We start from the raw sequence: 72,089 nt of genomic DNA, 5'->3' as shown, positions 1-72,089 counted from the left end.
ACTCTATTGCACATAATTATGACCAAAACAGGGGCCTTTACATACCCTTTTGTAAAAGAATAAAGCCTTAAAACTAAGTATCCTATCCTGAAACATCCATCAACAAAACCACATTCATTACAAGGCCATTCATCACATGAATCATGAACAAAATGCAGAAATGAAAAACCCACCAACACTGTAAAATTTAATTAAAAAAATGAATTTGGGATCATAACCAATGACTTTGATATCAATTGAAGGATCCCATATTGAAGGGCCTTTGAGCGGAAGTGGGAACGTCCCAAATCTCATTTTTACATAGAAAGAAATTTTACATAATAAACAAACAGATTATGCAATTATAAAATTAACTACAACATGCTCAACAACAAAAAGTTTAGAGTTTCATGAAACTTTACCTTTGAAGACCTTCTTCAAGAAATTCAAGAAATTCCTCGATCTGCAAATCATGAACTGGCCAATTGGGACACCACCAATTGGAGACCTCGGTATTCTCAGGTAGAGAACCGGTTGAAATGCCTTGAATCTGTTTGTTGGTGCTTCGAACAACCAAGTACGGGGGTCTAGAGTAGTGCGCTATATAAACTCTCTAACCCTAGAGGCGCCATTATGATGTAATTTTCTAAAAACATTCTCTCTAATAATACTATTCTCCCTCTACACGTGGATGTAGTTAACACACTGTTAGTGAACCACGTATATCTGTGTGTCGATCTTCTCTATCTCTACGTTTCTTTTTGTGTTCTTTAATTGTCGATTTCGTAACAGAAACCAATAGTGGTAGGCTCTGGCTAATTTGGATTGAGGGAAGGGAGGAGAATGAAAGTTTTAGATGAAGAAATAGGAGAGGAATTCAAAGAACCTTTCTCTATAAAACAACGTTCTTATTCTATCTCTTTTCGTTCTTATTCTATCTCTTTCCTCTCACAGGTTAAAGATAATCAATATCCAAAAAACCACCCACTTACATGGGTGGAGAGAAAAGAGGGGGAGTTAACTCCCTCCCTAATTTAATTTAAATTAATTTTAAAAATAAAAATTAATAAAATTAATTTATTTAAATTATCATTTAATATATATATAAATATGATAATCAACTTATCATATAATATATATATATTAAACTATATGTTATATCAAATATAACATGAAACCTATAGTTTTAATATTGTATCATATACAATATAACCTATAGTTTCTTTCTTTTCACATATGGCATTAATATAAATCACATTTATATTAACTTTAACAATTATGAATCTAATTCATATAATCAACTTTTGAATCATATTCAAATATTTTCTTCCTCTCACAAATAATATAATGTATCAAATACATTATAATAATTATATCACATATAATTAAAATAACTTAATTATATCATATATTATCAATTCCCTCAACTAATTTGAACAATTCAAATTAATCTAAATACTGATTCTTATTTAGTCCCATTGAGCTACCAAGGGGACCTTATAGACCTGTAGCTTGAAGCTCTAACGATACGTGAATAATTAATTAAGCTCTTTAACAAAATTATTCACCATCCGTTAACTATCCGGAACTCCATTAAAGATCGACAGCTGCACTCTGTTGGGAATGGTGTCCTAAATTTCCTTGTAATCTCGTAGTTTGTAAACTTTGTATAAACATATTAGTGTTAATAAAATAAATGTTATTTTATAAGCATATACTCAATCCAATAAACTAAGATCTGAGGTTATTTCATGTAATTTAAACAAGTATGTAGAGACATACAAGTGGATCTTGTTTAAATAATAAATTAAACGGTCTGCAGTAGATGGATAAGGTTGAGTACCTTATCCTGATGACACTACGGATACGACCTGCTTTGTAGGGGTTACAAGTGTTGTAAAGTGCTACAAATGGTTTGATCCTGATCATTCATGTGGAGACATGTGAGCAGGGGTATCCTATACAAAGAGTTTGTATAAGATCGGACTACGAAATGATTAGTCTCTATATATAATGCTGTTAATAATAGAGACTTACATTTTACTAGGATGACCATAGGTGACATGACCTAAATCCTAAGTGAGTTATGAACTCCTGTTGATGAAGGTGGTCTTTTGATTTGTATGGGTGAGAGTGGCCAGATTGTCAACTCAACAAGCCTACCATTTTGGGGATTCATCTGACTGGGGAGCCGAGAACACAGTTAGACAAGACGGAATTCACTCCTTCCCCGATGCAGGACAAATAGATAAATTACTCCCTTAAGGGCTGAATCCGGGTCTTGAACATAGTGGCCACACCCTCTCCTGGCCTGAGAGGGACTTAGTCATAGTGGGACTATGAATTATTGTTCCTTAGAGGAATCAGTGGTAATTAAGGAGTTAGATGTAACTACAGGGGCAAAGCGATACTTTGGCCAAGCTGTACTTACGAGTAATTTGTGAAGGGACATTGTACTGTTAATTAAATATCCAATGGAAATAGAAATTTATCTGTAGTGTAAAAGTGCAGCTGTCGATTTTTAGTGGAGTGATCGGCAGTTAATGGATGTTGGGTAATTTAATTAAAAAGTTTAATTAATTATCCGAGTACCGTTGGAGCTTCAATCTACTGGTTTATAAGGTCCCTCTATAGCTCAACAATGATTTAATTTAGATTTAATCTTTGGATTAATTTGAAGTGTTCAAATTAATTGAGAGAATTGATTATATATGTGATATAATTAATATATTGTATTTGATACATTATAATTTAAGGTAATATGAGAGGAATTCGAATATGATTCAAATACCAATTATATGAATGAGATCCATGTAATTAAATATAAATATGATTTATATTGAGAGGAATTAAATATTTGGATATGATCCAAATATCATTTATATGAATGAGATTTATATAAGTGGATTTAATACAAATGTGATTTATATTAAATGTCATGTATAGTTGAGAAAGAATAAAATCTATAGTTTATGTTGTATTTGATGCAATATAAAACTATAGGCTATATGTTATATTTGATATAACATATAGTCTCTATATATAATAAAGTATATTCTATTTTATTAATTTAATTGAAATTAATAAAAAGGGAAGGAGTTATAACTCCCTCCCTCATTCTCTCAAGTTATACATGGGATTCAAGTTGGTTGTAGATGATTCTACTTCCTAATTGGCTCAAGAGAGAAGAGTTATCTCCAAGAGAAAGGTTCTCTGAAGAAACTTCCCTCTCATCCTCTCCATCTCCTTTCCCTCTTCCAAGGATTCAAGTAAAGCCCACAACTTTTACTTGAATCCTCTATCCCAAGAGAATACAGAGGGTCCTCGAGTGGTTGTGTCTGTTCTTGAAGAATGAGATCCACGTGGAGAAGAAGTTCCGTTTGTGGCTTGTTCGAGGGATTTCTTGAAGAAATGGTTCTTCAAAGGTAAGGGTTTCTGAAACCCTTTGTATTTGTTTTAAAGCATGCTGTAATTTTAAGTAAATGCATATCTTGTTGTTGTTTACTGTAAAACTTTATATTCAATAAAAATGGAATTTGAGACGATCTTTACTTTTTCTCAAAGGATTTTTTTTGGAAATTTCCTTCACACTCTTCACATTACAGATATATTTATGTGTCCACTGGATATAACCAATCAACAGTACGATGATCCTTCACAAATTGCTCATAAGTAAAGCTAGGCCAAAATAACCGTTTTGTTTCTGTAGTTACATTCAACTCCTAAAGTACCATAGATCCTTCTAATGAGCAATAGATCATAGTCCAACTATAAATAAACCCCTCTCGAGCTCGGAAAATGTGTGGCGCCACATTGTTCAAGCCCCGAAATTAGCCCTTAAAGGAGCAATTTATCTACTTGCACTGATCTCGGGGAATGAGTGAATTTCTTCTTGTGTAGTTGTGTTTCTAGCTCCCTGATCAGACAAGTCCCCAAAATGGTAGGCTTATTGAGTCAACGATCTGGCTACTCTCACCCATACAAATCAAAGGATCGCCCTCATAAGCATAAGTTCACAACTCATTTAGGATTCAGGTCATGTTATCTATGGTCATCCTGGTGAAATGTAAGTCTCTATTATGAACGCCGTTATATAACGAAACTAAACATTTTGTGGTCCGATTTTATATAAACTCTATTGTATAGACTATTCCCACTCACATGTCTCCACATGAATGATCAGCATCAGATCATTTGTAGCACTTTACAACAATTGTAACACCTACAAAGCGGGTCATACTTGTAGTGTCACTAGGATAAGGTATCCAACCTTATCCATCTATTACAGACCATTTAGATTATCACTTAAACATGATCCACTCGTATATCTCTACATACATGTTTAAGCTATAAAATAACCTTGGATGTTAGTTTATTAGTTTGTGGTTAATGCAAGTAATTTTGAAATAAAACATCATGTATTCTACTAAATAAATAATAAGTTTGTACAATACAAATACAAACTATAAGATCCTACGAGATTTAGGACATCAACCCAACAGCTTCTTCATCAGAAAACATGATGATGGGTCCGTGCTTGACTGTATGTAAAGAGAAAATTCTTTTTACTTCTGGTTCATGCCATGCTTCATGTGCCCTGGCCTTTCTTTCTCGGATTGAATTGCCCCAAGTTGGTCTTCTAAAGGTTGTTCTGATTTTCTTGTCTCATTGAGGCTTCAATCTCATCTTTTAGCTAATAATAATCTCTGGTAGAATGCCCCTAGTCCTCATGGAAAAAACAGTACTTCCCTTTGTCTCTTTCGACAAGTCTCATCTTTGGTGGTGGTTTAAGCAAATTTGCGTGACTTATTTCCATGAGAATTTGGTTAAGTGTTGTGGTGGTTAGCATGTATCTTTCGAACCTAATACCTAAGCGTCCCCCTATTTGATCTCTGTCGTCTGAACTGTTCTTCTTGCGGTTATGATTCAAGTCCCTATTTTTACTACCTTCCCTTGCTTGACCTGAGTAGTTTCTTTCTTCTCCGACTATTTCTTTGGACTTAATTAATTCCTCTGCACTTACGTATTTTTGTGCTCTTATAATGAATTCCACGTAGGAAGTTGGTTCCTTCTTTTCTATTGAATGCAGAAGTCTCTTGTCTCTTAAACTGCTCTTACAGCAATCAAAGCGACTGGCTCTACTTAAGTAGGTGGTTAAAGAAATTAACAAAGTAAAAGTTAAATCCTATGTTGAAGTGAAGGAAATTTCTAAGTGTTGAATAGATTTTCCTTGAATAGCTTTGAGTTAAGCTTTAATTGATGAAAATTTAACTAAGTGTTGGACTAGGCATTGCTATGCGTTGGCCATAAGATCTTGGAGGGATTACTTGGGCAAAGGGAAAAGTTGAAGTAGGGTCAAGAGTGACGCATGCCTTAAAGGTTAGACTAGGGCATAGCTTGTTGGATGCATTGGATGCGTTGGATGCGATGGATGCGTTAGAAGAGTGGTATGTGTCCATACGGCTGAAGGAAGAAAGTTGAAAGTGATGCGTTGGAAGGTTGGATGGCACGGGGGTCGGCGGTACAAAGGGCATACGGATGCAAGGGTATGCGAGGATGCGGGGCCAGGCATGCGCTGGAGGGATCCATGCAGCCGTCCCACGCGTCGGTGCCAAGCGCCTATGCGTCGATGCTAAGCGAGCCATGCGGTGATGTCGAGCGACCTATGCATCGATGACAAGCGAGCCATGCGGTGATGCCAAGTGAACTATGCATCGAGGACGAGCGACCATCCTATGCATTGATGGTGGTTGGCTCTTGCGATGGTTAAGGCTTGCGGTGACTAAGTGAGTTAGGTTGCGTTGTAGAAGAGCCAATGATGGTGAGTTGAAAACCAAATGGAGCCAAGGGTTGCTATGCGTTGATTATAGACTATGCGTTGATGGCCAACTATGCACTGATGGCATACTATGCGTTGAAAATCCAAGGGTTTGTGGACGCATATGAAGGATGAGCTCGTATGGAGGACGTCATCAGACATGTGTCTTGCTAGGAAGAAGTCTTAAGCCTTAAGGATTTGAGGTGGGTGCATGAGAAGACATGCAAAATTGAGCCCCATGCGTTGGCTATGTAGGAGAAGGACACCTAAAGTTGTGTTGATCAAAAGTTGCGTTGATGGTGTGAGGTGAAGACACCTCAAGCAGGAGGTGGAAAAAGCTGGAAGTGGCAGACGCTAAGAAAAACACTTGGATGAGGAGGTGTCGACCTTGGAGAGTTTTTTGGACGGCTATGAATAGGGAAAGGACTTCTTTTTAGATCACAATTCAAAAGACATTTAAGAAGAGTAGGAAAGTTGAGTAAACATTGTGTTGATAGCAAAATCCATGCGTTGATCATAAAGCTTCAAGGGGGACGCAGTAGATAGTAAAGTCTGGAAACAGTATCAACTTGGGATGAGGAGTTCTCCCAGAATACTCGTGCGTTTGGAGTGATTTCAAAGCCATCCGAAAGCTAAGAGAGTCTAGTTTTTAGGGTAGGGCTGTCAGAGAAGAAGCTCTAAGGGATCGGGCTAGAAATTGAGAAAAATACAGAAGGGTCAGGCTGTTGGGTAAGCTTGAGCCAGTTTTGAAGATTTTGAGATTATGGCCAAACCAAGAAGTTCTAAGCTAAGATTTTGAGGTAAGCTTCCTGAGACATTTTAGAGCATATTTGTAGAAGGAAGTATCTCGAGATAAATCTTAGAACTATGAGTAATCTGAGCATTAAATTGAATATGGATCGTAGGGTTCAAAAGGGAGCCCAAGGTGACCAAAGGAACTTCTGGAGAGAAAGGTTCCTAAACGATTAAGGTGAGTGACTAAAATGTTTGACTAAAATCTTTACAATGTTTTAAAGAAACCATGTGCTAAGGAAAGATCTTTCAGATAAAGACATGTTTTCTATGTTTTATTAAAGAAAGTCAGTGTATGACTAGTTTTACTTGAAACTCGATACCGAAGGACATTGATAAGGTATCCGAGTTGCTCGATACTAAAGGATATAGTTGAGAAGGTATCTGAGCAAAAGTACCTAAGTGTGGGGTAGTTCTTCTGATAAGAATCAGTTTTCTGGTCACTCACTGGGCTTTAAAGCTCATCCCGTTTTCAAATGTTTTTCTTCCCAGGTAGTGAAAGGTGATGAGTTTCAGGGTGCTACTAAGGTCAAGGTCTGCCACGTGCCACAGTTACACTTTCGAAGGGTTTTACAATTATTCTTATAAATTTATTGTTAAGTCTTGGAGTTGTACAAACGTTACATTGTTGTAATTAAATGGGCCTACTTAATCAGTTGATTGTTGAATTTGTTCATTGGTATCAGAGTTATTTCCGCAAGAGTTATTAGGCAGTAAGTGTCAACAAAAAGGTTTGATATTGCTACAGTCACACCTTTTCTCAAGCTCGGAGGGTAGTCTAGGGCAGGGTGTGACAGCTTGGTATCAGAGCATAAGTTTCTGGGACAATTAAGGAATTAATATATACCAGCTTAGTATCAAAGCATAAATTTCTGGGAAGGATGAAGATTTAGTTAATACTAGTTTAGTATCAAAGCATAAGTTCTCGAAAACTTGAGGTAAAACCAGAGGGAATTGTGGTAGAATAAAGGTTTAAAGAGAAACCTAAGAATTAGTCAAAGTGAGACTAAGAGGAATGACTCAAGTGGAATGACCTAGCAGGCAACCAAAGCTGGAACTCACAATGCTACTTGAAGATTTACCAAGGAAGGTAAGTATGAATTTAAGTTATTCTCATTTGAGATAGAAATGATTATGTTGTAGATAGTTTGGTTCAACATCTAGCTTAGAGATGGCTAGATGAGGTATTGTTGGGCAAACAAGTTGATATCAGAGTAGCGCAGTGGAAGCGTGGTAATAGACAAGGTTATAAGAGGTTACAACGGTGGTTGTTGTGAAACCTTAAACCAGAGTTAGTTCGAGCAAATTTCGAGGACAAAATTTTCTTAAGGGGGAAGTAAATGTGAAACTCATATTTCCATTTTTTCTACTTAAGCAGGTGGTTAAGGAAGTTAACTAAGTGAAAGTTAAATCCTATGTTGAAGTGAAGGAAATTTCTAAGTGTTGAATAGATTTTCCTTGAGAAGCTTTGAGTAAGCTTTAATTGATGAAAAATTGACTAAGTGTTGGACTAGGCATTGCTATGCGTTGGCCATAAGATCTTGGAGAGATTACTTGGGCAAAGGGAAAAGTTGAAGCAGGGTCAAGAGAGACGCATGCCTTAGAGGTTAGACCAATGCATAGGCTTGTTGGATGCGTTGGATGCATTGAATGATGGATGCGTTTGATGCGTTTGATGCGATGGATGCGTTAGAATGGTGGTATGCGTCCATACGGATGAAGGAAAAAAGTTGAAAGTGATGCATTGGAAGGTTGGGATGGCACGAGGGTCGGCAGTGCAAAGGCATGCGGACGCAAGGGTGTGCGAGGATGTGGGGCCAGGCATGCGCTAAAGGGAGCCATGCGGTCGTCCCGTGCATCAGTGCCAAGGGCCCATGCCAAGTGCCTATGCGTCGAGGACGAGCGACCATCCTATGTATTGATGGTGGTTGGCTCTTGCGATGGTTAAGGCTTGCGGTGACTAAGTGAGTTGGGTTGCGTTGTAGAAGATGCAATGGTGGTGAGTTGAAAACCAAGTGGAGCCAAGGGTTGATATGCATTGATGGTCAACTATGCGCTAATGGCATACTATACGTTGAACATCCAAGGGTTTGTGGACGCATATGAAGGATGAGCTCATATGGAGGATATCATCAGACATGTGTCTTGCTAGGAAGGAGTCTTAAGCCATAAGGATTTGAGGTGGGTGCATGAGGAGACATGCAAAATTGAGCCCTATGCGTTAGCTATGTAGGAAAAGGACACCTAAAATTACGTTGATCAAAAGTTTCATTGATGGTGTGAGGTGAAGACACCTCAAGCAGGAGGTGGAGAAGGATAGAAATGGCAGATGCTAAGGAAAACACTTGGATGAGAAGATGTCGACCTTGGAGAGTTTTTGGATGCCTATAAATAGGGCCAAGGACTTCTTTTCAGATCACAATTCAAAAGACATTTAAGAAGAGTGGGAAAGCTGAGTAAACATTGCGTTGATAGCAAAATCCATGTGTTGATCATAAAGCTTCAAGGGGGACACAATAGACAGTAAAGTCTGAAAACAGTATCAATTTGGGATGAGGAGTTCTCTCAGAATACTCGTGTGTTTGGAGTGATTCCAAAGCCATCTGAAAGCTAGGAGAGTCTAGTTTTTAGGATAGGGCTGCCGGAGAAGAAGCTTCAAGGGATCGGGCTAGAAATTGAGAAAAATACAGAAGGGTCAGGCTGTTGGGTAAGCTTGAGCCAGTTTTGAAGATTTTGAGATTATGGCCAAACCAAGAAGTTCTAAGCTAAGATTTTGAGGTAAGCTTCCTGAGACATTTTAGAGCATATTTGTAGAAGTAAGTATCTCGAGATAAAGCCTAGAACTATGAGTAATCTGAGCATTAAGTTGAATCTAGATCGTAGGGTTCAAAGGGGAGCCCGAGGTGACCAAAGGAACTTCTAGAGAGAAAGGTTCCTAAACGATCAAGGTGAGTGACTAAAATATTTACAATGTTTTAAAGAAACCATGTGCTAAAGGAAGATCTTTTAGATAAAGACATGTTTTCTATGTTTTATTAAAGAAAGTCATTGTATGACTAGTTTTACTTGAAACTCGATACCGAAGGACGATTGAGAAGGTATCCGAGTAGCTCGATACTGAAGGACATAGTTGAGAAGGTATCTGAGCAAAAGTACCCAAGTGTGGGGTAGTTCTTCTGATAAGAATCAGTTTTTTGGTCACTCACTGGGCTTTAAAACTCATCCCGTTTGCAAATGTTTTTCTTCCTAGGTAGCGAAAGGTGAGGAGTTCTAGGGTGCTGTTAAGGTCAATGTATGCCACGTGCCACAGTTACACTTCCGGAGGGTTTTATAATTGTTCTTGTAAATTTGTGTTAAGTCTTGGAGTTGTATAAATGTTACATTGTTGGAGTTAAATGGGCCTACTTAATCAGTTGATTGTTGAATTTGTTCATTGGTATCAGAGTTATTTCCGCAAGAGTTATTAGGCAGTAAGTGTCAATAAAAGGGTTGATAACTGCTGCAGTCACATCCCCTCTCTCAGGCTCAGAGGGTAGTCTAGGGCGGGGTGTGACATCATGCTTGGAGTAACACAAAGGAGGAGGTGAGTTCCAAATAAGCTAGTTGAAGATGAAAAACCCATTTTTTCAAGTTTTGTGTAATTTTCTAATTTTCAAAAATCCATTTTGAATTTAAAATCATATTTTATTTCTAAAATAATAATTTACTAATTTTACAAATTAATTTCATAAATTAATTTTCCAATAAAATTAATAAATAATTATTTAAACAATTTAAATAATTCTAATTAATTTAATATCAATATTAAATTAATTTTTACACAAATTCATCTTCATATATTTAAATCATCTTCATATATTTAAATCATATTTAAATATATTTTCTCCAATTTATTTTGATTCTAATTTGAACATTTTAAATTAACTTATCACGCTACTCTAGAGCTATCCATTTCCGAGCTAGTAGGGGGACCTCATGAACCTACAGATCATGGGCTCCAACGATCCGAGATTAATCGGCTAAACTCATTAGACCGATCTAACCCCCATTCGTTAATTAATGGGTCACTCCATTAAAGCCCATAGTTGAACTCCCCTCACTGTAGATATATTATGTTCACTCGATATAACCATGATTAGTAAGTTAACCTTTCATAGGTTGTTCGTAATAACGGCTGGGTCAAATCTCTATTTTACCCTTGAAATTACCTCTTGTTCCTTAAGCCCCCACTGATCCCTTAATGAACAATTGTTTTATGATCCAATCACAAAACTGAGTCCTTCTCATTCCAAATGAGAGGGTGGGATCCCTTGTTCAAGCCTCAGAATCAGCACTTAAGGGAACAACTTCTCTACTATCCTTAAAGTGGGTAGGAGTGAATTCTCTCTTGCACCCTGCTATCTATCCAATCTCACCCCTAAAATGGCAGTCATATTGAGTCGGCGCTATTAAGCCAACTCTCACCTATACAAATCTAAGGGCAATCCCAGATAAACAGGAGTTCATAGTTAGCTCAGGATTAAGGTCAAGTTACTTAGATCATGGCTTTGAAATAGTTAGTCTTAAACAGTAAACAACGTTATAAAGTAAGAGTGACTCATTTCGTGGTCTGATCTTGTACAAACTCTTTTGCACAAGGACACCCCCACTCCTCATGTCCAACATGAACGAATTAGAATCACTTCGTTTGTAGCACTTTACAACTCTTTGTAAAAACTATAGAGCATACCGTATCCAATAGTGTTACCAGAATAAGGTACTCAACCTTATCCATGTACTATAGATCATTTTGACTATTTACTCGAACTGGATCCACCTTTATGCCTCCACTTAAAGTTCAAGTACTCATCTAATAGTCAAGGGACTTTTAGGTTTATTGGATTTCTATTCAAGCAATAGATCTATTTAATAACACCTTTATTGAATTATCAGAATAAGCTCCATTGTTTACATATCACGAGTTTTAGGACATAAAACCCAATACTTTTCTTCTTCCTCCGCCTTCAGAGGTCGAGGACAAGGCAGGCTATGAATGACGTTGTTGTTCTCCACCTGGCTACCAGTTCTTCGGGGATGCCTTTCCTGATCCGAGTTGGCATTCTCTTGTCAACTCATTCCTTTTTCTGTTTAAATGGCGTGCTTTGAGATTTATTGTAGGTACCACACTTCTTCCTAACAGACAGCGCCAACTATTGATGGAAAAATCCAGCCAAGGGAACTCATCCGACTTTTACGTGCCTTCAATGGTAAATTTATATACATGAGAAGAAATTACCTGCAAGATAATAAAAAAGGGTAACATACGGGTGTGGTGCTTGCCATAGACACTCTGATGCTTAAGTCAGTACTTTGCATAAATATCAAGGCAAGTAGTTTTAGGGAGGAGAGGAGCTTACCTTTCATGGGACGACCACACTCTATCTATAGTTGAGTCCTAGAGGTTTTCCTTATCCCAATTAGAGAGTGAAATCTATTTCCTTCTCTTACTTTGAAACCAGACATGTGGAGCTTGGGATCAGACCGTTGAGTATGTTCCAACGAAGAGGGTCGATTTAGATCACCCTCACTATAGGGGATTTCATGGACTTGGCCTCGACCTCTGGGATCGAGGCAGGCCTTGGGTTCTAAAGCTTACATTGGAACTTTCCTAGGCTTGCTTCTTAACCATTCTCAAGTCCATTTTCTGGGCTAGGTAACTCTCTTGGTTCGATTTTGACTTTTGACTTTTTGTTGGTCCAAAACTACCTAGAACATACATTAAATTGTAGGAATTGGAAAAGAAAAGTAGTGTTGTTTGTAGTTGGATGTCATTTTATCATGAAGAATAATTTGATCTAAAATACCCATCAAAGGTGAACACAGACATTTTTTGATAAACGTCTAATTGTATGAAGCAGGAGGTATCAATATCTTATATATGTTTTCATAGATTTTTTTATGTTTATGTATATGATAAGTTTTTAAATTTCATTTAATTTCGTACATGATTTTCTTATATAATTGATCAACTATCTTCTTCTATCATTTTCTAACCATAGAAAATCAATATGGTTTTTGTTAATTTTAAAATTTTATATACTTAAATTTAATATTTATAATTAACCTTTTTAAGTTATCAAAAAGAAGAAAAAATAACTTAACACTTTTTTTATGTATATGATCCTTCTCAGAATTTTACTCCCACATATTTTTTATCCAATTGATTGAATATCTTTAGTTTTCTCCCATAGTCTAACCAAAGAAAATAAATTATTTTTTTTAGTACAACAATTGCATGGATGGGAGATTAAACCTTTGACCCCTTCGATTAGAGTGCATGCCAATATTATTAAATCAAGTTCATTTAGCATACATTTTTATCTTTTAACTTCATCTTTCATCTTATATTTTTATTAACCTCTAAAAAAATATAGATACATTGTACGTGATAAAACATTAGTAAAAAGAAATGTTACACAAACTTTTCGTTAGCTAATTTAATAAAAAAAATGATGGCATTGACCAACTAACTTTTTTTCCAAATCTTAAAAGTTAAAATGTTGACTTTGAAAACTTGGGAATTGGAACTACAAAATGGAAACCTAACTAACTAAAAACATTATTTTTTCCTTCAAGGTTTTACCTTCTTACCTTTCTCATTTATCAATGAGATCCAAAAGCTTTTGTATTAATTCTTTTATAACTTTTACAATGTCTCATATTTTTATTACTTATTATTTTTCTTCTACTAGAAAATCATATGAATTCTATAATGTTTGATTCCTATCTTGATTTCAGACCATTTGAATTAAACAACATTAAATGGATTACTAACTTCAATTCAATCAAAAGCATTTTGATTTTCATTGATTCTCATTATAGGTTCAATGGATTCTGATTCCTATTATGTATAAGGTTTTAAATCTTTGTCATCAAGTACAAGGTCTTAAATCTTTGTCACCAACTCCCTTAATTTTAATATTGATGTGCCACCAATCATCAAAACCTTCTAAAAATTAGTCCATTATATTATATAGTCCTTAAGTAACACGATCATCATGCCTCATAACATGAAAGTAATAAAGTTGATGACAAATATATATTAGTAACAAAAAAATTAAAGTTTTGTGATTTATCGAAAACCCTTTTAAAAATATAAAACTCAATAAATACAACCTTGAAAATTTAAATATCATTTTTTTAAAAAAAAAATTGAAACACAAAAAATAAAATACACACAATCTAGAAATTTGAAAAGTCTACACACTTAACCTGTAATTTAACTTGTTATAGTTATGGTAAAATCATAAGTCTAATCTTCGAATTTTTTAACTTAGGTTAGATATATCTTTAAAATTAAGGTCTCATTTAGTAATATTTTTGCTTTTAAAAATTAAGCCTATTTCATCTATATATTTTTTTTACCATGATTTACATATTCGTTAAGTACAATGGTTGAATTCTTAACCAAATTCTAAAAGCAAAAACAATTTTTTGAAAGCTATTTTTTTTAATTCTCAAAATTTGGCTAGGTTTTTTTAAACCATGGGTAAAAAGTAGATAACAAAGGAAAAGAAATTTGGGAGTAGAAATAGTGTCCATAAGCTTAATTTTTAAAAACAAAAACAAAAAACAAAATAGTTACCAAACGGAACTTAAACTTTCAGTTTTGTTTTTTTAAATCTTATAAGTTAGTTTTTCAACTTTCAATTTCGAGTCCTAATGAGCTTGAAATTTAATTTTTATGCTGAACAAGTATATATGTTATATCCTTAGAAAAATAATATTGATTGATTGAGATCTAGTGATACTTTCAAATTTTTGAGACCTCAGCCAAATTTAAAGGCCAAACATTTATTAGATAAATTAGACACAAAATTACAAGCTATTTGTTACCTTTGTTTATCTTATAAAATGCTAAAACTTATTAGATTTAGCCATAACAATCTTTTACATTATAAACAATATTTTTCCCAAAAGGGTAATGGCTTAATCAAAATGAAAGAAAACTGACGAGGGCAAAACAGTCATTTAACAAAGGCAAACCCTCGTTTTCCTCTCTCGCTAGGGTTTCATCTGTTAACATAAAAACCACACACAATCCGCCGAAGAGAGCCGTCCACTCTCAATTCTCTCCATTTTCTTCAAGCAAAATCCCGATTCTAAGATCAAACAATGGGAGTTTTCACCTTCGTCTGTCGGAGCTCCGGTGGTAAGTGGACCGCCAATCAGTATTCCGGTGACCTTGAAGGGTCTGCCGACTCCACCTACGAGCTCCAGAGGAAGCTCGTTCAATCTGCTCTCTCCGTCGATTCCTCCGGTGGTGTTCAGTCCTCTTTCTCCTTCATCACTCCCACCTCCGCCGTTTTCCAGGTATTCTGCGTTTTCTCTGTTATTCCGGTCTTTCATTCCTCTCGATCTGATGCGCTTACTCTTCAATCTTTTCTTATATACTCGCCTAGTCAGTGTTTATCTGTTTGTTTAGTCTGGTTAGTAATGTTTTCCTCTGCAATGAGGGTCGATTGTTTTTCTAATTTTTCCCATCTGTAGCATATATTTGAACTTTTGGCCTATGTTCGATCTTTAGGTTGGTGTTTTAACAATTGCGATTATGGGTTGTTAAGCAACTATTGTTTATGGGAATTTGCCAAATATATGGCCTTATAATGAATTCAACCGTTATTGGTAATCATTTTTTAGTATGTTCATTGTTGAGTTCCTTGATTGGTTTAATAACCTATCCGCATTCCCTCGTTGAATCAAGAAAAATTTGTAATTCCTTGTAATTGGCAAGTCTCTTGTATTTGCAGAGGTATTTGGAAGAAGTTGGTTTTATGGTTTTTTTTTCTTAACGCTATTTATGATTTATGATATCTCCTCAAGTATTTTTCTCCTTGCTTGTCTACTTTCTGTTGTGTGCATAGTTTAAACATTAGTATTTCAGGTGATCGTTGGTGGTGGCGGCGGTGGCGGTTTCATTGGTGGTGGTGGAGGAGCTGCAGCTGCCCCTGCTGGAGGAGATGCTCCAGCTGCTGCAGAAGCCCCAGCTGAGAAGAAGGAAGAGGTGAAGGAAGAGAGTGATGATGAAGACCTTGGCCTATCACTTTTTGATTAGTTGGTATAATTACTCGTTATTGTTTATCAACCTCAGAGTTTTTAGCATTCAAGTTTTCTTTTCAGGAAATTATGTCTATGCATTTACTTGAATTTGCAAGTTCAGTTGCTGTTCTTGTTAAGGACGTAAAATTTTGTTACTGACCTTTGTCTAATGGTTGAGAATTAGATGTGTTATTTTGGAATTGTGTTTGGGAAGTTCCTTCCAATATTCGTCATAGATTTATCTATTAGTTGTTGAAGAGATTCTATGCTACGTAGGGTACGAAGATTTGAACCTTCTTAAAACAAATATGGGATTTGTAGTCTTTTGTTGAAACTTTTTTCATGGTTCGAGTTAGATAAATAATATGAAGTGATAAGGCGATAACTTCAATTTTTTGTTGGTATGTTTTAGATTACGGTTGGATTTGAGTGTTGAACTCCAAAAGAAAAAAGAACTTATTCATTACCATTTTGATTTTGTGGGTAATAAATGTTAGTAAAACACATCTAATTAGGACTTCTATTTTTCAAATGGAATGAACCAATTTGGTTTTTTTATCACACCTGTTCTTTGACTTGAATGGTGTTTTTTTCAAGATTAGATTGAGCATCTAAAAAATGGTTTTAGGGTTAGAGATGCCATAGGAAGAAACAATAACCTGTTTATTTATTTCTATCATTTGAGGTGAGGTAAAATTCACTAAACCACCCTGGTTGAATCGACCCGACCAATTTGCTTATACCTCATCGTCTTTCTCGTTTCATCTTCATGTACACTGCATCTTATCGAGCGAAATATTAGTTTTATGATGTTATTTCAAGACTGGGGGGTAGAGATGTGGTAAGAAGATACGTATTGCCCTTGCTTATTGAATACTATCACTAGGAGTGCAAGCTAAAAATCCAGAAATCATTGAAGAAATTAACGCAAATTGGTCGGCTTGCCTTCCATGTTTTACCTCACGACCCTTTTTTTTTTTTTTTTTTAATTTTTAAAAAAGGCACATAAAGAATTTGAGAGTGAAGGGACGAAGTTTGCCAAGCAATTAGGGGTGTTAAAAAATCTTGATATCTTGCAAAATCTGATCAACTCAATCTAATCTATATCGTTTGGGTTGGTTGAATTTAAATGAATGAAAATTCTATGGGTTGGATTGATTCATCATTGATTGATCTAAAATAACCCAATCTGAATTAATATTGAATTCACTATTTTTTTTTTTTTTTTTATGATTTATTCGCCAACAATTCTTTAAAATAATATTTTAGCATTTCAGAATGACAATTTTCATACAATATATTGAGATGAAGTTGTTAATCTTAATTCAATATAATAATAATTAAATAAATTTTTTTACATATTAACATTTTAATTATTTTTAGAACAAAAATTTAAATAAATGGTTTGAGTAATCCGAACCCCAACCCAACCCAGATGTTTCTGATTGAATTAGGTTGGGTTCATTATTTAATGAGAGTTATTCGGGTTAAAGAAATTTAAAACCAGTACATTTATGTTAAATCTAAAAAGTACTTCAATTCAACTCAACCTATGTATATTTTTACCTAGAATACTTCAATTCAGGTAAATACAAACGGAAGGAAATGGTTTGAAATTTAATTTCAATTTTAAATTGAAGAGTTGAAAGTAACACTATAATATTTGATTTGAATGATGTTTTTCTCAAGAATAGATTAAGGATTTAAAATGATTTTAATGTTGTTTAGCGTTAAAGATGCCATATGAAAATATATTGATCTTGTTTGTTGATTATTATAACTAGTAGAGATGATAGTCGGTTCAATTTTATCGGTTTTGGGGTCAACTAAGAACTAAATCAAACCAATCAATTCTATAAAGAAGTGATCCTAACCGATGTCCAATAAAGAACAAAACCAACGGATTGGTTCTTGTTTGGTTCAGTTTAATATCGGTTTGGTTCTCGATTTTTTACATTTTTTTCAAATTTTTATTTTTATTTTAAATTTTGTTTTGAATTGGTTCTTGTTGCTAATTTTAAATTCAAATTATTAGGTCCATTTCTTTTTTTTTTTTTATAGATTGAAATTGGACTTTTTTTTCTTGACACTTTCTAAATAAAAAACATATACACTCCACAATATTTGGTCTTTTTTTTCTAAACAATAACTACATATGCACCATAATAATTAAAACACTAAAAGATACCTAATGTTGGAGTTTATTTTTAAGGGTATATATACCCTCGGTTTGGTTTGGTTTTGATTCGTTTTTTCAATCAAAAATTGATTCAAACCAATATTTTTTTGTTTCTCCAAATGCAAAGCAATATGTCCAATTTTATACCAACAAATCAAATCAAACTAGTGGATCAATTTGGTTTGATTTAGTTTTTCGATTTTTTGTTGCGCTCCTAATAACAAGGGGAGCAAGCCAAAATTGCCAAAACCACCCAAGTCCAAAATGTTTATTGATGATATAATAATATTAAGTTTACTTTTATCTATTAGCTTATGTTTTTGGATCAATCAATAGTTTATGATATCAGGAGTAGGTGGTCCAGTATCCAAACCCTTACAATGTCTATTAATCTTTTTCTGTTTTCGCATTTCACAATCTTTTTAGGTTTTCGCATTTCACAATTCATGATACATTTCTTAAATGTTGGAGTTTTAAAGACCTCATCAAATTGATTATTTTTCATTTTCTTTTTCAAGTATTAAAAAATTATTTGGTGAGGTCCCAATAGGGTTGTTCATAGATTGGGTTAGGTTGAGTCGGGTTGGAGTATTTCGTAGATCCAACCCCTCCAACCCGATTGTTCGGGTTATGAATTTCTTCAACTTAATAACCCTTATTAAATAATGAACTTAACCCAACCATGAAACATTTGGTTGGATTGGGTTGGGTTAATTTGGTCATTTACTTAAATTTTTGTTTAAAAAATAAGTAAAATATTAATATGTAAAAATTTTGTTTAATTATTTTCATATATTTAGTTAAGATTATTAGCTCAATTTGAATTTATATTATAAAAAAATCTTTTCTAAAGTGCTAAAAAAAATATTTTTAGGAGTTGTTGTAGAATAAATTAACAAAAAAAACCATGAAATAAAATAAAATAAAAATCAACAAATGAAAAATAATTCTATTATAAGTAAAAACAATATACTTCTTAAATTAATAATGTCCAGGTTAGTTCAAATTGGATTAGGATATTTTGGGTGAACCCAACCATCCTAACTCACAAAATTTTTATTTATTTAAACACAACTCACCCCAGATGACTTAATAGTCTGACCCACAGATTGGGTTGAGTTGATTAGTTTTTCGAGTCATCGGATTTTTGGAACACCCCTAGTTCTCATCACCCACAAAAGCATATAAAGAGTTTGAGAGGGAAAGAAGCAAAAGTCTATTTGAGAAAGCTTTGGCTTCTTGGTTTGAAAATTAAACTCAAACAAATATTAGAAATTCTCGTGAACCGAAAGCAACTTCTTTTCTTCCTCCTCCCTTGTCTTTCTTCCCTTCCATCTTCTTCTTTCACCATTAATGGCAGCCAACACCAATGCCTGTCGCAATACTTCCTTTTCTTTCTTTGCCTATCTTCTTGTTGGGTGAAAATTTAACTTTCAAAACTAGAGGGAACCAACTTTTTTTTTTGGAGAATCCCACATTGAAAATTTGGTGTTGGAAGTCTCCTTCATGTACTCCATGTTTTGGGTTTGGGCCCCAAGGGATATTAATATTTTGGAGAGAGTGAGAAGATAGACCAACATGGGTTCGGTGGACGTTCGATCAGGTGTGACATGGTGAGGCGAGTGTGTGTGATGATTATTTTTAATAAAAAAAATAGTTTATTTTATTATTATTATTTAGCCCGTTTCGTCTGCCTATCCCGTTTCGTTTCGTCCACGCACGTTCTGTGGTGGAGCGCTTTTCTCGCTCCCTACAGTTCGACACTGAAGGCCTATAAAAGGCGAGGCCTTCAGCAGTTCGTAACAAATAATTCATTTTGACACATCTTAGCTTTCCGAGTAGTGAGTTTAGAAATGGTGTACGTTCCAGTCGGTAACGGTGCATTTCCGATCAGTTTTCATTTGGCTGTTTTATCCTGGGGATAATGTGGCAATTTGCAGACCTGCTTGCACACTTGGGCAGAGCTGCGAAACGTCTTAAAGAGAGCAAGCTCTACGACTCAGCTTATAACGAGTTTCTGATTTGCAGGTTTTGCTCTTCGCTTGACCATCGTGCCTTAATGGTTTACTGTTCGTCGTTCTGAGGGCCCTGCCATTTCCAACAATTTTAAGACGTTGCCATATCATCAATGACCCTCAGTAGCAACAATGACGTTATGATATCTGACCTCAATCATCCATTTTGGTTCGAAGGAGCGAACTTCAAGCGGTGGAAGCAAAAGATGTTGTTCTTCCTCACCATCAAGAAAGTTGTCAAAGCTTGTACAGCGCTAAGCCGATCGTCTTTTTAGAAGAACCAACTGAATAACAGATAAAAGAAGCTGTTAACTGGGAGGAGAAAGACTTTCTATGTAAGAATTTCATTTTAAATGGTTTGACTGATGATCTGTATGACTACTACAGTACAATAAAGACAGCGAAGGAGGTCTGGGATGTCCTGCAAAAGAAGTACACACCGAGGAGGCCGGGTCGAAGAAATATGCGGTCAGCCGTTATCTTAAGTTCCAAATGACGGATGACAAATCCATGGAGGCCCAATCCCATGAACTCCAGAAGATAGCCCATGAGATAATTACTGAAGGTATGCCTCTAGATGAACAATTCCAAGTTGCTGTTATTATTGATAAACTGCCCCCTTTGTGGAAGGACTTTAAGAACACTTTGAGGCATAAGACCAAGCAGTTCTCCTTGGAGAGTCTTATAACCCGACTAAGGATCGAGGAGGAAGCCCGGAAGCAGGACGAGAGGGAGGAGGTGAACGCAGTACCTGGGAAACCCGCTTCTGGCGTGGTAAAACCTAACAAAACATCTAAGGGGACAAAGAGAAAAAGTTAGAACCGTGGCTCCAGCAACCAGAACCAACAGAAAAAACAGAAGCCCCCTTCAGGAGAAACAGTACAGTTCCTCTGCTTTAATTGTAATAATGCTGGGCACATGGCTAGGAACTGTAGGAATAGGCGTCGTCCTGCTGGTCAGGCGAACCTGACAGAAGAACCATTAGTCGCCATGATCACAAAAGTAAATGTGATCGGTAGTTGTGAAGGGGGTGGATAGACACTGGCGCGATGCGCCATATCTGTCATGACCTTAGTCTATTTAAAATTTATACTGAAATTAAGGATAAGAATATTCTGTTGAGAGATCATCACTCCACGAAAGTTGCTGGAACGGGCAAGGTGGAACTGAAGTTTACCTCTTGGAAGACCCTCATATTGAAGGACGTTCTGCACACTCCGGAGATACGAAAGAATTTGGTTTCGGGCTATCTCCTCAATAAAGCCAGGTTTACTTAAACTATAAAGGCAGACCTATATACCCTTACCAAAAATAATGTATTTGTAGGGAAAGGGTATGCAACTAAGGGAATGTTCAAATTAAATTTAGACTTTAATAAAATGAAATCTTCTGTGTATATGCTGTGTTCTATGAATATTTGGCGTGCTAGACTCTGTCATGTGAATAAGAATTTAATTAGTAATATGATTAGGTTGGAAATGATACCTAAGTTATCCACGAATGATTTTGATAAATTTGAGTATTGTAGTCAGGCTAAAATTACTAAAACTCCGCATAAATCTGTACTTAAGAATTTTGAGCCTCTAGATTTGATTCTTTCTGATGTCTTTGAATTTGATGGCATATTGACTAGGAACAGTAAAAGATATTTCATTACTTTTATTGACGATTGCTCTGATTTTACTTTTGTACACTTACTGAAAAACAAAAGTGATGCTTTTGATGCCTTCAAACTTTTTGTTTCTGAAATAGAGAATCAGTTTAATAGAAAAGTTAAAAGACTTCATAGTGATAGGGGAACCGAGTACGACTCGGACAGTTTTAATGAATTCTTTAACTCACATGAAATAATACACGAAAATACCGCAACTTATTCTCCTGAAATGAATGGAAAAGTCGAAAGGAAAAATAGAACTTTAGCTGAGCTAGTAGCTACTATTTTACTTAGTTCAGGAGTCGTGTCTTATTGATGAGGTGAAATCATCCTTACCGTGTGTTATGTCCTAATTAGAATCCCGAAATCTAAAAATAAAACTTCACCTTACGAAATTCTCAAGAATAAGAAACCAAATTTGTCCTACTTTAGAACATGGGATTGTCTAGCCTTTGTAGGGATTCCTGACCCAAAAAGGAGAAAGTTGGCTAGTAGAGCTTACGAGCGTGTCTTTATAGGTTACGCCTTAAATAGTAAAGCCTACAGGTTCTATGATCTAGTGAACCAAGTGATCATTGAGTCAAATGATGTCGACTTCTTTGAAGATAGGTTTCCTTTTAAATCAAGAAATGGTGGGGCTTTGGATCAAGTGGTATAACCCTAGTTAGAAATCCTAACCCTAGAGAGGAAACTGACCCAGAATCTAGAAGAAGCAAAAGAGCTAGAATCGCCAAAGATTTCGGAAATGACTTCCTGACCTACAATGTAGAAGAAGACCTTAAAGATCTAAGAGTTGCCCTGTCCTCAGTAGATGCCAACCTATGGCAAGAAGCCATAAATGATTAGATGAACTCACTTGAGTTAAATAGGACTTGGCATTTAGTAGATCTACCCCCAGAATGTAAGACAATAGGGTGCAAATGGATCTTAAGAAGGAAACTTAGACCTGATGGGACTTTCGACAAATTTAAAACCAAGTTAGTAGCGAAGGGCTTTAGACAGAGAGAAAACATAGATTTCTTTGGCACCTTCTCCCCTGTCACTAGAATTACCTTTATCTATGTCTTGTTCTCTCTCGCTACCCTTTATAACCTCGTAGTATATCAGATGGATGTAAAAATCGCTTTCCTAAACGGTGAACTTGAAGAAGAGATTTACATAGAACAACCTGAGGGTTTTATTGTCTATGGTCAAGAAAATAAGGTGTGAAAATTAGACAAATCTCTCTATGGACTAAAACAAACTCCTAAGCAATGGCATGAAAAATTTGACAACCTTATCCTATCTAAAGGTTTCAAGGTCAATGGAAGTAACAAATGCATCTACTATAAGTTTGATAATAACCTCTGCACTATCTTGTGTCTATATGTAGATGATTTATTGATCTTTGGGTCAAACTTGCACGTCATAAATGATGTAAAATCATTATTGAGTGCAAACTTCGACATGAAGGACTTAGGAGAAGCTAGTGCAATCTTAGCATAAAAGTAAATAGGTCTGAAAAGGGAATTTCTTTGGATCAATCTCACTATATAAAAAAGATTCTAAAGAAATATAATTACTTTGAGTGTAAACCAGCCTGTACTTCTTATGATCCTAGTGTCAAGTTGTTCAAGAATACTGGTGACAGTGTTAATCAATCAGAGTATACGAGCATCATAGGCAGTCTTAAATATGTTACCGACTGCACTAGGCCTGACATAGCTTATGTTGTAGGATTACTTTACAGGTTTACAAGCAGACCTAGTAAAGAGCATTGGAATGCTATAGAAAGGGTCATGAGATACTTAAAGAAAACCCAAAACCTAGGATTACATTATCAAAAGTTTCCCGCTGTCCTGGAAGTGTTCAATGATGCTGATTGGAACTCTCTTTCAGATGATTGCTACAAGTAGTTATATCTTTAATATAGCTGGCAGAGCTGTCTCTTGGAAGTTCAAGAAACAGACTATTTTAACCCAATCTATGATGGAGTCAAAAATGATAGCACTAGCGACAGCTAGTGAAGAAGCAGGCTGGCTTAGAAGTCTGCTATCAGAGATTCCCTTATGGGAAAAGTCGGTACCAGCCATATTGATCCATTGCAATAGTACTGCAACAATCGCAAAAGTTCAGAACCGTTACTACAACAGAAAGAGACGTCAAATACGTCGTAAGCACAGTACCATTAAAGAGTTTCTCACTACTGGTGTAGTTAGAGTGGATCACATACGAACTGATGAAAATTTGGCAGATCCTTTGACGAAAGGACTGGCCAGAGAATAGGTTTTCAGAACCTCAGAAAGGATGGGACTCATGCCTATCGAAAAATGAATCATAGTGAGGAAACCCCAATCTGTAGACTGGAGATCCCAAGAAACAGGTTCAACAGGTAATAACTGATCACGAGTGATATATAGTGAATCATGCTAACCCAAACACAGAGTTCCATTCCTATGATTTAAAGTCTGAGCATGAAATCTTGAAACGTAAGAAAGGTTGAACTCAGTTCTTAATAAGATATATACGATCACAAGTGGGGTACCTAGCTATAGGAGTACCCTTGATAGACTCACCTGTGTGAATGTGGAATTGAGGGCCGCTTCCTATGGAGTTTTTAGGTAAACTCTCTAAAGCATTCACTAAACCGGGATTCACGTGCTAGGCCTTAAAAGCACGGGCTTTCGTACTACACCCTAATAACACTCTGTGTGAGATGCTGTGATAGAGTTCAAAACCAAGGGTTACTCTAGTATATTCTGAATCATCTACACTATGTAAAGGTTCAAGTCGTAAGACACCTTTGCTTATGCACACTATTGTATAGTTTGAAACTGCTCGATGAAAATCTTTCCTCTCTTTTCTTTTTGTTTAAATTTCCAAGTGGGGGATTGTTGGGTGAAAATTTAACTTTCAAAACTAGAGGGAACCAAATTTTTTTGGTTGGAGAATCCCATATTGAAAAATTTGGTGTTGGAAGTCTCTTTTATGTACTCCAACCTTGTGTTTTAGGTCTGAGCCACAAGGGGTACCCATGTTTTGGAGGGAGTGAGGAGATAGACCAATGTGGGTTCGATGGACGTCCCCGTCTGGTCGGGCGTGGCATGTGTGTGATGATTATTTTTAATAAAAAAAATATTATTTTATTATTTTTATTATTATTATTATTATTTTAACCGAAAAAAGGGGGAAATAGTCCATTCGTTCGCTTGTCTGTACCATCCGCGTACGTTCTGTGGTAAAGCACTCTTCTCGCTTCTTACAGTTTGACGTTGAAGGCTTATAAAAGGTGAGGCCTTCAACAGTTCATAACACAACATTCATTTCGACACATCTTAGCTTTCCGAGCAGATAGTTTAGAAAGGGTGTACGTTCCGGTCAATAACGGTGCATTTCTTATCAGTTTTCATTTGGCTGTTTTATCCTGGTGGCGACGTGGAAATTTTCAGACCTGCTTGCACACTTGGGCAGAGCCGCGAAACGTCCTAAAGAGAGCGAGCTCTGCGACTCAACCTATAACGAGTTTCTGTTTTGCAAATTTTGCTCTTCGCTTGACCGCCGTGCCTTGACGGTTTACTGTTCGTCGTTCTGAGGACCCTGCCATTTCCAACACTTCTTCTTTCTCTCTTCATCTTTTTTTTTCCTCTCTTCTTTTCCTCCCCCTCTTTCTTCTCCTTCCTCTTCTCTATTCCATTCCTTATTTCCTATGTTGTAACAAAAAAAATAAAAAAGTAGGCCAATAAGGGTTAAAAGCGATAAGCCAATTTACGTTTAAAAGGTGAAATTGATTAACATATTAACTACATATATATATTTTTTTGACAATATGTGGAGTGAGGGAATCGAACCTCTGAGTTCGAGATTGATAGTACAAGCACTATGTCAATTGAGTTATACACATGGCAATGAGCATGGCAATGTTTTTTTTCTTTCTTCTTCTTTCTCTTTCCTCTCTTTCATGGTCACTGTGGTCACCCTATCGTCTTCTTTTTTTCTCTCTTCTTGCCCTTCTCCTTCCTTTCACCGCCATTTCTACCCTTCCTCATGTTCATGAAAAAAACTAAAACTAAAACTCATTTCAAATCTGAAACAAAGAGCGCTTCGTAAATAAAAGGATCATTTTAATTCGTCTCTCTTTTGTTTTTTTAGTAAACTTAGAGAAAGAAGCGAAAGGAGGATGGGAGAGGGAAGAAGAAAATGGCATGACAACAATGTCAACCATGGTTGGGAGAAGGGGAAAGAAAAGGGAGGAAAACGGGAAAAAAAAAAGTTTAAAATATATTTTTTTAATAGAAAAACATCACCACATCAACTTCGACTAACTTAAAAAATGAGAACTAACACCAAAGACCAAAATGCTATGAAACTCAACCTTCAAGAGTTAAGGACTAAGCTCGATACCTCCTTGACCAAAATGCTACCAAAACTCGAACTAAAACTAGAAGTGTAGATTTTCCAATAAAAAAATAGTTGGTAACCTTCATTTGAATAAATCTAGCCAGGTAGTTCAGTTTTTATTGATATCAACTTCGGCATCCATTTTGATCAAAGAACTAACTCACACCCCAAAAGAGTTAGATAGGGAGTAGCAAAAATTACATTCAGGTTACTTCATATAAATCTAAGTTAGATTTCAACTAAATACATCTGAAGCAAATTTCTAACCATTGTAACCCAACCAAAAAAATAAATTCTAAGCTACAAATAAAGCATTTGTAATTAATTACATTCCAATCTCACCTTGAGGAGCCTATTGTGCTATTTGGCTATTATCTCCTTTTGGCATTTGCTTAAGAAGATCACTATATCCATCAGCAGAACTGATTGCAAATTCAGTCAATGAGCTCATAGCAAATGACAATCCAGCACACAACACTCTTATGGCAACTTCAGCCATTTTTTCTGCAGTCATTACCTCTTCAACCTTCCCAAACTCTACCATCTCCATGTTCCCACCCGACTCTTCGTATCTCTGGGACCCAACTTGAGTCCGGTGAGGGTCGTCTCTTTGCTGTTGTTGTGCGTGGAGCGACCCCATTCCAGCAGCAAAGAAGTCAAGCCCGTCTAGCACTGCTTTCTCTTGGATATCATCCAGGAACCTCTTCCATTGGATGCAAAGTCCAAATATTGGCAGTGCAGATGTATTTGACCTGCGAGGTGAAAATGGGGGCTTTGTAGTGTCTGAGGAACCGGAGTTTACACAGCGGAGGAGCCATCCGGTTATTGCGTGCATATAGGATCGCTGAGAAGTGATCCATGACTCGAAACAGCTTCGCCAGTTCCTGAGCTCTGTCTCGAGATTGGCTGATGCCCGCGCTAACCAGTTTGGTTCAATGACTGGTGCTGAAGAGAGCTTTCTAGCATCCAACTTTGATGGTATACCGGCAAGTAGAAGCTTTGCTTCATCTAAAGCCCGCTTCTGTAATTGATGACATTCTGCCATTACTTTCCACATCCTTGCTAACCTATGTAATCATAAGAAGTATGGTGGTTAATTATCTTAGTATAACCTGGTTCGGGTCTAATCCACCATGTTTAAATCGAGATACAACGTAAAGATGTCGAGCAACAAGGGAAACATACCCTTGAACCAATTCTAGAAGTTGAGGCTGCAACTCTTCGTCTCTTAACATTTCGATTCTTTTCGCCACAGCTTCGACGGAGTGAATTGAAACCTTAATCTGAGTATGGAGATCTCTCATGGCAGATCTTGTTTTTTCTACTGAAGATGGATCTTCACCTTTTACATCTTGGTTCCTGAGTTGATTACATTTTTTCTCGTATGCGATTCTAACCTTTTCTCCAGACTGTTTAATAAGAAGGAAATTATAAAGATCAATTATCTCCACTGCTATACCTTAAAGAAAGTTATAGAAGATATATTTAGAACTTGGGTCAAAGCCACACAATCAATCGTCTCTATCAAGTTGGAAGAGAATCGGTCACACGGTGAAAGAAACAAAAGCACAACAGAAAGATCCACAGAGTTCGTTCAAGCAAGTAGAAAATTTGAGCTACACACCCTCACTTCCTGGTAGAGCTTCTTCTCCCAAGCATATAATCTATCCAATGTCGATTGATGACCGGGTGAAAATGAGCAGGATTCTTCCGATATATCGCCACTGCTTTCGTAACCACTTTCATCTTTAGTTACTGAAGAGCTGATTAGAAATCTTGACGAGGAAGAGCGAGATGAAGCTGAGCGGAATAAAGCTACTGGATTCAACATTTTCATGGCTGCAAGGAAGAATAAGACTTCATAAATTGATATTGAGAATATGAGAGCGCGAGAACTTGTAACTGCATCCCACAAATTTGTCCTTTTACCCTTATTTGCTAAATCCAAAACCACAATATTTTTTATTTTCTCAAACATAATAGCGTCAGCCAATTTTGGAGTATGGTCAATCAATATGGGACACTATTGACCATGTCATTTAACTGAGATGGACGAATGACTCAAATGCAAAGCACACATTTAAGAGGAAAAAAGCACTAAAAGTAAGGGATTTAGATTGAAGTATTTATGTATCTAACCTGTAAGTTCATTTGAAGTGGCCATGTATGGAGCTTTTCTAGCCTCTAACAGTGCTGAGACCTCATTTGCTGAATTGCAAACCGTTATAAACTGAGCTTCCAGTTCTTTGATGACCTCTGTCATGCTTGTTGGCTTTCGGTTCACATAAACAGTAAAGCCTGGTGTTTCTTCCTTGGATTCGGGATGAGCCACCCCTGATTCTTGGCTTGTACTCGCAATAGGTCCAGCATTCTGGACCTTTGATACATCAATCTTCCCATTACCACAAGATTGTACACCTGGTTCAAGGTCCATCTCGCTTCCATGGTTTGTTTCCTCTTCATCGTCATCGTCATCGTCATCCTCATCTTCATCCTCATCATCTTCGTCTTCGTCCTCATCCACGTCTTCAACAACAACTTCCTCTCTACAACAACTTTGGCCAGTCCGTGTTCTTTCTTCCGTGGGATTTACTCTTACTCTATTGCTGTTGTCTACTCTATTGCTGTTGTCTTCCTGCTCAGTTTCATCTTCTTCCAGTTCAGGAATCCCTTCTTCTTCTCTAACCTGTCTTAGCCCTCTGATCTCATCGTCAATTGCCATATGATCGAGACCATTGTGCGAGGGGTAGCCATAGTTATCCAACGATGAAAATGGATTCCAAAAGAAGTCCCATTGCGAACTTTCGGGTGATGGGGGAGGGATATTTTGTCTGTTGTTAGGAGAATAAGAAAAGAATGAGGAATTCATTGGTGGGGATTGCATTGGGAAGTAGCCATCAAATCCATACTGATGCATTGGTGAATAAGATTGAACTCTCACAGTTTCTGGTGACTGAGGTCTCTCTTCTACAGAAACTGCCCCATTCCCACCTGATCTCAGGTAATTTACTCTCACCACCGTATTCGGTTTAGATTGGATAGGAAGTTGCGAGAACGAATTCGGTGTTATAGATATAAAACCAGGATTTGTTTTCTTCACAGGTGTAAAAGGGGGTGTAATGAATGAATCTAATAACAACTCGCGAGGCTCATATCCATTGACATACTCATGAAGAGCGGCAGACACTCGTTTCAATGACTGTATGTAGGCTAGATGTCCACAAGCGAATCGTCTCCTCTGCTCAACAGCTTGTTTGATAAAACTCTTCCGATCTTTACAAAGTTTAACTGCCTCTTCATCTTCCAGCTTCGACATGGAACATCCCATATCTCAATTTGACCCCGTTGGAAACTTTGAGAGACTACGAATTCGTCAAGCTCGAATCAAAACCGAAATCACAAGGATATTGCTGTGTGTTTCTTGCCAGACTCATAAGGTTTCTCTGGGCTGCTCAGGCAAAAGCAAAAGAGACAACTTCAAGCCTTGAATTACTTGAGTAATTCAAAAAAGTATCCCAAATGCACACACAAGAATAAGAAAACAGGAAGAAAAAATATGGAAGCATGCAATATCCTAATTTCAAATCAAAATCAACAGAAATGGAGGCTTCTCCACCAGATTTGAGGACAGAGAGAAATTGGGTTTAGAGGATTAATGCTTTTCTTAATTTTGAAGTTAGACAAACAAAAAAAGAACAAAAGATTCTATGAAGGAGTTGTCAAAGATTTCTCCTGAAACAACAGGAGCCTCTCATCCTTAACTTGCCAGTTAGAAATTCAAAAGGAAACTGACCAAATTTTATATTACGGAGCAAAAAAAACAAAAGAGACGCACCCTTAAAAAGGAAAAACAAAAACCAAAAGGAGAGCAATATAAAATTACAAAATACAGAAAAGAAGGTCAAAAACAGGCAAAATGAAAATGATGACTGTCATATTTCGAGCTTAGCAAAACACACAAGAAAAGAAGATAAAGGGCTCAAAGTTAAGAAGGAAGAATGACCCATTTGCAGATTTCACATGGAGAAACCTGATCAAACATCAAATTACGAATAAACCTCTCTCTCTCTCTCTCTCTCTCTCTCTCTCTCTCTCTCTCTCTCTCTCAACAAATGGGTCTAAGACATTCACTGAGAAGAAGAGAGAGAGATAGAGAACAAAAAATTCACAGTTCAACAAGAAATATAGAAACAATTTTCTCACTCCTCAGTAAACGATAGCAACCCAGAAGAGAAAATGTAGTGGAAAAAGCACATAATCCTTGCAAAATTACAGTTACACAGAAAACAATAGCAACCCAGAAGAAAAAAACACATAATCGATGAAAAATTACAGTTCAGCAAGAAATATCTCAGCAATGATGCGATTCCCACAAAAAACAACAGCAACCCAGAAGAGAAAATGCTGAGAAAAATCACATGATCCCTGAAAGATTACAATTAATCAAGAAATATTGTGATGATCCCCACAGAAAACTAAGACAATCCAGAAGAAGAAACGTTGAGAAAGAGTACACAATCCCTGAAAAATAACAGTTCTACAAAAAAAAATACGTTGAAGCAATGTGTGTTTTCAACAGAAAACAATAGCAACCCAGAATAACAAATGGTGAGAAAAATCACAGAATCCCTTAAAATTCACGGTTCAACAAGAAATATTTCATCAATGTTGCGATTTCCACAGAAACCCATGAGAACCCAGAAGAAAAAAAGCAGAGAAAAAACAGAAAATCATTGAAGATTAAGGGAAGAAGTACCTGGTTGGATGAATCTTGGCCGGCGGGAGAGAACAGAGAAGAGTGTAAGAGATGCTTGATTACAGAGGTAGTGTCAGTGGGAGAGACGATTATGAAGGGTAGAGAGAGAAAGTAGAGAGAGAAAGAAGGGTTTTTAGAAGAAAAGCAACGGTCAAAAAACCCAGAATGAATGAGGAAGAAAATCATGAAAGAACAAAAACTAAAGATTCATTCACGTCGGGTAGCCCATTAAAGAAAGCTCAGATAGAGAGAAATAAAAGAGAGAAGAGAATACGACCTATCCAATACTTTGCCCTTTCTATTCTTTAATATTTCAATAATGCCATTCCCTAAATTAGGTTTAAAAATCCCCACTTTATTTCAGCTAACAATTTAGTCTATTAAGTCAGAATGTAGTTACATGAGAATGTGTTCCAACTTTTTCGCAGAGATTTCGTATTTTATTTTATATTTTTAAATTCACTTAATTCAATAAATATGTGTTTAGTAGATGACTCGAAATATGTTTCTGAATCTAATCTATGGTGTAAATTCTGAAAATAATATTTTTATATTTTCATTTTATACAAATTTTGAATTTTAAAATTTAAAATTATATTAAATAAAGATAAAAGTATTTAGAAATACAAATATCATGTTATAAACTCAATCCATTTTTTTTTAAATATAATATGTATTATGAATTATATAATAATTACAAAATAATAATTATATAACTTATTTAATATAAATCATATTCATAAATTAATTAATAAGAGTTGATGTCAACTAAATATTATTGGGTAATTACACTTAATTTTGTGATTTATAAACATATAATATCAAGTACATTTTAAATAATTGTTTAAATAAGAATCTAACTTCAGAATCTACTACCAAACAAGTTTATGAAAACATGAAATACAACTTTATTTTCGTTAAATCCCTCGTTTTCAAATTCTCTACCAAACATCCCCTAAGTTTCTCTAATTTAAATTTCTTTATCTCTATTGTTCAAAAAATAATCTAGTCTAGAAGTTATATTTTTATTTTTTATATTTTATGAATACCTTTAATCTATTTATCAATTTACATGTGTAAAAAAATTAATTAAATTGTGATAATATTAGTGTCGGTGGAGACTAAAATATTACAAATTGTAAAGTATAGGATATGAATCACTACAAACTTAATTTCATAGACTATGGCATTATATATCCATCAATGTGTTCGACAGTTCCATCGATAGTTCTACATGTTCATGGGTTTGACATTGATATAAAAGATGAATCGATATTCAAATTATATTATAAGAAAATTTATAAACTACGAGAAATAAAAAAACAAGATGTCACTAATGTAAATGAAACATAAACAATATACATTTTAAGTTACTTAAAAAGTGCAAAGTGTTTATTTATTAATTTAGATATATTTTTTAAGTTTTTGTTTTTATATTCTTTCAAGAAATTTCAATCAATATCGACATTTTATGGAGATTTTCATTGACATCTTTTAAAATTAAGACCTCTACATTTTTCATCAACATACACATTGAATTTGAAACTTTATCATATGCTAAATTGTTATTTTCATAAAAGTTTAGGGACCAAACATGTTTAAAACCAAATTATGAGTATTTTTATTTTTAGAAAAGTATTATAAGTTATGTTAATTAACTTTGAATATAGCCAATTAATTAAGACATATATATTCAACCAATTCACATATTATAGTAACCAAAAGGAGTAACCTCGCAAACTACAATAACCAATTTAGCACTCTAAACAATCTTTTAGAGATTCAAATTGATACATTCTCGCATATTGTTGAACTAAAAAAATTGTGAGAATTTTTTAAGAATTTGTAAAAGTATTTAATTGGTTTATAAACTTTCTATAAGGTGGGTTAATAAGTCCCAAATTTATAATTTAGGGACGTACCAAATTCAACAATTGAAATTCAAATATTATTAGATATTATTTTCAAAATTTAAGAATTTATTAGACATCATTTACCTACTTTAAATATATATACCATTTTTAAACTTGAAATTAAATAAATAAAATAATTCTCTTTTCTTCCTAAATTTCAAGATTTTATGATTTAAGATTCATGTTTTCTTTGAACACTGTTAGATATCCTTCGAGGTTCCCTCTCCAGTCCGACCTCGATTCTCCAGCCCACTTAGGTAAATTTTCTTTTTTTTTTTTTTTTACATAGAATCAAGATGGTCGAAATCTTTAGATGTCTAAAATTGTAAGTATTGATAAATATAGATGCCAACAATTTTAGATAAGTATGTTCATTTTTTAAGCATTTGAAATGTCTTGAAATGATGTATTATTCTAAAAATAATCTTCGACTTTTTTATAATTATATATTAATTTATTATAATTCAATTTATATAGTACTTGGTGCCTTTAATAAATTAATATTTCATTATATTGTTATGAATATAGTTTATATTGATTTTCTTTTTTAAAGAAAAACCAAGTTAAAATGCCATTATTTTAATCGCGATCTTGTTTGAAATACTTTATGCTTATAGACTCATTTTAAAAGAAGACAATAATCATATAGTGGATATTATTTATCGTAGTTGATTATCTTTATACCCGATCCAAATAAATTCCAATTGTGATAGTTTTTTTTTTCTCCTTCTTTTTTAATATTGAAAAAGTAAAATAAGTGAAAATTTTAACTAAAAATAAATTGAGCTATATATTGTATATTTTAATAATAAAAGTTATATAAATATATTGTCTAGATGGTGTAGTTGGTTATCACGCTAGTCTCACACACTAGAGGTCCCCGGTTCGAGCCCGGGCTTAGACATCCTTCTAATTTTAATAATTTCTTTTTAAGAAAATGAAAATAAATAAATGTGATTAATGTATTTATTGTTTAAAACAACAAAGTAAAAAGAATATGTGCCTCATAATAGGAATCTTGAAAACTCATGCTTCATGAGAATATATTTTGAAGAAGGATTCAAACTTGAGCATATTGAGAAGGGTTCAAACATCTTACCATTTTATTTTCATTTTATTTTGATAACTTGAAATGACTTTGTTTTATACTATTTAATAATGCAGAGGCAAAACTCGAACCCCTAGATCTCGTAAGGAATCTTAGAATAAAAAATGTTCAGATACTTATATTACTCCAAAATAACTAGTATGATTTCGATGTCTATCTCAGTGAGAATCTCACACGCCCCTTTAAGGGTCATTTGTTTTATAGGAATCCAAGATTCCCATGGAGTGGGCATCCAGATTAATGCATTTGTTTTGCGATAATGTAAGAAATCTGGACATTTAGAGATTCCAAGGCATCTCGGGAGTTTTAAATACCTTCCTCAAACATGGTCTTTTGGATTTCCAAATTAAGAGCATCATCTTTTTACTTTTTCAAATCTTTCTTTTTCTCATATATATATATATATATATATAAATATCACTCTTCTTTGTTTTCATTTTACAATTAAAATAAACATGATAAACTATTTATTTTACTCACTTTGATTATATTGTAGTTGTTTTTATAGAAAGATATTTGAATTCAAATTAATATTTATTTTATAAAAAAAATCTTAAATTAATATGTTATTTTGTTGAGATTATACAAACACAACAATAAAACTATATTAATTTATAATAATTTCTCTTATAATAAATTTGAATTATATTAAGTTAATTATAAATCAATAAATAGTCGTAAGGCATTATTGAAACATTATGTAAATTTAAGATATTCCCGACTAAAAATCCTACCAAACAACACAATTATCCAAATATTTTTAGATATCTCCAAAAATATCACCACAAAACAAAATGTCGGACATTGGTAACTTTGGACATATATATTCCAACAAACAACTGGCTAAGGAAATTTTAGTTTGTTTTAAAATATTTTTCAAATTATTTAATTTTGGAATTTTATAAAATAACAACAATGTTCCAAAAAATGTTTCCAAAAAACAAAAACAATGTTGCAACAAATATTCGAATATTTTCAAGTAAATATAATGTCAAAAACCCTCGCATGAAGGGAATACGAAATCTTCTTCCAACTCGAATCCAGTGAAAATTTAAATATAAACACACCCAAACATAATAAATATTTTAGGTCTTTTTTCTTTATATATATAAGTGAGTGGGGATGCAGATTTTCGATTTTTAATTGAAATTGACAAAGGAATATGCTCATCAATTACCGAAAGTGAGAAAAAAAAAAGGGAGATTTTTGTTTTCATGACATCATTCTTTATATCTTAGTGAATATATTCCAAATTCCCATCCTTGTTTAATAAAATTTGAAATAATCTTTTGTAATACCATCGTTACGGGGTTTAGGATTGAATCTCTAACTTTGAAAAGAATGTTTTTTTATATTAATTATCGTTGACTTAAATTTATTTGGATAAAATTTGGAATTAATTTGTAATAAGTAATTAATAACTATTATGTAATATTCATTTCTAAATTCTAATATTTGGAGTCAAAATCTTAAACTAATTAGCAAGAATAACAAAAATTATGACTAACGGTTTCATTTATCATTTTAGTTCATGTATTTTTTAAAATTGCCCAACTTTTAATTTACGCACTTTAATAAATCTTAAATTTAGTCCTCTAAAATTATTATGTTTATTATTTAAATTGGTTAAATAAACCTTTTCACTTGATTCATAATTGCTTCAACTCTCTTATCATAATCTCAAGATTTTTTAGTACAAAAAAATGTGGAAGTCTGATAACTTGAACCTCCAACACCAAGCGAATGAGTATATGTTGATTACTGTTAAGTTATGCTTGAATTGACTTAAAAAATTAGAGTATTTTTTCTCATAAATATGTTTTAGATTACACATTACCAATATATGTAAATTAAAACCGTTTAGTCTAACTTTAAAAAAAAAAATGCCCTATACTAAAATTTTATTCATCAAAATGAAAGAGAATATATAAGTAGATAATAATGGATGCCTATTTTGAATAGGAAAATCCTAAGTTAGCCATTTCCTCCTAGTTTGGTCCAATTTAAATGATAGGACAATTCTAATCTTGAGAATGGAAAATTATTATCTTTAATATTCTTATCTTAGTGCATGTTTGGCTCTCTACTGAATTTCAATAGCTTTCAAGTAGGACAAAATCCAACTATAGAGTAAAAAAAATTCAAGGGCTGTTTGTGTGTATTTTTTTTTTTAAAAAAAATATTTTTCTCTTAATTTTTAGTTTAAAAATATATATTTTAAAAAAAATTAGAATAGTGCTTTTATAGAAGCCTAAAATGGTAAAAATGGAAAAATACATCCTTGTCAACCAAACAAATTTAAACCATATTTTGTAGACGAATTTATATTTTAATTTATAGACAAATTAGAATATTTTAAACCATAGTTTCTCGCTTTCATATTTTAATTTTTTTCTTCTCTGTTAGCTGAAATTGTAGTATACTATAATTAAGCTACATGCTAATATTATATATATATATATATATATATATATAATATATATATATATATATATATATTATATATATATATATGTTATTGACCAATTAATTTAGAAAATATTAAAAAAAATAATATGTGAAAACAAAAATGATATTTTTATTTTACATTATTGTTTTTTTCCTATTTAAAAGTTTTCTCCATCATTTTTTTAAAATAGCTAAATGCTTTAAAATTTGACTTCCAAACAAGTCTTCCAAATTTATTGTCCAAGGTTTTTTTTTTAATCTCTACATCTAATATGTTTTTTAAATAAATAAAAACAGTTGCATCGAATTGAAAGGATGGATCATCTTATCATTCATAAAACAACTTTTTAACCATTGAATGGTAAATTTTCTACTTGAGTACGATAAAATTATTAAGATCGTATACACTTTTTATTCTAACTCATCAATGAGTCAATTGTACAAGTCAGTCAAAGGACAAATAAAATCTAATTTAAATAAATTATAAAATGAAAAAAGGGACTTGGAAGATGAAAAGCACATAAATAGAAAATTATATGAACAAATTAATTTCTAAAAAGACAATATTCTATGTATGATTAAGTTAATCCCCAAAAGCATCTCCTTTAGAATTTTCCAACACAATCATTGAAAATTTCAACTCCTCCAATTGTCCACAAGTATAAAGAAACATTAGGGATGGGGTTAGGAAAGAAAAAGAGAACTTTTTAGGATCCCAATGCAAAACTTCAAACAAATGAGATGGTTTTAAAAACCTTTTTTTTTTTTCAATTTATTTTTTTGAGTGGCTGGAAAGTACCCTTTTTAAGTTTGCAAGAATTTAATACAATGAAAACAATATTTCTAAATATGTGTTTGATATTTAGAAACTAAGTTTTAATTTAAATCAAGTTGAAAATGTGTTTCATAATATATTTATTAGGTTAAATTTGAAGTATTATTAATTAACTTATCAACTTGGTTTGTGTTAAACATTTTGTATAATTATTATTTTTTAATATCATATAATTTATAATATATATTTTAATTCAAAAAAATAAATGAGTTTATTAAATGAAATACTATGTTTGTTAATATTTTTATCTTTTTTTCATATAATTTTGTATTAAAAAATTTAAAATTTAAAATCTTAATATTAATATATTGATAAGATAAAAATGTTGTTTTCCAAATTTAAACAGTCTAGATCATAGAATTAGAAAATAGTTTTTGGAAATAGAATTTAGAATCTAAATACATATTTGGATTCAGAGATTTGGAAGATATAAACCAAAAATTGAATTGCCTATTAAATGGGGCCTAATTTTCACCATAGCTTATAAAAAATGTATTTTTCTTATTAAAATTAATTAAGGAAATGTTTCAAGATCAAAATATATTTGTTTTTTTTTTTTTCCAAAATAAGCATATAAGCTGTAGTTGTTAAGCACTTTGTAGATTCAATTTTTCATTCTCATAATTATTATACTAAAAAAAATATTGAAAGAAGGGTTATCTGACACAATGTTATAACAATTTCAAAAATATCAAAATAAACACGGATAATAAAATAATGGAATAGAACTCGAGGTTTGATAACCAACTTCGATGCAATACCATCTATATTTGGAAGGTAGTGTCCCCATGAAAAGATGTATTCTCTAATGAATAATTAAGCATTTATAACATTGTACTTATCTGTGATACTAATTTTCTATAATGACACACATAGCCTAATTTAGTGAAAGAATACGTAGGTTCTCCCTAGTTGTGAGACTCCCTCTCAAAGATAATTTCAATATATCCACTTTTAATTGAAGACGAGTTCAACTTGAAATACTTAGTATGAGAATATTTTCTCATGTAAATGACAACACTTAAAAGCTGATCAAGAGAAACAATTTAAGATCTACAGTACTTCTTGCTTTTCATAATCACATGGATTGACATTCTCGTTGTTCTTGGCAAAAAAAAAAAAATACAATAAACGATTCAAGTCGTCTCTTTCAAAAGTAGTAACCCTAAAATGAATATGCACGAAAAAAGGAAAGAATCAAACCATTGTCAAACCCAGCTGAGGCTAAAGAAGGAAAAAAGCCTGAAGAATAAACCTACATAATATTGTCATATAAGGAAATAATCTCCAACTGGAAACTACATTGGGTGGACATCCTGTAGAACATCTCATGGCATAAGATTTAAGAACAAGGTTACTCGCATCTACGACCCACATCTAAAAAAAAATATACCTAACACCAAAGCACTAACAAATATATTTAATTTCATGAGTTAGATATTGAGTTTTAATATTCCCACACATAAAATAGAAAGCCTTAAATCCAGGATGAATCTTGTTTGAGATTGAAAATAGAAAATATAAGAATGTTTCAATATTAAATGTTAACAGCTAACTATAATATAATCAATGTACCAAATGCCATACTCATAGCTCAATTTAACCATGACCAATTCTTTCAAAGTTTATAAGCACAATTTGGTTTTAAAAATATTTAATTGAAACTTTTAGAAAGCTGAAAACAACACTAAAAACCTTTAGTACTTTAAAATTTTTTAATTGTGTTAAATTCATTCCATATTTCCATTTTGTGTTCTAGGTTCTTATTTAGATTTAACATAGGTATTTATAATATTGTAAAAGTATGTGGTAAATTATTTTTAAAAAGGTTTGAAGATTCGGTGGTATGTGTTTAATTGATGGAGTGACTATAAAAACCTATGCAAATCTAAAATTTCAAACATCTATAATTTTTTTTTTAATAAAAAATATAGGGGTTATATACACCGTCAATACATTTTTCGAGACCATACTTATAATTCTATATACATCAAATAGTTTTTATATTTTAAGTTTTTCTCAATTTGATCTTCATTCTTTTAAAACTCTCAAATTTATCTTTACTGAATTAAAATTTCTAGATTAATTCATTTTGTAGTAGAATTTGTTAACAGGAAGTCATTATGGCTCATCAAATTGTATTTTTTTTCTAACATATTTGGACATTTATTGAACCCGTAATTTTGAAGAAAGAGACTTTATTGATAGACATATTAGGTTTCATATATCAGACAATCTCTAAAAGTTACTACAAGCAAAAAAGAGTCTCCTGACACACAAAACAACTATCAGAAGATTAGGGGTTGAAAGAGAGGTTGTCTCCCGATATCGTGAATTAGGCATTGGGAATTTGTACCAGCTCCCGACGTTGTATATGTCCCATCGGGAGCTTATACCAACTCTTGTTGGGCTATATGTCCCGTCAGGAGTTAAGGACCTAACACCTGATGCGTCAATTAAGTTGTCAGGAGTTAGGTCCATAACTCCCGACCGGACATATAACCTATCAGGAAATGGAGTTCAAATCGTTTCAGATCTGGAAATCGATAGAAATCTTAGGATTTAATTTGATCTCTCTGCATGCCTCTTTCTCCATCTTCTCTCTTTGATCGTTCACCTATCTTCATCACTGGTCCATCTCTCCGTCTCTGACCGACTATATATGTCTTTATCGTCAACTGTAGGATGTCGCATCCCCATTTATCTTCATCTCTATCTTCGTTTGTCTTCGCATCTGTCGGTCGACTTCGCTGCTACCTTTAGCTTCGATTTCGTATGTCCCTCTTTTGGATCATTCGACTTTTGGCATCATCTTCATGTTAACAATATGAGGCACCCTTTTAGTTTTTTCGCCTAGAAATTTCTTTAGCCATTTTCTGATTAATCATTTGTTCCATGTCTCAGATGTTTTAATATATAAAGTTTATGCCTTTTATGTGTTGTTTGCTGTTTTTTGTGCTTTTATGTTGGCTATTGTTTTCAACTGTTGATATTTGAAGTTTTTATTTGTTGAGTTTTGATAATTCCTGTGGGGACAAGGATGATTGTTACTTCGTGTTTATGTTTGTTTAATGTGTCCATTTTTCTCATGTCTCACTGCCTTCTAGTTTGACACTTCTTTCAACAAAATGTTTGGTCCTGGCTTGTTGTGGTGAAGTCGAATTTGTGTTGTGATTTGTGGAAACCCTGTTTCTTTTCTTTTTGTATGAAGTTAGTGTCAGGTAGCTGGTTTTTTTAAACTTGAATTTCATTGATCTAAATTTTATGTAAAGAGGATTCCAAGGATTGAAAAAAAGTATGTAATTCTTTTTTATCCAATTGTTTCTTTCATCAAATTATTCAAAACAATAGTCTTCTTTTCAGAGGCACCTGAGTGTTTTTATTTTGGAGGGACATGATTGTATTACATTAAGGCATTAGATATGTTCAAAATCTGAATATCCATTACTAAGATGAGAAAATCCACAAAAGTGGTACTATGTCCATTCTGTTTTGGCATGATCCTTGTAACAATTTACATATTCTTCCCAAAAAAAAATTACTTTTACGAATATCCATAACCATTGTTTATTTGGTGCGAGTTTATTATTATTTTGTTAGTTTTTTTTTTTTTTTTTTTTTTTTGGTAATTGTTATGTTTATGAAGTTTGAATATTATGTCGGGTGGATTGAGAGTTTTTCATACATTTAATCTTAATATAATAATGTGCTATAATGTCTCAACTTAATTGAATTGTAGGTAAATTTGATGCTCTGGAGATTTTTTTTAAGTCACAAGCTCACGAGCACGTGTCAATCAAACTTTTTCATATATGTTCCTCAAACCATATTTTTTGTGGACCATTATATCATATATGTAAACATTATTCTTTAGCATACTTCTCTCTCTCTTTTATGTAACGGAGAATTTATGTGAATTTATTCGTATATGTAAACATTGTTTGCTTTGAATGTATGTGAAGACTTTTGATTTGCTTAATTATTATGTTCTAAATTTTAGGTTATTGAAATCAAAATTTAAAAATAAAAAATAAAAAGCAATAATGGAAATTCCAAAAAAGAAAAATTAGTTTCTAAATCAAACTCTCGATGGTACAATGTACCTCGGGAGAGACATTCACTCCCGACAATTTTTTGACGTCGTCGAGAGTCCCTATCTCCCGACAGCGTATATTAAGCATCGAGAGTTCTCACAAACTCCCGATGCTTATGTTGCATGCGTCGGGAGATTAACTCCTGACGAGGATTCCTCAACAATTCTTCCGACGACGCTAGTGTTGTCGAGAGATGATCTCCCAATGGATTTTTAACTATTTCTCAACAATTTTTTGGGCATCAAAAAACTATTGTGACTTATATCCACATTTTTGATCATCTTTGTTTCCACTCTCATCTTCCATACCAACAACTATTTGGAAAGAACGATATAGTTTAAGAACATAACAATTTAATGATGCATCGACTTTTTTTCTCCTCCATTTTGAACCATTTTTCTATGACACCAAAAATTGAGAACTTTTCACTATATTTTAGATATAATATTCAAAATACCAATAGCTGAAAAAAAATCATCATGGCAAAATGAGCATTGCTCAACAAATATAAAATTTGTATTCTCGATCTTCAAAATTTTTAAGTAATCATATATTTAGCAGACTTGTAATTCAAACAAAGATTATAATTCACTTTTTCTCTCACAATCATTAAAACTAAATAAATTAAAATAAAGAGAAAAGGGAGGAAATCAATTTTTACAATAGACTTGTCTTGTTTCATTAATTTTAACTTCATCAAATTAGACCCTAAACTTTGACAAATTATACCATTTCATAATTATCTTTGATTTGAACAAAAACCGATGAGATAGTTTAAGTTACAACATTTTTAGCCCTCGTTTAGTAATCATTTTGTTTTTTAAAATTAAATGGATACTGCTTCCACCTCCAAGTTTCTTCTTTTTTATCTACTATTGACCAATGGTTTAAAAAACAACAAATTTTGAGAACTAAAAAAAGTAGCTTTTAAAAAGTTGTTTTTTGAATTGGCTAAGAACTCAACCATTGTATTCAAGAAAGATGCAAATCATTGTAAGAAATGTGGATGAAATAAGCTTACTTTTCAAAAACAAAAACAAAAAACCAAATGATTACCAAACGGGATCTTAATGTTTGAGATTAAGATTTAAGATTGCAAACACATTATTTGAGTTTTACTTTTTTGAAATAAAATAATTATGATAAAAATTGATTTTGATTAAAATGTTATTTTTGTTCTTTTACTTTAAAAGTTTGTTAAATTTTAACCTTTATACTTTCAATTGTCAAATTTTAGTCCACGTATTTTCAATAAATCTTAAATTTGGTCATCACTACTAATTTATAGACTTTTTTTTTAAAAAAAAAATTGTTATCTATTAGCATTTTTACTGTAAATTTCAAAAACATATTCACAAATTATATTTCCTTGCATGAAATTATTACGGCTATTTAACCAATTTTGGTAAAATTAATTTTGAAATACTAGATTTAAGATTTATTGAAAATACAACTATACGAAGTCTAAAATTGGATAATTAAGGCCCTATAATCATTTGGTTTTTTGTTTTTGTTTTTAAAAATTAAACTTATTTCATCCACATTTCTTATAATGATTTTCATTTTTCTTAAGTATAATAGTTGAATTTGTAGCCTTTTTTTTTTAAAAAAAAAAAATAATAACTTTTTGAAAGTTACTTTTTTTAGTTTTCAAATATTGACTTGTTTTTTTTAGTCAAATTGGTGAAAAGTAGATAAAAAAAAATGAAGAAATTTGGAGGTTGGAAATAATGTCCATAGAATTAATTTTCAAAAACAAAAACTAAAGACAAAATGGTAACCAAATTGAGCCTTGATTTTTTGTTTTTAGTTTTTGAAAATTAAGCTTACAAGCACCCCTACCATCTCTAGATTTTTTTTTTATTTATTGTCTACTTTTTATACATATTTTAAAAAACCAAGCCAAAATTTAAAAACTAAAAAAAGTAGTTTTTATAAACTTATTTTTGTTTCTAGAATTTGGCTAAGAATTCAACTCTTCTACTTAGGAAAGATGCAAATCATGGTACAAAAAAAGTGAGAAAATATGTTTAATTTTCAAAAATTAAAAACAAAAAATAAAATAGTTATCCATACTAAAATTGAATAAATTTCAATGTGTAAAGATTAAAGTAATCATTTAGACTCCCTTTGGTAACTATTTTATTTTTAAAAATAAAACATATGGACATTACTTCAACCACCAAAATTCTTCCTTTGTTATCTACTTTTGACCAATTGTTTAAAAAAATCAAACTAAAATTTAAAAATAAAAAAATAGCTTTCAAAAAATTATTTTTATTTTTGAAATTTGACTAAATTCGACCATTATATTTTAAATGCAATCCATAGTAAAAAAAAATATAAATAAAATAGGTTTAATTTTAAAAAATAAAATCAGGAACGGTTAATTTTTTTTTCCCAGTTGTGGACTGTGGTGTGAAATTTTGCTGACGACACAACCAATCAGCTAAGATTCTATACGATCCCTGTGGGACCGGGGGTGGCGCCAGAAAGACATCCTCAGCCGTCGGATCAGTTCAAACGCCAACGGCCACGGCGATGGCCGTGGTCAAATCATTACCCGATCGTCCGATTTAATCAAGACACGTGTACGGTGAGAGTTCACGGGATACTGGTTTGTTGGTAATTAAGAGGGAAAGAGAGGGAGAAAAGGGGAAAAAAGGATAATTATTATTAAGAAGAATTAATAAAAAGCAAAATAAAGTGAGACACAAAAAAGTAAAAGATAGGGAACCTGGTCCCACATAAAAGAGGAGCCTCAGCCTTAGCATCGTGGATTCCTCGGTTTTGGTATTTTGGAAAAATGCCCCTATTTTCATTCCTAATTATCGAATATGCCCCTCCAAATGTGGAAAATATTGACATATTTGTTAGGAGGAAAAAAAAATCAGTTTAAGAAAATTTAGACTTTTTTTTAATAGACTTCAAATCAATACTATTATAAATTTGAAATTTTTTCCTAAAAAAGTGTATTGATTTAGCATTTAAATTGATTTAATTTTAAAGTTTGGAGCATAAATTAACTTCTAAAAAATAATTATTATTATACATATTTTTCACGTATTTAGATATTTTAATTCAATTGATGGTCGAAATTTTTTAATCCAAATTAAGCATATTTGTTTTTTTAAGTATAAATTGGAGGTGGGGATTTGAACCACCTATTCTTGATCTTTAATACATGCATATGCCAGTTGCGTTAAGCTCTTGTTGACACTAAGCCCATTTCTTTTAAAAAACCAACATGGCTAATTGCTTGAACCAACCAACGGATGTCCATGAAAATTCTGAAGTCTCAATTTTATGAAAATATCCATAAAATATTGATATTGATCGATAAACCTTCTAGAAAAAAAAAGGTAAAATTGAAATAAATAAATGAACATTTTACCTTTATTATATTCACATAAGTGATAATGTGTTGTTTATTTTACATGTTTTATTAGGCTTTTTATGAAGTAACGTAAATGTCGTTTTACTTGACAAGTTGATGTCAAATCAAATAAACATTTTACCAACATGACTAATTACTTGAACCAACCAATGTTTAAAATGTCGATATCTATGGAAATTCTGAAGTCTCAATTTTATGGAAATACTGATAAAATATTAATGTTGATAGATAAACTTTTTAGAAAAAAAAAAGTAAAATTTAAATGAATAAATAAACATTTTACCTTTATTACATTCACATTGGTGAAAATGTGTTGTTTATTTTATGTGGTTTATTAAACTTTTTATGAAGTAACATAAATGTCAATTCACTTGGCAAGTCAATGCCAAAATCATGAAAATGTCAACATAGAAAAAAAATATCATGCAACCAACAATGAGTTGCAGTAATGGTTGTGTAATGCAGTCACGAAGTTTTAATTGCAAAAGTTTATATTCCTGATTTTTACTTTTTGAAAATTAAGCACATCAACACTCTTCTACTTTAATTTTTTTTTTTTATTTACTATCTATTTTTTTATAATATTTTAAAAAAACAAGTTAAATTTTAAAAACTAAAAAAAGTAGTTTTTTTGTTTTTAGAATTTGACAAAGAATTCAACTTTTGTACTTACAAATATGTAAATCATTATAAGAAATTGAGAGAAAGTGAACTTAATTTTTAGAAATTAAAAACAAAAAACGAAATGGTTACCAAACGAGACCGTATTTAATATATTTTTTTATTTTTTTAGTACGATAGGAGTGAAGGGATTCCAACCACAAACATCTTAATTACCAACCCATATTGTATGCCAATTTAGCTATGCTCATTTTCACTATTTTTTTAATTATTGATGATTTGTTTTATAAAAATAAGTTGTTGTCTAGTTGATATCAATTTCATTTTTTGAATTTTTGAATTTTGATCATACGTTTTCGTTTTTGTAAAAACCCATTTGTTTAGCTCACTTTCATCTTTATCTCTTCTTGATATATTATTGTTGCCAAAATCCGAATAAAGTACAATGCACTTGGCTTTTACATGATAGCAACACTAATTTTGTTTGATAGGAGAAAAGAGTAACCTGAAAAATAAAAAGACTTGCACACCAGTATGGTGTTTACCACACAAATTCCAATGCTTAAATCAAAGAGCAAGAATAAATGCAACAAGTTAAGGTTTATGAGCATGAACTTATTTTCTTACAATTTTGTTATGTATTTATAATGTTTGTTGCCTTAATCCTCTTTTGTTAAAAAATCATTTTTTTAATCTTATCCACCTTTTTTGGGTTAGATCTTCCATATGACATCTTTTTGTTGGCGGATTCGATGGGCATGCCTAGGCCGAGCATTGTCACATGGGCTTTCCCATGAGGCCCATGCCACTTTCCTTTCGTGGATCTTAGCTTTGCTTTGGGCTTTTCTTATTTGGTATTTTGCTAGGGTCAATCGAGGTCTAAGATGATCCTATAAGTCAGACATATACAAGGCATGTCCTATTAGGTATTTTGTGAGGTTCTGTCTTGGCCAAGCATGGTAGTTTAGGCCGAATCCTAAGTTAGTCCCTTTTTTAGGTTGGTTTTAATTCGAAAGTTGCTACTTCTGGGTCGAATTTTTCTATCTTTTTTACTATATTGTTTCTATTTTTATTTGATGTCAATTATGCTCTTTGGTAAAAGAAATCACCTTTAACATCTATTATAATTTAGAAGAGCTTGTTTGACATAGATAACTTTAATTAATGTGTGTAATTAATTCATTTTTATTATAAATTTTTTAATTATATTCTCTCGTGCCATATACCATTTACTATCAAACTACAAATATTTTGTATAAGTATTAATAGTTTAATATGATCCTTGTTATTTATCTTATATATATATATATATATATGTTTTGGTTTGATTGATGTCTAAATTTGATCAGAATCTATTTGGAATATTTAGAACATATGTAATCAGAAATATTATGATGATGTGATTCTAAGAAATAAAATAAAATAAAATTCTCCCTTAGCTCTTTACGATTTATTTCCAACTTTTTAATTTCTTTTTTCTTAAAAAAACATACCTCTTTTATGGTCTACAAACAGAAAACAAAAAAGAAGTTATCAAAACATATATCATTTTTAAAAAGAATATATATATATATATATATATATATATATATATATATATATAATACAAAAAATCGAAAGGGTTAAGAAAAGTGTTCATCATAATACAAAATAGTTCTTCAAGGTAATTTTTTTTTTTTAAGAGATAGAAAAGGACCATATGTGCTTTAAAACATATTAATATGAAAGGATATTATTATAATATATTTATTTAAACGGTTAAGAAAGTAGTATATTTTAGAAAAGCTGGATCTAAAAGTTGCTATTTATGAACTTTTATACGTTATTTAAAATTTAAACGTTCGTTTGGTAACAATTTGGTTGCCAAATTTTGAAAACTAAAAAAAATAGCTTTTAGAAACTTATTTTGTTTTTGGAATTTGATTAAGAGTTCAACCATTGTAGTTGAGAAAGATGTAAATTATGTAAGAAATGAGGAGAAAATAACTTATTTTTCAAAAATAAAAAACAAAAAACAAAATGGTTACCAAACGGATCCTAATTAAGTACAATGGCTAAATTCTTAGCCAAATTCCAAAAACAAAAACAACTTTTTGAAAGCTACTTTTTTTAGTTCTCAAAATTTGACTTTGTTTTTTAAACCATTGGTGAAAAGTAGATAATAAATAAAGAAATTTGGAGGTGGAAGTAGTGTCCATAGGCTTAATTTTAAAAAACAAAAACAAAAAATAAAATGGTTACCAAACAGGGCCTTAATGATTTGATTTATCAAACATGTACGTAGTTAAGATTTTCTCACAATCACTTTTTACCATGACAAACGCAATCAAATAGATTCCTAATCCGTGGAACTATATTTTATGAGATTCCTACCTAATTTACAAGAGACACTTCTCCAAACATATAAGTTTAATATTTTTAGGGCTAGTTGCATAAATGAAATTAAAGCCCCAAATAATAGAATATGTAGTACATGAATAAAATTATTGCATATATAGAACAAAAATGGTAAAAGACCAAAAAATCCACGTCTATCAACCATTTTGTGCGTTGTTTCCCAGTTTACTCAAACTGAAAGCTATCACTGATAGTTAAAAGACCAAAAAATCCACGTCCAACAACCGTTTTGTGCGTTGCTTCCCGGTTTTCTCAAATTGAAGGTTATCACGGGTAGCTACTATCGATGATAGCTTTCAATTTGAGAAGTGTGCTATTAGTGGCTATCACAATAGTTGCTATTAATAGCTATCACTAATAGCTGCTATCAGTAGTAGTTTTTCGATTCGAGAAGCATGTTATCAGTTGCTATCATTGATATCTGCTATCAGTGTATCAGTAATAGCTTTCAATTTGAGAAGTGTATTATTAGTTGTTATCGTTGATAGCTGCAATCAGTGATGCTGCTATCAATGATAACTTTCAATTTAAGAAATGTGCTATCAGTTACTATGACTAATAGATGCTATCAATTGCTATTAGTGATGCTGCTATGGGTGAGTATCACTGATAGCTACTATTAGTGATAGTTTTCAATTCGAAAAATGTGCTATCAGTTACTATCATTGACAATTGTTATTAGTGATACAATTATTTATAACTTTCAATTTGAGAAATGAGCTATTAGTTGTTATAACTGATATATTTCTATCAATGATAGCCAAATAGTGACTATCGCTGATATGTTTCTATCAATGGTAATATTTTGATGCTTTTTGTTGTTTTCATTTGATATCATGTGATACTTGTTTGTGATTGGGGTCTTTTGATTAATTGTTGATATATGTAGTGTGTTTTATGTCATTGTTAATGCATATAGGTATGGAATGATATCCTTCTACGTTGATAGTCATAAAGGATATCATTGATAGCTACTGCCAATGATATTTTTTTATTGCTATCAATGTAGATGATATCACGGATAGTATTTATGTATTATGTAATGTTTAGAGAGATGATGAGATTGGGGGGATGGAAGCAAAAACTGGAGAAGGGAAAGAAATAAAAAAAAACCAGAGAAATGAAAACAAATTTTAAAAAATAAAAAATCAGAGAAAGAAAAAAGAAAAAAAGAAAAAATTAAAAAAAATTGGAGAAAGAAAATAAAAGGAAAAAGGAAAAAGGAAAGAAAATAAAAAAAATGATGGAAGAAAGGAAAGAGAAAACTGAAGAAAAAGAAAGAAAATAAAAAATAAGAAAAATGAAGAAGAAGGTATGTAACAAAACAAAGAAGCGCAAGATTGAAAATTAAAAAAAAAAATCAAAAGTTGACTAATCAATACTTTCATATTTGCAAATATTTTAAAGAGATACTCTGTTTTTAGATTTTTTTCCCTTATTGTTCTATCTATTACAAACATCCTTATTTTTATTGAAATATATCAAGAGTATAATTACAATAATCAATATTAGTACATGAATTTGTTCAAACAATAATCATAAGAGCGAGAGAAAACAAATATGATAATATTTTGTTAAAAATCAGATTTGATCCTGAACTCTAGTTTGTAATTATTTATTTCTATACTTTCAAATTTATAACACGTCCAAAAATTTAAATAAGTATCAATTTAGTTTTTGAATTTTACCATTTATAACAATTCAGTTCATCCGTAAAAAAATACTATAATATTTTAATAAAAAATCAATTTCTTATAAAATAAAAATTGTGTCCCCCCCCACCCCCCGTTTCATATATTATTCACATATGTTTTGTTTGTTTTGTCAACCCCTATCTAGTTGAGTTGAGGTTTTCTAGTAGCTTTTGTTTGTTTTTTTTTTCGTCTTAAATTAAAAAATTGAATAATCGAATTATCGATCTTTGAGATTGATAATATTGTTGTCATTGTATCCTATAATTGAATTAGATTGATTTCCATAGCTTTATTTTATTGGGTCGTTTGGCTATTTTCATTTATTTATAATTAATTAAAATTAAATTTAGTGTATAGTAGTATAATTTTTAGCCATTCCCATAATTTTAAAAAAGTGAATTTTCGAAAAAAAGAAGAAGAAGAAAAGGCTGCATTGAAAATAATAGATTTGGACCAAGTAGGTCACCAAACTCAAACTGCTAGCTACCTCTCCTTCTCTTTATGATTTAAAGTTGTTTTTAGATTGGATTTCTTTGAGGAAATGGAATAAACATTTAAAATAAAACATAAATTTGTCGGAATATCGTCATCATAGATTAGTTAAATCTTAAATGCTATTTTTTTTAAAAATAATAATAATGTAATTTAATTAAATATGGACAGAAATAGGATGAAAATTTAAGGTTGCTAAATCGCATATCCCATACACGATTTAGCGTTAATGTAACATTTGTCCACATTTTTAGGATAAATCGTGTATGGGTATTGATTTAGGTGTCACGCTAGCAAAAAAACTGCCCATCTGGCTCAAAAAAACAACCAACGGTCCATTCATGTCAAAATCATGCCAAATTATGGACGGAGAGAGAAATTTAGATAATCTAATTTTAGAAGAAAAAAATTGTTTTTGTTTGCTCCTTTTGTAGGGATTTTTTTATTGCAGTCTTTATGATCTAATTTTATAAAGAATTTGGAGAGATTTTATAAGATTTTTCCACTACTTTAGTGGTTTGTATATGATATGTAATACAAGTCTACGGTTTCAATCCTTCCATATCTCTCTCTCTTTTTTTTCTTTTTCTTCTTTTTCAAATTATGTTGTCTTCAACTCTTTTCGATCAAAACATTTTTGTGTTTTGTTTCAAGAATTTGAGGGAATTAGCCTCTGTCTTCTTCATCTTGTAATTCTGAATTAATGAAGTTTTGAAGGTTTTGTATGGTTTATATAGGCGAAACGCCAAACATAATTGCTATGTATGTTTCTTCTTCATTTATCTCTTCAAAATCTTGAAGATTTGTGAATGCTCTTTTTTGTCTCTCAACAATCGAGAGAGAAGAGAGTAGACTGCAACTTGTTTTCTTTTTTGATTTGCATGAGTAAAAATATGAATTTGGTAAAGTGATTTGATAAAGAAAATACACTTTTAAGAAAGGGAGATATGTAACATTAGTACATGTTTACACGCATTTCACATTTGAAGGCAATGGATTTAACGGAAAGTTAAAATTAAGGTTGGTTATTCTTTATTATTTTTTTTTTTGTATTTACGAGTATTTAAAAAGAAAAAAGAAAAAAGAAAACCCGTGTATCTTGATTTAACCGAAAACTAAAATTGAGGATGATTTTCTTTCTTTATTTATTTTTTGTATTTATAAATATTTCAAAAAAAAAAAAAAAAAAAGAAGAAAGAAGAAAACTCGTGGTATACAAGTTCCACGTGGTCAACGACCTGGCAACAACGTGAAAAGGTGTTTGGATGGGGACGTGTACCTGCTGCACGATTTTCCTACCCATTTTTGTCAATATTTTAAGATCTCACCTTAAATTACAAATTTATTATCTTTTCAATATTATTAAAATCATTTTTTCATTACTACCATATATTCGTCATTTCTTTTTAAACATACAATATTCTTGACCTTACCTCTTAAATGTTTTTAACTTTTTTTTTTCTTTATATTCAGGTACTTTTAATCGTTGAATCTAGTGTTCCAACTAGAGGTGTAAATGAGTTGAATTAGATTGGATTAAAAGTGTTTTTTAAATCAACAAAAAAATTCGAGTTCATTGAGTTGACAAGTTAAAAGACCAGAATAATATCTCCAACCCAACCAAACTCTAAAATTTCAGCTTAGGTTGAGTTGAGTTGTCGGGTCATAATTTATTTTTTATTTTTAATTAAAAATATGTAAATTTATCTACAATACATAACTAAAAATTAAATCTCATAAAATTCAAGTGTTAAATATCAAATATCTATGATGTCTATTACAAATTTTAAATAAATACAAATATCATAATAATTCTAAAAGAAAAATATTACAAATTCATAAATCAATTCATCCAAAGTAATCAAACTTTTATATATAGGTTGAATATACTATGAAGATGGTTAAAAGACACAAATATCATTCAAATCAAAGATTTGAAAATATAACTATAGTAATCTTTAAAATTAAGATTGATTTTACATGTCTTCACTGTACATGTATATATTTAATATTAAGGTAATTGTTTTAAATGATAAAACTGTTGAAAATATTTTTAAATATAGAAAAATATTACTATTTATCCGAGATAGATAGTAAAATTTTGCTATATTTATAAATCAGTTGATCATTTTCCTATATTTTAAAATAACTATTTATATTTCATTGAATGCATTCTGAAATTTTCACTCAAAAAAATCTTAACTTAAGTTTCTTGCATTCATCATAAAGAATAATAATGATAATAATTGACGAATTCATTTTATCCTCGTTTTTAAATGGTAACAAATGTAGAATTATTCTATTTCAATTATTGATATTAGTTTAAAAATATAGTCAACATATCTTTCCTTAAGTCTTTTAATAATTATAGTAAAAGAAAAATAATATTGAACTAAAATTAATTAATAATATTAAATTTGACAAGGTTAAGAAAGACTCACATTCCAATCCATTAAAGAAAGAGAAATGATAAGAAGATTATATAATAAAACAAATGGACAATAATAATGTTTGGCAATATGCAAATATTTTATTCTTATAGGAAATAATTAACTAGTCTATCATTTTTAATCTTTAGAGGGATTAAAAAAGTGATATCATGTCACACTATCAAATAATGTTGATCAACATATTTGTTTGCTAGCATTTATAATCCATTTATTATTGTTCACTTTATTATAGGGATTTGTGTGGAAAAATATGGTTAGATTGTAATAAAATAAAATAAAATATAATATAAGGCAGTGGTGTAATAAACATTTACTTGGAGTACACGGATTTGATGTCTTCTTCTTCTTAAATAATTACTAACATTAAAGTTTATGGTACATTTTTACTAAAAAAATTATAAAATTAAAAAATTAAACGTTTAAATACAATACTTTTGATTTTTTTTTTTCATTTTAAATCATTTTTGTCCTTATACTTTCAATTTTTGTTATTTTTTATCTCCGTACTTTCAAAATATTTATTTTAATCCTCATGCTTTTAATTTTAGTTTATTTAGGTCCTCGTACTTTTAAAAAATAATAATTTTTATCAATTCATTCTTATTTTTAAAGAATTAAAATGATAACTTTTTTAAAGTTTAAGACTAAAATGAACAAAAGTTGAAATTACAAGAACCAAGATGAAGTTTTTGAAAGTATAGGGACCAAAATGAACAAAAATTGAAAGTGTAGAGATTAAAATGAATATTGTGAAAGTACATTGATCAAAATGAACAAAAACAAAAAATATAGGGACGAAAATAGTATTTAAGCCAATATTAGAATATTATTTTATCTCAATATATTTGATTTCATTCCATTTTAGTCTTTCTACCCAAAATGTCTAAATTTATTGTTTATATTTTTCAATAAATCTTAAAAATAGTTGTTACTATTTATCGTCGATTTTTTCATCTAAATTCTAATAGAATTCCCTTTATAAAATTTGTAAATACATTCACATATAATGTAAGGAAAAAAATGTTTGGTTCCAATATTATTTTGATCTTTGTATTTTAAAATTTGTTCAATTTTACTCCATATATTTTTAATAGTTCTTAAATTAGTTAGTAGTAGTTAACTTTTAGCGAATTCTTTAAAAAAATAATAATAATTTTCATGAAAAAAACACCATGTGAATATGTATTCGTGAAAATGTTAATAGACGATAAAAGTTTTTCAATAATAAACTAGCAGTAGAGCCAAATTTTAAGATCTAATAAAAGTTAAGGGACTAAAATTAGACATTTAAAAGTGAAAAGACTAAAATTGAATAAGTCTTAAGGTAGAAGAACCAAAACATTAATATTACTTAACCAATTTTAATTAAAAAAAAAACAACTTCAAAGAACTAAATTTAAGATTTTTTAAAAGTGTCGGAGCTAAATTAAAAATTTATTAAAAGTATTGAAACTTAATTTGAATAATTAAAAGTAGAAAGATTAAAATGAAATGAATCCAAATTAAATGGTAGTTTGAAACAAAATTTAACGGTGTTGCAAAAATGAAAAATTTTAAAACATGAGATTCAATTAAAAATATATTTACATTTCATGTTTTTAATACTTTTTTTAATATGAAATTGTTGTTGTCAAAATTTACATTGGTTAGAACATAGAATACAAAATGCAGTTTTAAAAAACATATCGACCAAAATATAAAATATATATAATCGGCTCTAAATAAATCTTTGAAAACGATAATAGTTTCTTGATTGCTCGAATAATTTTTAGAACTATGGAACTTTTACAACACAATAACCTATCTAAACATGACTCAACTTGTATCTTCGATCAAGAGATCAACAATCCCATATAAGAAAAAATATGATAATTTGAATGGATGACTTCACTGTAAATTTTAATAATTTTCCTATTATTCAAGTACCCAAAAATTCACACAAAAACTCTCCACAAAATTACACTTTACCAATTAATCCACCTAAGAAGAAAAAAGATGGACAAATACAATGAATAACAATTTTAGAATTAATTATGAAGTGTATAACAAGACAACATTTTTAAAGCATTGTAAATATAGCAAAACCTACTCGTGGTAAATTGTAATTTTGTTACAATGAATAACACTTTTAGAATTAATCCATGATAGACTCTCATTAGCGATCGGTATGTTACAAGATTCTATTAGTGATATGGTTTATCACCAATATATACTCTAACAGCTGAATTTATATTTATAAATTATTTTGCATGGTGCTATTTGCTAATCCTATGGCGAAAAACAATGTGAAAGTTTGGGCTTAAAAGATCATAACGGGCCCAATGGGCCCAATATAGTCCAAGGCCCAAAAACACAATAGACATAATTTCTGTTATATAATTCCATTTTCCCTCTCAATCAAACATTGGTGAGGAATGCTGAGAATAAAAGCTTCTCCACATCTCATTTCCCGCTATTTCAATTTCAACAAAACAAATTCAAAACCAAGTCCCAATCGTCAAGCTCTTTCCGAAAAGCTCAATTCCTTCTTGCAACAATGTGTAAGCATCAAGCAATTGAAACAAATCCACACCCAGATGCTCACAAACTCAATTCACAAACCCAATTCGTTTCTCTACAAGATCGTCGACCTCAAAGATTTCGCCTATTCCTTGGATTTCTTCTCCAAAATTGTCGAGCCCACCGAGTACTCTTTCAATGTCATGATTCGTGGTCTCGCGAAAACTTGGAATAAGTCTTCTCTTGCCCTTGAACTCTATTATCGAATGAAATTTCTGGGTTTGAAACCCAATAAGCTCACCTACCCATTTCTGTTTATTGCATGTTCGAATCTTTTGGCTGTTGAAAATGGGCGGGTGGGTCATTGTTCTGTGATTAAACGTGGGTTGGACGAGGATGGTCATGTGAGTCATTCTTTGATTACGATGTATGCGCGATGTGGGCAAGTGGGTGATGCCCGGAAGGTGTTTGATGAAATTCCTGAGAAGGATTTGGTTTCGTGGAGCTCTATGATTTCGGGTTATTCGAAGATGAGGCATGCTGGTGAGGCTGTGGGTTTGTTTAGAGAGATGATGGAAGCTGGGTTTCAGCCCAATGAGATGGCTTTAGTTAGTGTCTTGGGGGCGTGTGGAGAGCTGGGGGATTTGAAACTTGGTACTTGGGTGGAGGAGTTTGTCGTTGAGAATAAGATGGTGTTGAATTCTTTTATGGGCTCTGCATTGATTCATATGTATGGGAAGTGTGGTGATTTAGTATCAGCAAGGAGGATTTTTGACTCTATGAAGAAGAAAGATAAAGTTACTTGGAATGCCATGATTACAGGGCAAGTAAATCACCTTCTCTTTGAATCAATACATTGCAATATTGTTGATAGATGATGGGTTAAAGATATGTTATCTTCACTGTAGTTTAAAAAGTTTCAATTTAGTCCCTTATATTTAAACAATTTTCAATAACAGCATATTGTTAGTGGATGTTATATACGGCTTATGATTAGTTTATGTGGCAAAGTGAATTTGCACAAGAACTTGGAGGAGGAATTAAGCCACTAGAGAGAAGAAAAGTAGAAAATTTTGACAACTTAAAAATTCGTAGAAGAAATTAAAAGATTTTTGTTCTTAAGTGGCCTAATTCTTCCTCTAAATCTATGCTAACTCATTAAGTATCATGTTATTAAGTCTACCATTAGCTACATTTAATTTCCTTTAGTGGAAATTTAAACGCAAGGGACTAAATTGAACCTATTTAAACAATGGGACTAAATCGAAAAAAATGCTCAAACATTAATGACTAAAGCATGTATTTAGTCTAGATAATATTGTCTCTGTTCCAAATTTTATGAAATCTTACTTTTTTCTTGTTCTCCAATCAATCAATTGCAGATATGCGCAGAATGGGATGTCAGATGAAGCTATTAAATTGTTTCAAGACATGAGAATGAGCAGTACAGCTCCAGATCAAATCACATTGATAGGAATACTTTCTGCCTGTGCCTCAATTGGAGCCCTTGACTTGGGGAAACAAGTAGAGATTTATGCCTCAGAAAGAGGCTTGCGAGATGATATTTATGTTGCTACTGCATTAGTTGACATGTACGCGAAATGTGGAAGCTTGGATAATGCCTTTAGAGTTTTTTATGGCATGCCTAGGAAAAATGAAGTCTCTTGGAATGCTATGATATCTGCTCTTGCTTTCCATGGCCAAGCTCAGGAAGCCTTGGCATTGTTCAAATCCATGATTAATGAGGGTGGAGCTGCTTCCCCCAATGACATCACATTTGTAGGAGTACTTTCTGCTTGTGTGCACGCAGGATTAGTTGACGAAGGACGTCGGTTGTTTCATATGATGAGCTCGTCATTTGGATTGGTGCCAAAAATTGAACATTACTCTTGTATGGTCGACCTTTTGTCACGAGCAGGACATCTGGAAGAAGCTTGGGACTTCGTCAAAAAGATGCCCGAAAAACCAGATGAAGTCATTCTCGGAGCACTACTTGGTGCTTGTCAAAAACGCAAGAACATCGACATTAGTGAGCGTGTAATGAAGCTACTCCTCGAGTTGGAACCTTCAAATTCTGGAAATTACGTAATCTCGTCGAGATTGTATGCAAATTTGAGAAGATGGGATGACTCAGCCAGGATGAGAATGTTGATGAAGCAAAAGGGTGTTTCTAAGACTCCTGGTTGCAGCTGGATTGATATCAATTCACAACTTCATGAGTTTCATGCTGGTGATGTTTTGCACCAAGAGTGGATTGAAATCCGTCAAATCCTAGACTTGTTGATTGATGACTTGAGGAGGGAAGGTTATATTCCTAATATCAGTCTTCTTTAGCTAGACTAATTTTCATTCATGCTCCCTGTTCTGTTCCATAAGATGGAAGTCCAAACACAATTTTTACGCCAAGGCATCGACATTTGCAATCTAGAGCTGCTCGGGCATTATATTTATACCTGTCCGAAGCCGAGAATAAATTGGTTCGAGGCTGAAAATCTCTGTAAGATTACTCCACAAATGTTCATTCTTCTTTGGATACGTTAACCCTCATGGCCCTTTATGTAGTTATATTTTGCATATTCATATAGGAATTTTGACTAGCAAAAATGCATACTGAGTAGTTTCTTTTAAGCCATACTAAGAAAGAAGCTGAGCTGAGGATTTACTATATGATTATTTGATTATTATGAAAAGAGCTGTGTACCTGTCTTGGCTAGTGGTAAATCAAAATTTGTACCAAGTTGGTTACATTCTCTCTCATTTTTTCTGACGTCCAAAGCTTAATAGGGGCATTTTATGTAGTTGATCAAGTCCTATACTTGAACTTTTGGTCAAAGGGATTTTTTTTTTTTTTTTAAAAAGTATTTTGTTAAACCAAATTATCTATGAACGAGAGAGGGGATCTTGAGGCTATGCTAGTATGGATGTGAAAAGACTTAGAAGTATTGATAGTTACTAATGGTAAGAAAAAATGTGCACCATTCTTTTGGACAGCTCAATCATAGGAAATCCAAAGTCAGACATCCTTGATTGGAAGCAATCTTAATTTAGGTGGCCACAAAATTTTTCTAGAAAAACATGTGAGTAAGGATAAAACATGTTGAAAGAATTCATGTTGGTCTGAAGGGACAATCTTCACTTTTAGGGCCCGTTTGGTTTAAGGTTTCATAGATGCCTAGGAATAAGATGTTCGAAAATAGGATGTCTGGAAATAAAAGATAATTGTGTGTTTGGTTGTATATGTGAAATGCTATCAGAATTTTATGAACAAAAGTTATGTTTGTATTTAATTTATGAAATTAAGCATGACAATTGTATATAATGTTAATAAATTAATTAATTAAACAATAAATATCATTCAATATATTAATAAAAATTAATTAATTAAGAATTAAATATAATTTTAACTATAAAGATTTGAAAATTGAGTAATTTATAATTAAAAGTGACCAATTAGTATATTTAAGTGATCGTTATATTAATTATAATCTAATACTTAATCATATTAATTAGGTTAAATATGAATAATTTTAATTTTAGTTAAATAATATAAGAAAATATATTTTAATAAATAATATATTATATAAAAAGTGAAAAAATATGATAAAAATATGATATGTTATTAAAGAATATTAAAAAAGAATACTAGAAAGAAGTTTTATAAAATATGATGGGTTAATAATGAATGGAGTAATAAAAATTAATTATTATAAATAGCTAACTAATTATAAAAAATCAATAATGATTATATGTTCATAATGAATGATCAAATTAAAATTAATCTCAATAAATAATTGCTTGATTATGGAAAAAATAATAAGTAGTCAATTATTGTTATTGAATTTTTGCATTAATTAATTTAACTAATCTTAGTTTACTAATTAAATATATTTAAGATATTGTTAATTAATTAATTAATAATTTATGTAAAAAAGTAATTTGCATTCATTTAATAAATTTTTATTGAAAAATAAGATAAGCAAATATTTTAATAAGTTATTATGAATTTATAAAATAAATATTTATATTAATTCTATTTGATATTAATTAATTAATTAATTATATTCAAAATGAAATTATATATAAAAGGGAAAATAGACGAAGGTGAGAAAAGAGAAAATCCATAGTTTTAGAAGAGAATAGAAAACATTTATCCATGGAAAATGAGGATGCTTGAGAATAACTAATTCCGAGTCAAAGTGTCAAAATCGTGAAACAAACAACCCCTTTGTAATAATTCTCCATGCTTGTGTCAAACGACCCCTTAGTAATAATTCAAGACATTTAGGTAGTGAAGTTAGCTCAATGATGTAGAACTAAATATTTAGTTATTTTATTTCATATTATCTTCTTAAACAAACAATAGTGTTTTTTTGCAACAAGTATATGGTCACAATATATATATATATATATATCCATTAGTTTAGTGATGGATCGTTTGACATTTTTTTTACTTGTTGCAACTATTTGTGAAGAAAGACATTTTGAACGAGTATTTTGAAGATTTGATTGTGTTATCCAATGGGAAATCAATAAATGAATCATGGTCTTTTGGCATGTATTGAGGAAATTCTATTTGATATCTTATATAGAGGAGTTATCATGTAGTGATTTTAGAACCAAGGATATTCTCAAATATTTGTTTTCTTTTCCTTTTTATAAATCTTTTGTTACTAAAGTAGTCACACAAAAGGTTTGATAAACCAGTACATTTTAGCTGTGAAACTTTGCATAATTATGGATGAATTAGATGAATACTAGTGTTTAAAAAAATGTTAGTTTGAAACTAATTTGAAAAATAGAGCAATTTTTTATTGAGATTTTTGTATGGATGACTTTTCACAAGCACCTTTGTGATTAATGATTCACCCCCTACAAATGTAGGAAAGAAATAATGCTTATGTCAAAGACCACTATTGCGTTTTATAACGTATCCCATTAGAGATGACTATGTTTATCTTAACCTTAGCGTCATCTCTATTGCGATCTTCATTTTTCTCATGCAATATTTATAATTTCGAGGAGCAAAGCTAAGCTCCAAAACTATACTTCTAAGCATTAAATTATAAATCTCAGCAAAGACAACACCAAAAGGAGACAAAGTAAAACTCATTGAATACAACTTCTTAACCAGGCCTTGCGCATCAAATCTGACCAATTATGCTAATACCTCATCACAAAAGGATTTTCCTCATCTTCAGGATATTCCATTACCCATCGTCCTCGATAAATTAGCAAACACGCAGGTCACCAGAGTTAGCAGGGACAAGGGCAATAGGTTTAGAAGAACTCTATTTAGGGATCCAAGGATGTTGAAATACAAGAGTTTCCCAAGGATGTCCCATGGGATGTTAGTCATCCTATCCTTTGTCTTGTCCTAGAGGATGTCTCTACTAATGTTGATTATGTTTGAATATATTTTCTTTATTCTTCAGATGGAATTTATCGCCTAATTCTAGATCAAATAAATTTAACGTTTCTACCAAATTTTGTAGTAGTGGTAGCACAGGACGAACACAAGAAACCAAGAGTTTCTCAATTAAATTGTTTTTCAGTCCTGGGGAGGAGTTGAAATTGCAGAAAAATTAAAGAGATCAAATTCAAATGATCAAACTATCTAGTATAGGTTTTGAGTTAATTCCCCAATTTTCAACTCAATCATAGGTCCATTGGATTGATCCTATATCATCTAATCTTAGCGAACTCACCAGGTGAGAGTCCTAATTATCTAATTAATCAATTCAATTAGATGAAAAACATCACAATTAATCTGGATTAACCACATTAAGATGAAGGAACTCACTAAGATGAATTACTAATAGGAAAAAACCTAACTAGTTTTTCAATGTAATTCTTCCCTAGGTTAATTAATTAATGTTTGTTGATATACACCACTTACAAGCTAATTTAACCTATTGCTACTTCGGATCAACATGCAATTTTATGTCACGTATTGCAAATTAAATCATAACGATTGATTATACGTCCTCAAGTAGAAATACAATAAAATATTATTCATAACTGAGAAGGAATGAAAGACAATACAAGAATTTATTATAAAACGATCTAAACCTTACAAGTGTGCAAAATGGGGAAAACTACTCTATGCCTAAGCTAGAAAACGTTACCTTAGCCCATAATATTCATGATGGACATCAAGGAGTTGTTTGAATACATCTTGAAGGAATATTCCTCGCGGAAGCGTGAGAACGCCGTGTCATTATTATTCAATTTTGAAAAACATAAAAAGAGATAAAATAAACTGAGGTAAACATCAACATCTAAGCATGCTTTTAATAAGAGGAAGAGGGAATAGAAACATCTAACCCTTGAAGACTATTTTCTGGTGCTTCCTCTCTACGTCACAAGACAACACGATTTTGATCTCTATCCGAACTCAACGTACGAAAAAACTTTCCACAAACACAGTAGAACACGTACAGAGAACACCACCAAAAGAGTTTCCTTACTATTCTCTGGTAAGGAATAAAGGATTGTGAGATCCTTATGCTTTTGGGTGATGAAAGGGACTTTACTTTACAGAGAAATTGAGAGAGATGGAACTCGAGAGAGATCTTTGTTTTTCTATCACTTTTTCACAACCTTGACACTGCGTTCAACCTTAAAGAGGAGATGATGGAGGGGGAGTTACAACTCCCCTCCAGTTAACGACGAATGAGAATTATTCTTATTAAATTTAATATATAAAATCTTATTTAATATAATTAAATTAATAATATATTTAAATATCGTATATTCAAAGTTTCATTTGAATCTTATAATGACATCTTCTCACATAGCCTTTAGTTTTAATATAAATCACATTCATATTAGTTTTAACCTATAGTATCTAAATGAAGTATAAATATACTACTCTCATTTTTTCAATAGTATTAATTATAAATCACATTTATAATTAATATTACAAGGTATTATATTAATTTGAATCTCATTCAAATATTTATCTTTCTTATTAATTATAAACCATATTTATAATTAGGAGAATTCTTATAAATAAAAAAATCCAAAAAATATTTACACTTTATAGCAAAAAGTACTTTTGGAACTTTTTGCTTTAAAGTGTAAATATTTTTAAATATTTTTTTATGTTTAAAAGGTCCCTTATAATTAACTAAAATGTATCAATATAGTTATATTAATTTGAATCTTATTTTATTGGATGTCCCTGAAGGGGACATTAATTTGAATCTTATTCAAATACTTATTTCTCTTATACATAGTATTAATTATAAATCATTTTTATAATTAACTATGTATGATAATGTATCAAATATACATTATACTTGATCATATTTATATAAAATTTTCCTTAAATAATTTGAACAATTCAAATTATTCCAAAATAATTTATTCCTTATTTTATTCTTGATGGGCTAGTAAGTGGACTTAATGGACCTACAGATTAGAAGCTCTAATGACACAAGATTAATTAAGTTAACTCTTTAATTAATTAATCAACATTAATTAACTGCAGGCCACTCAATTAAAGATCCACATTTGCACTTTTCATATTGTAGATATATTTTCGTGTCCATGGATATAACCAATCAATAGTAAGTCGACCCTTCATGAATCGCCTGTAATTATAGTTGGATCAAATTACTGTTTTAACTCTGTAGTTACATCTAACTCCTTAAGTACCACCAATTTATCCAATGAACAATTAGTTATAGTCCAACTATAAACAAAACCCCTCTTGGGCTAGTAAGAGGGCGAGGTGCCTCATTGTTCAAGACCCTGAATCAACTCTTAAGGGACAATACACCTACTTACGCTAAAGACGAGAATGAGTGAATTTCATCTTGTGTAGCTATGTTTCTAGCTCCCTACTCAGACAAATCTCCAAAATGGTAGGCTTATTGAGTCAACAAAACTAGCCACTCTCATCCATACAGACTAAAAGATTGTCCTCATAAACAGGACTTATAACCCACTAAGGATTAAGGTCGAGTCATCTATGGTCATTTTTGGATATTTGGTTTGTTGGCATTATAATTTTCTCTAAGGCAGTGGCTTTGTAGATATCTCAAATAAAGTACTATAGTAGGTTTTGACATCAGAATATTTTATTGCGAAATGATTTCCTAATCTGGAAATATTTGGCAGATTAATGTAGTTTGATATTTTCCTTTATTGCGACACAACTTATTTTCTCCTATTTAGGAGATGTTTCCTTTTTTGGATTCGTTTATAAAAGGAGTGTTATGTTATTCTTTTGATGAGCAATTTTTTATTATGCCGATCTGGATTTTTTAGAGCAAGACGTTTGCAGCCTTCGGTCGAATTGTCCTACATTGTAATCTTGCTCATTGCTCACTTTATTCTACTATGCAAGTTCTTCTTTCGTCGAATACAAGACTTTGAAGATTGCTATGGCTTAGAGGGAGTCTAAGCCCTATCTGCCAAAGAAGAGAGTCTCAGTTTTAGGGAGAACCTATGATTTAGCTTCGAAGAAGAGAGTTCTTCATCTTAGAGAGCTCCTAGGGATCATCAATGAAGGGAGTTCACTGACATTGGGAAAGATATTTTTGTGCGAGGGAATCTCACACATTGTCGGGTGCTGAAGTGTCATTGCTAATATTAACATACTTAGGGGGAGCTTAAGTTTAGTTTGAGAGAGAGTCTCATATCTAGGGGGAGCCTAGGTGACATGAGAGTTAAGCTTTATGTGAGCCACTGTAGTAGTTGGAGTATTACAGATAAGTACTACGTTATAAATTGCTTAGCTCTTTAATATTAGTGGACTATCTTTCCTGGGCGTTCAGCCCCTAAATATAGGTGTGTGTCACCGAATTAGGTTACCAGTTGTTGTGTGTCTTTACTTGTTTTATTGCTGTTGGAATTTTTTTGCTACAATTATTGTCAATGCTTCCAGCTTAACAAACACATATTGAGTGATGAGTCATCTTAACGCCTTTTCAGTTAGTATTAGAGTAGGCCACCTTTATCTCAATTGCTTCTATCATGGATGGAATTAAGGAAATAGGCTTTACCACTCGTCCATCTGTTCTTGATGGAACAAACTATTCGTACTGGAAAGCTCGAATGACTACCTTCCTGAAATTGATTGATAGAAAAACTTGGAAGGCTGTTGTATCTAGATGGACACATCCTATCATTAAGCTTGAGGATGGAAAAGAAATTTTGAAGCCAGAGGTTCAGTGGTCTAAAGAAGAAGATGAAGCCTCGTAGGGAAATTCACGTGCCTTGAATGCAATATTCAATGGTGTAGATCATAACATATTTAGAGTTATTAATACTTGTGTCTCAGCTAAGGAGGCACGGGATATCTTGTATGTTGCTTATGATGAAACACCTAAAGTAAAGATGTCTAGGCTGCAGCTGGTGACATCAAGGTTTGAGCATCTTAGAATGCACGATGACGATCCACTGTTGAATTCAATGTTTGGTTACTAGATATTCCAAATGAGTCGTTTGCTATTGGAGAGAAGATTTCAGAAGAAAAGTTTGTCAAGAAAGTTCTGAGATCTCTACCTAAGAGAGTTAACATGAAAATCACAGCCATTGAGGGAGCTCAAAACGTAACAAAGTTGAGAGAAGATGAATTATTTGGCTCCTTACTCATTTTTTAAATGTCCCTTGACGAGAAAGTTGAAAAGAAAAATAAGAGAATTGCTCTTCAATTAGCTATTAAAGAAGAGTTGATTGGTGACGATAACGATTCAGAAGATCTTTTTGTGGAATCGATTGTAGTACTTTCAAAACAATTTAATCACGTGCTCAAACAATTTGGTAAGAGGTCTGACTCCTATAATAATAAGTCTAAAGGATCTCAGAATAATAAAAACGAATCTGACAAAGTTTGTCATATACATAACAAATTGTATATAGGAGCCAAACTGGTCGTAAACACAGTCTGTCATATACATAACAGAGTGGTCTTACGACCAGGAACTTTAAGTACTATGTATGAAATATGGAGAGTAGAAAACCTAATGTGACATATTTTCATGTCTTCGGACGTGTTTGTTACATTCTTGTTGATAGAGAGGCTAGAAGAAATGGGATTTCAAGTCTGATGAAAGGATATTTCTTGGATATTCCTCAAACAGTCGAGCTTATTGTGTCTATAACAAACAAATTCATACTGTAATGGAGTCTATTAACGTTGTAATGATGATGATGTTACTTCTCTTGGTTCTTCTTTTATTGAAGAAGAAGATCTCAATATCGCTCCAGTTGTTAATACTAATGTGCCTAACATCTCATCTAACATGTCGACAAACATGAATTCAAAAAATCTTGTGGAGATTAACCAGAATATTGTCGAGCAGACAAATGCAAGCAATAAGCAACGTTCCAGCAGGGTTTGTAAAAATCATCCCCTTAGTAGCATTAATGGGGACCTGGAAGATGGAGTAACAACCACAAGAAAGGATAAGGTTAATTATCTTGACATGATTAACAATATTTGTTTTACTTCTCCTGTTGAACCAAAAAATGTTAAAACATCAATCTTCTAGGTCCATAAAGTTCCCTTACTAGCTCACTAAGGTTAAAACAAGATAAATTAATTTTGGATTAATTTGAATTGTTCAAATTAAGAAATTAATTGTATGAGATACAATGTATATGGATATATTATAATATAAAGTTAATTTGAATAAGATTCAAAATATACTTTATTATATGAGAGAGATAAATATTTGAAAGATTCAAATATCAATTAATATGAATAGGATTCATATTAAAACTATAAGTTAAATTAATATGATCAAGATTCATATTAAAACTGTATGTTACATGAGAGATATATATTTGAATAAGGTTCAAATATCGATTATATGAATAAGATTCATATAGAAACTATAGGTTAAAATAAATATGAATTCGATTCATACTTAAATTATAAGTTATAAGAGAGGATTATATTTGAACATGATTCAAATATAATTTAAGTTAAATATATGATATTTAATTTATTGATTAATTAATTGTTTATTTAAGTAATATATTAAATGAGATTTAATATATAAATTAAATTTGAATAAGATAACTCCCAACCTAAACTATGCTGGTGGAGAGTTATAACTTCTCAGTTTAACTCCCCTATCTTTTTTTGGCTTAATGGAATAACTTTCCATTCTGTACGTTTTATAGAAAAGAGAGAAGAAAATATTCATACATTTTTCCTCTCTACACAACAAAAAATCTCTCTTTCATAAAAAGAACTTTATAGAAAATTCCTCTGTGAAGTTCCTCTTTCCTTCTCCAAAATGAAATCCTATCATCTCGATCCTCACTGAAGAATAGCAAGGTTTCCATATGGTGGTGTCTCTGTTCATGGTTGTTCTTGAAATTACGGAGAAGGATTTCTTGAAGAAAGTCTTCAAGGAGTTCGTGCAAAGGAAAAAATTGAAGAAGGTCTTCAAGAACATGTCTTCTTATCTCTATAAACAACATGCTTATGAATGCATGTTTATCCTCTTCTATTTTTTTCTTTGTTTTTCAAGTTTTCCAAAATAGAATTCACTGGTTCACGCATTCACACACTTCCATCGAGGAATTCTATTTCTTCACAAAAAAAACGTAATTGGGTCTTTATGCTTATCGGGAAGATTACCTGGCAAAACTATCTCTTATTTAATATCCTCTCATTTTCCTTCTTTTCTGAGACTTCAACCCAAAAATTCTTGCCCTATCCAATAGGGCTCTTGTCCTCAGAAGACCATTCAGAACTCACCTCTTTCTTAAGTGATTCTCCCTGAGCAGCAGTCAACCTATTACGGAAAGAAGCACGAGGGATGTTAGCATTAAAACCAAGAGGGGGACAAATCTTACCATATATCTTTTTGGTCGGGCTGTCCACTTTTTCCTCAACATTTTCTTCTAGAAATTCTCCTAACTCAATTATAGGCTCAGTAACATCGGTCTGGGGGCTCTTAATGTAGTTAACAGTGGAGATGACATTAACATTATGAACATTGGACACAGGTTGGGAAGGAAGCTTCTTATACTAAGTATCCAACATGCTGACAGTGTCAGTAAGTTGGGAGATTTGCGTGGTCATACTCTGCATGTGTGTAAAGGTGGTCTAATGAAATAGCTTCTGCCTCTACTTGAACTGCATAGTGGACTCTACTAAACTCTTCACCATGTTCTCGAGAGGCATTCCTGAGTTCTTTTGGCCTTGATTTCCCTAACAACCCAATGGTTGTTGTCGTATGTTCGTCCACCTTACTGATTATCAGCATAGCTCACACCAACAACAAGCTCTTGGGGTTGTGCTTTCACAGAGAAAGCTTGTTTCACAAGAGTAGATAATTCAATTAGTTCAGTTTTAAGTTCACTCACCTCTTGTGTAAATGTAGATGAGTGAGTGATACGATCTCGCATTCCTAATTGCTGGGTATTCTCAGCCATAGTAGAAATCAACTTCTTAGCCTCAAGGGAGTTCTATTGACTAATGCACCACCTGCAACTACATCAATATTGCTTTTATTCTGCTACAGTAGTTCCTCATAAAAGTAACGAATGAAGAGATAGTAAGCGATTTGATGATTAGGGAAACCAGTGCAAAGACGCTTGAATCTCTCCTAGTACTCGCATACAGACTCCCCATGCCCTTGTAGGATGTTGTATATCTCTTTCCTGATCCTGGAGGCATGAGATGCTGGGAAGAATTTTTACAGGAATTTATTCTTCATGTTAGTCCAGGTGGTGATGCACCCTAGTGGCAGATAATATAGCTAGTCTTTCACGTCATCCTTTAGAGAGAATGAGAAGGCTCGTAAGTTGTGTTTCTCCTTAGTTACATAATGAGGATGCATGCCATCACACAAAATGTGGAAGTCCTTCAAGTGCTTGTGTAGATCCTCTCTTGCACGTCCAAAATAAGGAAGGCAGTAAGTAAATAAGACTAGTTTTAAGCTCGAAAATACTTATGGTCTCAGGGTAGATAATGCAGAGAGGTTGTTGGGTCAAGTCTAGGGTCGGGAGGTCCCTCAATATACGCCCTTCTGCAACTGCTATCACTTCTTTTTATTCTACTTCATCTTCAGAATGTTCTTCTTTTGAATACTCCAGTACCTATATGCCTTCTGCACAAATTTGTTCTTCTCTAACTTTTCGTTCCTTGACTTCTCTTCTTTGTCGCCTTTCTTTGTACCTAACTCTTCAAAGTACAATAATACCTTCTCCTTTTCTGAGAGTAAAGTATTTATTTTCAAGAATGGAATGAAGATTGGTTATGGTTCAATGGAAAATAACTTATATGTACTAAGGTCGTTAGTTATAAAAGCCTTGTTTAACACTGAAATGTTCAGTACGTAACGACAGCTAAAAGACCAAAGGTTTCTCCAAAGGAAAATGCTCATCTTTGGCATCTAAGGTTAGGTCACATTAACCTCAATAGGATTGAGAAGTTGGTGCAAAGTGGACTTTTAAAGAGTTTAGAAGAAAACTCCATGTTAGTATGTGAATCATGCCTTGAAGGCAAGATGACCAAACAACCTTTTACTGGAAAAGGTTACAGAGCCAAGGAAGCTTTGGAGCTTGTACATTAAGACCTCTGTGGTCCGATGAATGTTAGAGCTTGAGATGGGTATGAATGTTTCATCTATTTCATAGATGATTATTCAAGGTTTGAGTATCTCTTCCTAATGCAATGTAAGTTTGAAACTCTTGACAAGTTCAAGGAGTATAAGGCTGAAGTTGAAAACTTATTAGGTAAGAAGATAAAAACACTACGATCTGATCATGATGGAGAGTATATGGACCTCCAATTCCAGAACTATATGATAGAACATGGGATTGCGTCCCAACTCTCGGCCCTGGTACACCTCAGCAGAATAGTGTATCGGAAAGGAGAAACAGGACCTTGTTGGACATGGTTCGATCTATGATGAGTTATGCTCATCTTCCAGACTCGTTTTGGGATTATGCAGTGCAGACTGCATGTTATATCCCGAACAATGTTCCCTCGAAAAGTGTTTATGAAACACCTTTTGAGTTCTAGAGAGGCCGTAAAGGTAGTTTACACCACTTCAGGATTTGGGGCTGTCTGGCACATGTGCTAGCGACTAACCCAAAGAAGTTGGAACCGCATTCGAAGGTTTGTCTCTTTGTAGGTTGCCCCAAGGAAATGAGAGGAGAATACTTTTATAATCCAAGTGAGAACAAAGTGTTTTTTTTTTCCACACATGCTATCTTCTTGGAAGAAGACCACATGAGGGATCATAAGCCACGAAGTAAGCTCGTTTTACATGAGATCTCTAGTGAGATTGAGACTGTTGAGGGTTCAACAAGAGTTATTGAACAAGCCGACAGATCAACAAGAGTTGTTGAGGTCGGAACGTTTAGTCAACAAACTCAAGAGTTAAGACTGCATCGACGTAGTGGGAGGGTTATGACTCTACTAGATCGCTACATGAGTTTGACTGCAACCCAAAACATCATTACGAATGATGAGGTCGAGGATCCATTGTCTTTTCAGAAAGTAATGGAGGATGTTGACAAAGATGAATGAGTTAAAGCCATGAACCAGGAAATGGAGTCTATGTATTTCAATAACGTATGGGAGCTTGTTGATCCCCCTGATGGGGTAAGACCTATTAGGTGTAAGTGGATATTTAAACGAAAAAGAGGTGTAGATGGAAAGGTCCAAACCTTTAAGGCCAGACTCGTGGAAAAGGGTTATACCCAAGTTGAGAGAGTTGACTATGAGGAAACTTTCTCACCTGTTGTCATGCTGAAGTCTATCAAGATTCTCCTGTTCATAGCCACATTTTATGATTATGAAATATGGCAAATGGGCGTCAAGACTGCCTTTCTTAATGGTAATCTTAAGGAGACCATCTATATGACTCAACCAGTGGGGTTCGTAGTTCCAGATCAAGAGCAAAGAGTTTGCAAGCTTAATATATCCATTTATGGGCTGAAACAAACATCTAGATCTTGGAACATCAGATTTGACATTGTTGTCACATCGTTTGGCTTTAACTAGAATGTTAATGAGCCTTGGGTTTACAAGAAGATCATAAACACTCAGTAGCTTTCCTGGTAATGTATGTGGATGATATTCTACTCATTGAGAAGGATGTAGGGTATATGACTAACATTAAGAATTAGCTAGCTGCCCATTTCCAAATGCAAGATTTGGGTGAGGCACAGTATGTTCTAGGGATATAGATTATTCGGGATTGCAAGAATGACGGTTAGCCCTGTCTCAGGTATCGTACATTGATCAAATGTTGATCACGTATAGGATGCAGGATTCCACGAGAGGTTTATTACCCTTCAGGAATGGAATCATTCTGTCTAAGGATCAATGTCCTAAGACACCTCAAAAGGTTGAGGAGATGAAACAGATTCCCTATGCTTCTGCTGTAGGAAGCTTGATGTATGCAATGTTGTGTACCAGACCCGATATTTGCTATGTAGTAGGGATTGTCAGTCGGTATCAGTCAAATCTAGGATTTGATCACTGGATGATGATCAAGACGATCCTCAAGTATCTTTGGAGAATGAGGGACTACATGCTTGTGTATGGAGATAAGGATCTGATCCTTACAAGATACATGGACTCTGACTTTCAGATCGATAGAGATTCTCGCAAATCGACATCGGGGTCAGTGTTTACTCTGAATGGAGGGGCTGTAGTATGACGAAGCATCAAGCAAGGATGCATCGCGGACTCCACTATGGAAGTCGAATACGTAGCGGTTTGTGAAGCAGCTAAAGAGGTTGTTTAGCTGAGGAAGTTCCTATCAGATTTGGAGGTTGTTCCAAATATGGATTTTTCGATCATATTGTATTGTGATAACAGTGGGGCTGTGGAAAATTTGAAGGAACCTCAGAGTCATCGTTGGGGTAAGCACATAGAACGAAAATATCACCTGATTAGGGAGATTGTGCATTGTAATGATGTGATAGTCACGACGACCGCATCAGAGCACAACGTTGCTGATCTCTTTACAAAGGCCCTCACGGCTAAAGTGTTCGAGGGTCACTTGGAGAGTCTGGGTCCGCGAGACATGATACTGAGGTATTTCCTAGTTTATTGTATATTGTACATTTTTATATTATATTGTACATTAGTCTCCTGAGTCATTAGGATAAGTGGGAGACTATTGGGATTGGTGTCCTAATTCTCCTGGAGTCTCGTTGTTTTGTAAAGATACACATTATTTAATGAATAAAATAAGTGTTATTTAATGCTGGCATTTACTCATATCCAATAAACAAAGCTCCTTGGTTATCTTATGTGAACTTAAGCATGTATATGTGATATACAAATGGATCATGCCTTAAGTGATAACCTAAATAGGTTTGTAGTATAAGGATTAAGGTGGGATACCTGACCCTGGTGATACTATGGATACGACCCGCTTTGTAGAGGTTTGCAAGTGTTTAAACTACTACAAATGGTAGATCCTGACACGACCTCAATCCTGAATGTTTTGGGAACTTCTGCCTTTGAGAGCGGTCCTTTGATTAGTATGGTAAGAGTGGCCAGATTGCCAACTCAACATGCCTACATTTTTGGGGACTTGTCTGATCTGGGAGCTGGGAACTCAATCCACAAGATGGAATTCACTCATTTTCCAAAGCAGGGATAAGTAAAGAGATTGCTCCCTTAAGTGCTGATTCCGGAGCTGGAACATAGTGGCCACGACTTCTCTTTGGAAGAGAAGACTTAGTCATAGTAGGACTATGAATTATGTTCATTAGAGGGATCAGTGGTACTTAAGGAGATAGATGTAATGATAGGGACATAACGGTTATTGGCCTAGCTGTACTTACGAGTAATCTATGAAGGGTTGTCGCACTGTTGATTGGTTGAGATGGACAGATAATATATCTGTGGTAAAGAGAGTTCACCTGTCGGTCTTTAGTGAAGTGCTTGGCAATTAACGAATGATGGATCTCGTGACTAAAGAGTTTAGTCAGTTATTCACATACCGTTGGAGCTTCGAGCTACAGGTCCATGAGGTCCCCTTGGTAGCTCAATGGATTCAGTTGAGGATCAGTTCTCGGTGTTGATTTGAAATGTTCAAATTGACAAGAAGTATTTTGATTATATATGATATAATCGGTATGATGTATGAGATACATCTAATGGAGGATTGATGTAAATGAGATTTACATTATGTACCATGAAATAGAAAAAGAACTATAGTTTATATGTTTCATGAGATGAAATATTAAAAAAATAGGTTATAAATATAGTATGATAAGTTGTTTATCATTAATTATTGGATAATTTATTCTTTTTTGTTAATAACCAAGTTAGTGGGTGGTTATTAGATTCATGGTAACTGTGAGTTTAAAAGGAAAATGGTTTTCCTATTTTCAAAAAGATGATTTTAAAACGATTGAAAAAGTTTTTGAGTTTTTTCTCTTGGCGCAAAGGATTTCACAGTAGTCGTCAAGTAAATATGGATTTACTAAACGACAACTGGACGAGCTAAACGATCGTGTAGCATTTACTAAACGATCACATAGTTTTGCTAG

At 32.5% G+C, this 72,089-nt stretch overlaps 3 protein-coding genes and 1 non-coding gene across 4 annotated transcripts; 3 read left to right on the top strand and 1 right to left on the bottom strand.

Annotated features, from left to right (window-relative positions):
- Window positions 1–14,729: 14,729 nt before the first annotated feature.
- Window positions 14,730–15,867, top strand: LOC120079429 (60S acidic ribosomal protein family). The gene is made up of 2 exons (XM_039033603.2): window positions 14,730–14,941; window positions 15,513–15,867. The coding sequence occupies exons 1-2, from the start codon at window positions 14,744–14,746 to the stop codon at window positions 15,681–15,683; spliced, it is 369 nt and encodes a 122-aa protein (XP_038889531.1). The 5' UTR covers window positions 14,730–14,743; the 3' UTR covers window positions 15,684–15,867.
- A 10,110-nt stretch (window positions 15,868–25,977) lies between these two features.
- On the bottom strand, window positions 25,978–30,878 carry LOC120080100 (uncharacterized). Its single transcript, XM_039034659.2, has 5 exons — window positions 30,649–30,878; window positions 28,032–29,340; window positions 27,517–27,731; window positions 27,078–27,301; window positions 25,978–26,959 (listed from the first exon to the last, which is right to left on the bottom strand). Exons 2-5 carry the CDS (start codon window positions 29,218–29,220, stop codon window positions 26,245–26,247), a joined length of 2,343 nt encoding a protein of 780 aa, XP_038890587.1. The 5' UTR covers window positions 29,221–29,340; window positions 30,649–30,878; the 3' UTR covers window positions 25,978–26,244.
- A 2,513-nt stretch (window positions 30,879–33,391) lies between these two features.
- Window positions 33,392–33,465, top strand: TRNAV-CAC (transfer RNA valine (anticodon CAC)). Its single transcript has one exon. It is a non-coding gene; the product is annotated as a tRNA-Val (tRNA).
- A 21,035-nt stretch (window positions 33,466–54,500) lies between these two features.
- On the top strand, window positions 54,501–57,341 carry LOC120079468 (Pentatricopeptide repeat (PPR-like) superfamily protein). The gene is made up of 2 exons (XM_039033663.2): window positions 54,501–55,419; window positions 55,979–57,341. Exons 1-2 carry the CDS (start codon window positions 54,512–54,514, stop codon window positions 56,928–56,930), a joined length of 1,860 nt encoding a protein of 619 aa, XP_038889591.1. The 5' UTR covers window positions 54,501–54,511; the 3' UTR covers window positions 56,931–57,341.
- Window positions 57,342–72,089: the final 14,748 nt, after the last annotated feature.

Source organism: Benincasa hispida, chromosome 6, assembly GCF_027475165.1.
Source record: "Benincasa hispida cultivar pf3 chromosome 6, pf3_genome.v1.1, whole genome shotgun sequence".
Lineage (NCBI taxonomy): Eukaryota > Viridiplantae > Streptophyta > Magnoliopsida > Cucurbitales > Cucurbitaceae > Benincasa > Benincasa hispida.
The sequence above is the reverse complement of the archived record's forward strand: the minus strand, read 5'-3'. Positions and strand labels throughout refer to the sequence as shown.

Bases quoted from the DNA above. Each gene is read 5' to 3' on its own strand.
- LOC120079429 (XM_039033603.2), top strand. From the start codon at position 14,744: ATGGGAGTTTTCACCTTCGTCTGTCGGAGCTCCGGTGGTAAGTGGACC. The intron at 14,942-15,512 runs GTATTCTGCGTT...TTAGTATTTCAG, and splicing joins CCACCTCCGCCGTTTTCCAG to GTGATCGTTGGTGGTGGCGG.
- LOC120080100 (XM_039034659.2), bottom strand. From the start codon at position 29,220: ATGGGATGTTCCATGTCGAAGCTGGAAGATGAAGAGGCAGTTAAACTT. The intron at 27,732-28,031 runs GTTAGATACATA...TCTTCCTTGCAG, and splicing joins CACTTCAAATGAACTTACAG to CCATGAAAATGTTGAATCCA. The intron at 26,960-27,077 runs GTATGTTTCCCT...ATGATTACATAG, and splicing joins CTTCTAGAATTGGTTCAAGG to GTTAGCAAGGATGTGGAAAG.
- LOC120079468 (XM_039033663.2), top strand. From the start codon at position 54,512: ATGCTGAGAATAAAAGCTTCTCCACATCTCATTTCCCGCTATTTCAAT. The intron at 55,420-55,978 runs GCAAGTAAATCA...AATCAATTGCAG, and splicing joins TGGAATGCCATGATTACAGG to ATATGCGCAGAATGGGATGT.